The sequence below is a fragment of the Dermacentor andersoni genome, chromosome 6 (assembly GCF_023375885.2).
Source record: "Dermacentor andersoni chromosome 6, qqDerAnde1_hic_scaffold, whole genome shotgun sequence".
NCBI classification, from domain to species: domain Eukaryota; kingdom Metazoa; phylum Arthropoda; class Arachnida; order Ixodida; family Ixodidae; genus Dermacentor; species Dermacentor andersoni.
The window spans coordinates 10,304,589-10,369,564 of record NC_092819.1 but is presented as its reverse complement, the minus strand read 5'-3'; the positions used below and the strand labels follow the sequence as shown (position 1 = coordinate 10,369,564).

Sequence of the window (64,976 nt, the reverse complement as noted above, 5' to 3'; positions counted from 1 at the left end):
AGACCAAAGGTTCCGTTTACTGTTTCATGTGCAAACTTCTTTCGATTTCAAGCAGCCCCAGTGCGTTCACCACGCACGGCTTTTCTGGTTGGAAAAGAACAGAAGACAAGGTTGGCGCACGTGAAAATAGCGTCGAGTACCGGAATTACGTGGCAGCGTGGCTCGCAAGCTCTAACTCGAGCAGCACAATTGACAAGGAGCTAGTTAAGCATGTTGTCACTGAGACCGCTTACTGGACAGAGGTGTTGAAGCGCGTAGTCGTTGTAGTTAAGCTTCTAGCTAAGCGCAACCAGCGTTTAGGGGCAAGAGAAGATTTTTGGTTCACCGAGAAATGGCAATTATATGGGAGTGCTTGAGGCCATTGCCAAGTTTGATCCCTTCCTAGAGGAGCACATCAACCGCTACGGGAACAAAGGAAAAGGTCACCCATCGTATCTGTCAAAAACCATTTGTGATGACTTTATCGAGCATATATGGCAAAGGCTGTCAAGGAACGTCTCGTTGACGAAGTTAAACGCGCAAAATACTTCTCTTTAATTGTTGATTCGACTCCAGACCTTACTCACGTTGATCAGCTGTCATTTGTTTTACGATACTATTTAAATGGGAGAGTGTACGGACGCTTTCTTGGATTTGTTCCAATTGAATCGCATACGGGCTTGTATCTTTTCGGTACCGTGATGTCTCTCTTGACGACCAATGACATCTCAATTGATGATTGTTGGGGCCAAGCTTATGATAATGCGAGTAATATGTGAAGAAAATACAAAGGACTGCAAACTCAAATCAAACACTTGAACGAATTGGCAGTCTACGTCCCGTGTGCTGGTCATTTACTGAACTTAGTTGGCACCTGTAGCTTTGAAAGTTGCCTTGAGGCTGTCAAATTTTTCACTGTAATTCAGAGACTGTATGTGTTCGTTGCTGCCTCACCTAAGCGATGGAGGTATCTTTTGGACAGCATGGGCGGAACTGGCCAGTAGCTTGTTTTGAAAAGTCTATCTGAGACCAGGTGGTCAAGACACGTTGAATCAAGTAAGGCCATTGTAAAAACATTTCAATGCAGTCTTGTTTTGCCTTGGAGCTATATCAAAGAACGAGGAAGAAAACGGTGACACTAGAAACGAAGCGCACTCTCTCTTCAAGAAAATGTCAAAGCTAGAGACTGCATTCATGGCGATTTTCTGGAGTGAAATCTTGGAGCGCTTTGACGAAACGAGCGTAGCACTTCAGAAACCAGGCCTAGACATTTCAACTGCTTTAGACCTGCTGAGCTCTCTAGAAGGCTTTGGTAATTCTTTGCGACCTCTCTTTGATACCTTCGAAGAGAGAGCACGCATGCTAAGGCTACCAATCAATGTTATCAGGATGAGGATAAACGCATCGTTTTGAGTAAGCATCCGGACGGAAAAAGCGATAGTGCGCTACAAGGTAGAAAAAAGTTTATCGTAGAGACCTACAACGTTGTACTTGACAGTCTAGGCTCTGCTTTGCGAGTGCGAAAGGCTGCCTACACTGAACTCAGCGAAAGGTTCGGATTCTTAAAATTGCTGACAGAAGTTGGGAGCGAGGTCTCTCTGGCACAGCAGGCTGGGAAGTTGGTGAAAACCTACAAAAATGATTTGGATCCAGCATTTTCCACTGAAATCATTCAGTTTGCGAACTTTCTGCACAACTCTGTGTGCCAGGACACGAGTTCCCTGGGAATAATGAAGTTGCTGCACGAAAGAAAGCTTATCCGAACCTTTCCATTGCTTTGCGAATGTACTTAAGCATACCCGTGGCAAACTATGAGACCGAACGATCGTTTCCCAAGTTGTCACTGATAAAAAATCGCCTTCGTTCGAGCCTCCTTGACAACAAGGTGAACTCGCTTGCTATCATGTCCATTGAAAGTGGCCTCCTCCGCGATCTATCCTTCGAACAGGCTATATCTGATTTCGCCAAAGCGAAGGCTCGAAAGATGCCATCTTAAAAGAGGACTGTTTGGGCTATACATGAATAGTTCCAATAAGTTCGTTGTGTCGCTTCCCAGTCTCCACGTTGCCAATGAAACGCTGATATGTGTAATTCAAGATATGCAAATATTCGTTGTTCGTCTCTTGTTTGTTCTTGTAATATTTAGGTGCGCTTATAAAGAACTGTTTTTTTGTTGTTTTTGATAGTGCCATGTTTATTTGGTGTCGTCCTTGCTTGTCTTACATTTAACGAAAATATTTTCAAATAATGTTTTGTAATTACAGGTGGTAATTTTCATCTGTATTCTAGTGCATTTTTATGGTGTTTGTATTGCCTTAAGTATTGTATATATCTATTGCATATTTATAGAGTAACGTGTGTAATGATTACTGCAGTCTCATGCTTGAATTTTAGTAAAGATTGTTTTGGATACAACCATGCGTCTCCTCAGGGGATTAAGCTTAGTGATGCAATTAAACAACGCCTAGCTTCGGAAGGATCGACATCTGAGCTGTGTTGGCCTTTTTCTACGTTCTTGTTCGTCTTGAGTGCACTAAACTTTTCCTTAAAGCCTAGCTTTTGCTGAAAACAGAATGCAGATTAATCACAAAGTGAACATATGTGTTCGTGTTTACAACGGAACGCGTTTCAAGCAAGTTTCGTTGTTTTCCTGATAATAATAATAACAACAATAATAATCCCGTTGACCGCACTTCGTTCTTTTTAATTTGGTGGAATTAAAAGGAAACGTCATATTTACAGTAGTGTAGCAGGCGACAGGGGGGGGGGGGGGGGGTCAGTATAGGGAAAGGGGGCCTGCATGCGCATTAGCCCAGGGCCCCCATTGTTGTTAATCCGGCTCTGGCCGCATTCTTTATCATCTGCCGCTGATATCAACATCACCGAGCCAATGCGATCGCTTGGAGGCACTGAACAGAAAGGGTCTTCGCTTGGTGATGGGAGTTCCTCAGGCGGCTTCAAACAAGAAGGTTAATAATGAGGCGGAGTCTCTTCCACTCCGTCTTTTGGCATCTCAGGATTTGCTGATGCAGCTTTCAAGGCTGGGCGAGTCCCCCGCAGGCACGGCACTTCTTTTTCGGCGAAGAGCAAGAACTCGCTCTCATTTCCATGCGGCGCTGAACACCTTTCGATTTTTACGATTGGAGTGGCCTAAACAGAGTCGCCTCGACCCGCCATGGTCTTTATAGGACGTTACGTGCAGCCTTAGTGTACCCCATCTACCGGCGAAACGCACCATTCCAACTGCCGAAGCAAAGTTTCTTGTGCTAGACCACTTGAGCACAAGTGTACACGGACGGGTTGGTGTGTACACAAACAGACAGCTGCGCTGCGGCATTCTGCGTACCCTCCCTTGATGTGTCCTGGTCTGGCCGCCTGGATCGCGTAGTGTCGTCTACAACAGCAGAAAGTCCCGCCATTACCGCGGCCTTGCGAAAACTACGTACTTATTCCGCACATGACGTCGTGGTGTTGACGGACTCAAAATTATCGTTACAACGATTACACCGTGCCCTACCTCGAGACAAGTTTACAAGGCAATCTCTGGCACTGATCAAAGTTTTAATGAGGAAGGGATTTACCGTAAAATTTTAGTGGATCCCATCTCATGTAGGAATTGAAGGAAATGAGAAAGCTGACGCTCTTGCACGCCGGGCACTGACATGTGTCCCAGAAGTGAGAGCACCAAAGATTTTTCAGAATTCTAAGAATGTAATCCGCAATCACTTTAGGGCGATCTACCAGGCTCCACACCCAGCCTGTGTGATCCATGGACTTACTAGGGAAAAAGCAACGCTGTTGTACCGCATCCGAACCAATTCCGCGTACACCCCGACTTGGTTATTTAAGACTGAACAATGCGCTTCACCGTTCTGTGCCTTCTGTGGTGAGATCGCCGACATCGAACATTTCATTTGGATATGCCCGCAGTTCGACACGGAAAGGAAAGCGATGGTCGACAGCCTGTAAAAGAATGGTATTCCACACAGGACCTTTGAAGACGTCGTTTTTTCCGGAGGGCGAGCGGCAATCAGGAAGAGGGCGCAACGACTTCTGGTTGCGTTCAATAGAGACACAGGGCTCTTCCACACCTGGCGACACACATTGTGACACTCATAGGAGGCTCAGACGGAACAATTTCCGGCTATGTATGCGAGGCTAATTCCGCCTGCTGCAACACCACCACCACCACCACCACCACCAAAAGGAAATTTAGTCAATTTTGGTCTTAGTCGGAATTGAACCCGGGCCTCCGGGGTGCGAGACGACCACGCTTCACCGACTCCACATCGGCTTTTTTTTCTTTATTACTGACATGGCAACATACAAAACAAGACATTTTAACAATGCATGACAGTCACGATAAAAATCTCTGCCACTGATTGGCTGACACGAGTGCTAAAAACGCTCGAAGCTGTTGAAGGTTCGGTTTTCCATGGAATACTTAAGTAGGGTACCATGAAAGCGCTTACATAAGGACCTGATAGACGCCATGTGGCCGGTGCCATTGTATTGCTCAGTGTTCTGCATTGGATCTGAAAAGAATGAATGCCAGTACGCCCGTCGGTAAAGTCCTTCTTTATCCAGCTCCACACCGATAGTTCACCTTTCAAACCATGGCAAGAGGAAGAAGGACATTTTGTGCCTTGGATCGTCAACTGTTTACTATGCCAAAAACCCGAAACAGTCGAACACATATATCTTGACAGCTGGGATGCTGTATTCCGTTGGGGTATCTTACAGAGAACCTCAAAGAAGGACTTGCCGATTACGCCATACGGGATTCGTTTCTTGCCTACGCTAAATGAAGACACTGTGCCGTATTACATGTTCATGCTGTTATCCTTGCGTAGTTTATGGAAAACTAGAATGGCCGTGAGACATGCTGAAATAAACGCCCGGCCTGTTAGAGAATATTTCATCGAAAGCATTTGCTATATTAAGGAAATGTATAATTTGCAAAAAGAAAAGCCAACATGGCTCGGTGTGATGACTGTGACGTCACGGCGGCTCCCCGGTGCTGGCTGACTGAAGGCGTGCCTATAGCGCGTGCGTCATCGGGCGCATGACGGCGCGGTTAATTTACGAGGAGGTGGCGTCACGTCATGAATGTATAAAACCAGTGTCTAAAATAAAATGTCAGCAAAGGGACTATAATGACTTCACATTCGTACACGTAGGCATCTTAAGTGTCCCTGCCTAATTTTTTTTTGCAATTAATCACAATTTAACTAATAAAACTAAGTGGTTACAAAGCATATTAACTATTACACTTAACATAAAACATAGTAGGAAAGAAAGAATACAAAGAAACAAATTAAAATATATGCACGATTGAAACTACATTTGCGAAGTTGTACAACATGCATTGCAATGAATATTACTAAACGATCGAAGGGACTATTTACAGCAGTAATCATCAATTGCAGAAAAGCACATAGTTCTCAAGTGTTCACAGACCGATGCACTTAAACATTCTGGCAGTATATATTTAATCGTCGCGAAGCCATAATTTGTACGACACTTTGGTGATATGAAAGTATCTGGTTTTCTACTTACACATGGGTTTTTATAACGTTGAAGTGGTACATCTTGAAGAAATGTTCCATTATTTGTTATTTCTAAAAGCGAGCAAATTTATAATCAAAGAAACGGTTTACAGGTATGATTCTGTATTCGAAGTAAATTGGTCTTGTTTCAGAATCGTAAGAAGCTGTAACTGTTACTCGGAACATTCTTTTTTCTGTAACACTTGAAGTTTTAGAATGTTAGCCATTGTGGTGTCACCTCCAACCAGAAATCCAGAGTAGAAACATGCAGTGGGCAATAAGTGTTCGTTGCGTGAAATCACACATATAACGCTAGCTATTTTATCGCTAATGTGAGTAACACGTGCGTCACATATAACGTGGTTGGCGTAAGTATGACGCCAAGGGATCGGAAATACTGTCGAGCTCACGCATGCGAAGCTTTACCCTGAGAAAGTGATCTTTTCTTTTTTTGTTCACTTCTGGACAAATGTAGCCAAGGTACGGCCTCACTTGCGGAAGTAAGCACGCGCAAGGCGGCGCGCTTAAAAACGCGGCCGCTTTCCGAAGGCCACACCACTGCCCATTCGCGGTCGCGGAGAGCGGCGGGCAGGCGAGAGTTCTCGCCCTCTCTCGAGATGCCTCGGGAATGACAGCGCAGCAATGAAGCTCGCCGAGAAAACACTGCGCGCGCGCCGGTCGGGCTCGCCGGAAAGAGCATTGGTCTCACCGCCCACGTGACGACTTCGGCGCCTGTGATTGGCTCGCTCGGGTTTGCGGAAACGCGGCGCCGCGAAAAAATGGGTTTGGAACCCATCCTCGCGCAGCAGAGAATTCTTGCCGCGAAAGCACCTATCGCGGCGCGCGTTTTTAGCGCGCGGCTTTGCGTGCGCTTATTTCCGCAGGTGAGGCCGTACCTTTATGCGGATAATGCTTACTTTTTGGCATCATCTTGTACAGCACACTCCTACATAAGATGGCTGATAGTAGCCACTTGATTGGAGGAGCGAGTGCTACTATGCATGCTTAGATGCCCTGCTCTTTGATAAACAGTTTATTGTATACCGCCATATTGCTAGCCTACAAGATGGCGGTACTAGGACTTGTGCCCCTCGAGGCATTCATTTAAGTGAAGGAGAAAAAGTGACTTCCCGTCTGAAGCAAAGAAACAAACCGTGAACAGCTCGTATGTGACAGGATGTGCAACGGTTGCGCGCTTTCACGTTGAAGACAAAAATACGCCAAATGCACGTCGGAAACACAGCGAACAAAAGCGTGGTCTCGGGCGTAGCAAGTGACGTTGTCTACTAGAACAAATATTTGGCCCAAAACTCGCATCTTTAAATGGTGCTATACATTCTAAAACTTGTTAGTCGGATGCGTTCTCGGCAATGTTGCACAATTCAAGGCTAAACTTTCTGTCATATTCAACACATACAATAGTGTACCACACCTGTGCGGATAACAATTTACAGGTCACACATGATATAAGATAACTATGGTGAAACGATATTTCATTATTTCCTTTTTTTAGCTATGCACGAACAAAATGTGATCCATTTGAGTGTGCGACGTCTGGTAACATGAAATATGAGTTGATATGCTTTAATCGGAAGTTGAAAGAGTCTGGAGAGAGTAAAAGAGGGAAGATCGAATGTTTGAATGAATATAATTCTGAACATCACGTTTGACGCCAAGGGTTGAAGGAAAAAGAGAAAGTTAACTCTTGTAAGCATAGTTCACTTTGCTACTAACGCTAGAGCCAGCAGACTTAAATGCATACCCTGAAATGATGTCTGGAATCCTTGGAAGCGTACCATGTACACTTTGTGCTGAGCCTTATAGCAGAGTCAATAGGATCCCCCACCCCCACTTACTTTCATTTTTTTGTGTGCGTGTTCCTGGCCCTCGTATTTTGCACAGAGGATATGCACTATGATATACTATTTTCGAATACCAAGTTTGCAGACACGGGTTTCTTTGCTGTTGGCATAAAACTAAAAGTATTTTGTGGGCACTCAGATTGGGGACAGTAGTGTAATGAACGAAATCAGCAGAAAAGAGACTGGCAGCCAGCTGCCACAGTAGGGAGAGACGAATTGGAAGGGAAGTTCATCGGAACTACTCCCCCTGTTCGGGGGGGGGGGGGGGGGGCTTCCCCGATAATCTATCGTGTTGTGAGAACGCCTTCGTGCTTTACCTGCGCCAGGAAATGGCCGAAATGCGAAGCCGAGTGACCTCGCCTTCGTCACCACACATAGCTCTTAAGGTGGCAGCAAAAAGCACAAATGCGAGAATAGACAGAAGTGTACGGTCACAAAAACCATTTATAGTATAGGGGTCTATATGTGACAGGCAAATAAGCTAAGGGCGAAATACAACGGTTTAGACTACAAGGGATGATAATCGAAAAACAATTAACATGTTACGAATAAGGTGTTAAGGTTGAGAGAGAGAGAGAGAGAGAAAAGAATGCATAGAAAAGCAGGGAGGTTAACCAGAGGCAGTTCCGGTTGGCTACCCTACACAGGGGGAAGGGTGAAGGGGTGTTAATGTTGACAAGTTCATTCCCGTTCACCAGTCGCTGTTCTATAGACACGCGTTGTCACTAAGCACCATGTGCTGCGAACATTTGGTGTCGGGAACGGCAGGAACAAAAAAAGAGCAAAGGTCGGCAACTGAAGGTCGTTTTTTGCGAGTAAATGTCCGCTCAGACTCGCACTTCTCGTAGTCGGAAGAGGAGTTCCTGGGGCTTTGGTCGGAGTGAGATGCCGAGTACTTCATCGAGCACAAGGTCTTGGCCATCTGGCGGCGCCTCTACAGTGAAATGCTGGAGGATGGTGGTGAAGTAGATGAACGTCTCCATGTTGGCGATCACTTCTCCTGGGCACGCCCGCTTGCCTGCGAGAAGATGCGTGGTATAAGGTCGCAATGAAACACGATTAAGAAGACACCCGCAGCGGTGGCTTAGCGGCTATACGTTGCGCTGCTAAGAACGAGGTCGCGGGATCAAATCCCGGCTTCCGCATTTCTATGGGGGCTAAATACAAAAACGCCCGTGTAGCGTGGAGTGGAGGTACGTTAAAGATCTCCTGGTGATCAAAATTAATCCAGAGTTTCCCACCACGGCGTGCCTCATAAATCAAATCATGGTTTTGGCTCGTAAAACCCATGAATTCATTCGTTCATAACGATTAAGAAGAAACAAAGTGGAAAAGTGAAAGTAGTGTATAAGAAAGTAGCTATGAACTGTTTAAAAGGAGCATCGAGGCACGCGGCCTTTTGTGACCATCTCTAGGGGGAGAGACTGCACATATACGTTATGTTCATTCACACTGTAAAAACGAATCTAAACAAACCCAGTGACTGATTATGCAAAACAGAAGAATGCTGAGGAAGGCATTGATTAGGTCGTGAGACGCAACTATATAATGTGGCCTCAGTATTTTGAGAAATCCACGTTTTTATTGTCAGTGATTACATCACTTCACGAAGGCGTATAAGTAAGATCTATGCACGTGCTTTTTTATTGAGCCTCATGCCGATACAATTCTATCTGCAGCAATCAATGAAAGCCATGACAGCAAGCAAAATGAGTTGGCACTCGCGAAATGCCAGGCGGCGTAGAGCGGTCAGTCAAGTATTGTGGACTTGATAGTTGTGCAGTGCGGCGCGTTTCTGAATAAGTGGGACGACATATTAAATGGACCGCAAAAGCTGTTTGAACTTGGAAATAACGCAAAAGCTAAATTGCCTCACTAATTCGTCACACAACCTGGAATTTATGTGAGCAACGTGCTTGTCGTGCGTGGAAGCGTAAACTCAATTCGGTGCATTGGCTGCCACGAAGTTTTTTTGAATGCCTATAATTTTTTTCTTTAGTCGCGGCCAAGGTCAAACGCAATGCTGTCCAAAGTCACGGAGTTTGTCGCCGATGCGCGCGCACCCCGACGCGCCGGCTCGCACACCGCTACTGGCTTCGCTCTGATTGCTCCGCTGTGCGCGCGCCACAAATAGACGTAGCCAGGTTGCAGTAGCGGTACTTGCAGATACGACAGTGACCTCTCGAAAGTATCAAGTGGCACAAGAGTGCAAAGGCTCTGCAGAGGTATGCGATTCTTATACCGAAGTGGCGAGGCACGAGGCGAAGCAACAGATGCTAGCCGTCGTGGAGCGCGAGCAAGAATAGAAGCGACGCGCGGGCGAAGAACAGCGGCACACCGAGCGAACGGCCGCTGAACTGGCCGCCGGGACCAAGCGGCGCCGATTGGAGTCGACGAGGGTGGCGATATGGGCTGGTTGGTCGGCCGTCGTAGAAAGGTATCTGTATAGCGCATGGCATGAAGGCTGACCGCATTTGCAATACGTCATTTACCTTTTGTGGTGTTTTCCTGATGTACGGGTTTCCGATTGTTTTCATGCCGTCATGTACGTAAGTGTATCTTCATGGTTGATATCATCGCTGTGCACGTGGTTGTTTGGGGGTATAGGTATGACCGATCACGGAAGTAAGTTTTTGTTGTTGATAGTTAGCGCTTGTCTTCGTTTCTTCTTGTGTCCTTGTTCGGTTGCGCTATACAGATACCTTACAATGCCGATTGGAAGACCGCCACTTGCGGGACACAGACGCGCACTTTCAAAAGCACTTTGTCGAAGACGAATTTGGCGCGGCGAGCAACGTCTAGGACCGCCTGTGGTTCAGATCGTACTTCGTCGGGGCGTTGCGCCCGCGGCGGTCCTCGAGTGAGCGCTTCCCGGCAAGGACGCGAGCTCGTTCGGGCTTTGCGCCGCGTGCAGGGGAAAAATGCTTCGCATTGACTTAGTTAATCAGTTAATGGTTTGTACGTATTTTCTTTTCTACCGCGTTAAGGAAATTTTGGTGTCGGGATTAAATCTTAATAATGAGGTGCTTTCAAATACATAATGGCATTTTGTTTACACGCCTTTATATTATACTATTAACCAAGTAAAAAGGTGCAGCCGTCGCCAGCAGACAGCAACAACTGTTCTGTTTATTTTCATCCAAGTAAAAGAAACAAGTAGTACGACTGAAAGCCTTGAGGATGGTCATATATGTTGACGATTAATGACGAATCGATTAGCTTTTCTCTTTCGCTTGGCGGACGCCACATATAACCTGAACCGAAGAGAATTTACCGTAGGAGAATGGGATGAATCGCTCCGGTTTCTGCGGCCGTGTGCCGTCGTCGGCGAGGAAGCGCTCTGGTCGAAATGCTTCCGGATCGCCCCAGTAGGCGGGGTCGTAGAAGATGGACCAGAGCGATCCGATGACGACGCTGCCACGAGGGATGACGTACTTGCCAACCTTCACGTCTGTGGAGGCACTGCGCCCAAGAAACGAAAATGTAACGGACGACACTCGAAATTTAACACAGTCGGCTGCACGTGGAAGGAACATGTGCAGAGAGGTGGTTTCCACAACCACGGGAGAAACACTCGCTTTGCTGGCACAAGTATTTTTCAAAGGACTCTGCTAATCTGCCGTGCACTTGATGTTGCCATACGAAGAAATTGCGAACGCAAATGTTATATTCAAGCATGCTGAATAATACGTAAAATGCGTTAAATGGCAAACTCTGCGTACCAGCCGTGGTGGCGTATACAGTGGCTTTGGCGTTGCCCTGCTAAGCCTGAGGGCGCGGATTCAAATCCCGGTCGCGGCAGCCGCATTTCGATGAGGCCGCGGTGTAAGCACGCTCGTGTACAGTGCATGGGGTGCTCATTCAAGAACCCCAGGGGGTCAAAATTAAGCCGTAGTCCCCCTACTAAGACGTGCCTCGTAATCATATTGTGGTTTTGGCATGTAAAACGACTAATTAAAAGAAAAATATACTTTCTGTGGAGAACTCGGCTCCATAAGCCGAGTCACGTTCCCGATAGCGCTTTTGAGATGTCGCGACAACAATGCGATGGTAGAAACTCGGGCGTGCCAACAACAACGAGCCTATCGCACACAAGACGAGCCGAGCATGAAGAGTGCAAGAAGCACTGCGCTGACTGTCGACATTCAGCTCTGATTTTCCATATAAGGTGGGTGCCGCGAAGAGCGCTCAGATACTGACTATCGCATAAGGCTGAGGGGGTTGACGGGCTTGCAGCGCATCGTCTCCCACATGAAGGCCTGCGTGTACGGCATCCGGCAGCGGTCGCTCCAGGAGATGTGCGAATTTTCGCCACTCGCGAGCACGGCGTCGATCTCGGCGTGAATGCGGCGCTGCAGCTCCGGTTTCATGGCGCTTATGAGCAGCAACCACTCGATGGCGGCGCGCACCGTCTCGCTGCCGGCACCGAAGAAGGACGCCACGTTGCCCTTGAGCAGATTGCCTGCGAATCGATGCAACGATGCGCGCCGTTATCTATAGTGGAGCCTGAAACGTGCAGTTTTTGCCCCCGTATAATGTCCTGCAACTCCTTAGTCAATGATTAGGCAGTAGTGTGCCCAGTAGTGCAGGCGCACTTAGAGATAGGCTCAACTAGCTGCACGACTTTGGAAGCAGCGCGTTTCCAGCTGCACCATTTCAGTTTTAGGGGAGTGATAATAATTAAAAAAACAAAACTAAGTGCACACGAATTTTCACACCGAACAACTACAATCGAGGAGCGAACAAACTTTGTTGTCTGTCTTTCGCTGGGCGTGGGTGCAGAGTGAAATGTGTAAATTATTGTTTAGTTTTGAAGAATTACAAACAAGCACTCTGGCGCACGATTCAATGCCACTAATGCCTCTTGAACGAACACTTTTGTCATGTGTGCCGAAATGGTCCAAGGAAAATTTCACTGCAGCTTGCAAGCTCTTTCTTAGCTGCCTGCGCGTGAATAGCTAAAAGCCAATTATTACAGAGGGCCCACTCAGGCGTATTCAGCAAGAAGTGCACTCTATGCTCGTGCGTGGCGCATCTTCATCACTTCTCTTGTTGTGGCAATCGCAGAGTAAAATCAATCAACCAATCATTTATTTTTATTTCGGCATCATCGACACAGACAAAAATCCATCGTCACACTTGGCCAGTATCTGCACTCTCAAACATTGACAACCAGGGCAAGTCACACATACAGGAACCGAGCAAAACAAAACCCGTGTAAGAGCATAGAGGTGTTTCAATAAAATTATAAATGCCTTAAACATAACAAAATTAAGATTGCATCGTAGTCTCACCGTTAGTATACGTAGTTTCGCTCACTACGACAACCACCTCTAAGTGCCCTCCTTATATGGTGGCAGGACATACAGTAATTTGTAGTTTTCTTGAGTCGCGGCATATGTTTTGTTTGCGCAAGGTGCAAAGTGTCAAGGGGGGGGGGGGGGGGTGCATGTACATACGCGTGAACGTCTTGCTTCTTTCATCCTGCTGCTTCATTTCGCTGAGAAAGCCGTCGATGTAGTCCCGCACCAAGCCGTCCTGATATGTGTCCTGGTGGAAGTCGATCTTGGAGCTGGAACGGAGAGGAAAGCAAGAAGCTTTAAAGCTCTTCTTGTTCTATGGAGGCATGCAGATACGATGCAAATGCAGTATACTTCGGGAGAAATGCACCGGCCAGGATTTCATCATGCGCGCTCAACTCTTCATTCTTACCAGGTGCGTCTCCGCACCTGCATCAGGCGCAAGATATCACTGGCGTTTGAAGTGGCATAAAAATACGTATATGCCCCTATTAAGGCCTTGTTCACAAATAGCACATCTTGTGCACTGCTCCCAAAGCAAAGTTAAAAAATTGATATAAGAAATATCCTGCCACGGAAATGCTTATGTGCTAATCGAATGGTATGCATGTGAGAATAGAGGCCGGAGGACAACATGGCGACACGAACACTATCTTTTTAATCCTCATTCTCCCCTCTTCATGTCCTTGTCTACTAATGAACCGTCACATGTAAAATGCCGTTAGATCATTGTAGACTGCGCGCTTAGTCTGTAAATTAATTAGCGAGCGTATTAAAAACAGTGACCTTCGAAGCGTTCTTTACAACAATGCTATGGAGGCATTACATACAGTTATAGGAAAAGCTGTCGTGCAGGCTGCTCATTCACTCGGTCAACTACATCTGCAAAAGAAAGCAGGCTGTCAGCTGCGTATTTATTTATTTCGCCAAAAGAAGACCTTCGCATTTCTCGTTGATAAATTTTTCTAACCACTTGAAAATTGTAGTACAGGGAGTGCAACGGGAAGCTACGCTATCTAGTGTGCCGATGACGCACGTGTCATAGAACGGGCTCTTCACATTGAGCAGCATCTCGTGAAAACTCAAGCCGATGCCTGTGCCTTTCCTGTAAATAAAATCCCCTCCTCTCTCTCTCTGTCTCTCTCCGTGATAAACGACAATGCACGGTCGAATTGGGCACGACACGCCTTCTCGGCGGCACGCGTGTGTGTTGCTCATAAGCACCGAGCGTGTTTCAATGCACGCAGCTCAGTCGCGGTGCAGAAAACTGGGCACTCACTCGGCAAAATCTTCCCTGCGGACAAGCGCGTCCCTTAGCTGCTCGCAGGCGCCCATGCGGAAGAAGACGAACAGCTTGCGAAGCCAGGGAAAGAAGTTGATGGCCGAAACCTGCGCTGCCAGCGCCGGGATCACCTCGATCAGCTTGTCCAGGTAGACGCGCTCGGGATCGTCGTACTCGAACCGGCGGCCGAACACTAGAGCCGAAATGATGTTGGATGTGCTGGGCGTCAGCACGGACGTGGGCACGATGCGGCCGCTTTTGACTGACTCCAGCTCACGGAGGAGGTACGACAGCTCCTCCTGCAATGATTGCGCATTAGCAATACTTAATAGATACTGATGGGCCAGTTGGTGAGCTATGATACTGAAACAGCGCACTTAAATCTGACGCATTCACGCACAGATAAGAATGATATACACAGGCGCTGGACTGCAACTACTGCTTTATTTATGTGCGTGAACGTGTCAGACTTAAGTTGCGCTGCTTCAATATCAATACTTTCAGTTGCGTCAGATGTGTGAGAACATACGGGTGAGTGCTCAGGTCGGACGTTCTTCCCTCTGGGCACGCTAAGTTGAGAATAACTCTCAGCGCGACTGAAGCAGCAGTACTTGAGTGTGTCCGATTATTTGTCATCGAGAATAGCGGGGGAGAACAAACTTATCCAAAACTTTACCGCACCGTCGGCTGCATAACGTGCGGCGTCGAAGAATGCTCAGTAGATCCGCGGCCTTATTTTTGAACTGCGTCTCAAAACCCTACATACAGAAATAAGCCAGCTCATGCGCTGTGCTTTACTCATTCTCATTCTGTAGCTTCCGTCACTTAGAGCAGCCAGGATACGGACCATTAGACCTGACAAATAGGTGTTCTGACTTATGCATAAGTTGTATGAATCCGCCCTGCAACATCTACACGAAGTGGACACGTGCCATTGAATCTGGCTTCCCCGTTCTAGTCCTTCGTGCGACAACCAAGTGCGAACTAGAAACGAAATGACTATGGCAGAACACAGGACGCACACAACAAGAAAGAAAAAAAGAAACAAAAATAACGAACTAACACATAAACAAACAGCAGAGTTTGTAGCTATGAAGCAAAAAAAAATTACATTGACGTCGCTGGAAAACGTCGCGCTGCACGATGGCGTTCGCAAAGTCTGCTCAATAATATCTGCTCTTACGGCGCTAGAATTGAGGAATAGTAAAATGACGTCACTGAGAATATTCGAAGCCAGACGAAGCTCTGCTCGTGAAACTTAAAAACATGTTAGACTCGTGTTTGAGACGGCGCTGCTTAGTTCCGCCTTACGTGTATGTGTTTCTCCATGGCTTGCGTTGCGATGCCAAGGTTCTTGAAGAGCTTCAACGAAAACCGGCGCTGCTCCTTCCATAGGGGTCCATTCAACACAATCAGTCCTGCACAATGAGGGTACATAAGTGAAAGGCGCCTGGCGATCTTTAATTTAAAAATACTGCAGGCAGCAGAGCTGCCCAACCAGAAGAGGGTTACAAAAGGTGAGTTCGCAAAGAATGGTCAAAAGTATTAACATTAATACATTCAACAACACAAGCAGGCTGGCGGTTCCATTGTTCGATTGCTTAGGGGAAAAGTGAATTTTGGAATTGTTTAATTCTGGCATAATAGGGCCTTATCACCTATGTGTGGTTTAATCTTGATGATCTTTGTGGTGCAGAAGGTAAGTATGATTCACGTGACAATCCTGTTTTGTTGTGATAAAGCAACTACAAGAATTTCAACCTGCGGATCTGCCTGCGTAACTGGAGCGGCTGCAACTTATGTTGCCTTAGCATATCAGTAACATATGAACGTTTTCGATAATCAGATGAGATGAACTTGGCAGCATGACGTTGGATGCGCTCCACCTGTTCGGTGTTTTTGTCATGGTACGGATCCCACACCACATACGAATACTCCAGGACTGGTCGAACAAGAGTGCGATAGGCTTCAAGTTTTACGTTTCCTGCGTAGGTAGCATAACATTTTTAATGCTTTCGAGCGTATGTTGTTAATATGTCTGTCCCAGTTAAGATTGGTAGTAATTGTTAGACGTAGGTATCTAATGGATACAGCAGGATTTATGCACCGATCGCCAATTTTGTAAACGTATTGTAAGGGATGTTTTTTAGTTGTCATTGTCATTGATGCGGTTTCTGAGAAATTAATTTTCATCGCCCTTAGTTCGCACCAGTCCGCGAGTTTACATAAATTAGTATTCAGTAGTTGCTGGCAGAAAAAATTCTTAATGACAGAGTAAATAACGCAGTCATCGGCAAACAACTTCGCAGTGATACCTTCATCAACATTTTGAGCAATATGGTTGATATATATGAGAAACAATAGGGGTCCGAGCACTGACCTATGTGGTACACCGGACAGAACCTGCAAATTGTCTGCGATTCTGTAGATATGTTTGCAACCAATTGACAAGATTGTCTGGCATCTCAAGTTCTTTTGGTTTTTCAATAAGCAAGCTGCACGTGGGGTACACCTAAGCCCGATGGAGGCGGGCAATGTAGCCAGAAGGCAGAGCCAGTACTCCATGCAACTTTAGAAAACCTGTTTCTTAGACTCTCAGCCCAAGGTCTTGAATTTCAGGAATACACCGGGTTACAAACGACTGCGGCTACACTAGCTCTTAAAAATGATTTCGCACGGGCATGATGGTTGCTTTAGTCAATACGTATAATACTGCTATCATATAGCTGAACATGTTAAGGTTCCTGTACTCTTATTTAGTGACTATAGCAACGGTGAGGGATGCCTCGGTGCATTTACTTTTTGTCGAGTAATGCGAGATTAACAATGTATTCTTGTCAATATATCTGGTAATAGCCATTAATGATGAATGATATGCACGAAGAAACAAAAGATGCGTCGCACATCACTAGCTATCGCTGTCACTCGTTTTTTTATTGCTTACTTTTTCTTTCATTTTGTTTGCGCACAAGAGCACTTATCATCTTTCATATTCACCAGCACGGGATTTAGCTATCTCCTGCCCAACATGGTGCGAACCACTGTTTTTTTTATCAGCCTATACAGCACGAGCACATCGAAGCTTGCCAGAATGAAATTCATGCGCACCCTAAAACTTTGTGTTGTCCGTTTCAAGGGTACCGTATAAGCGTCATTGATCATCATTGAGCGATTGATCATGAAAGTCATTAATTGACGGTTTCGATGACTCGTCGTGGACGTCTACATTATTCTAGTCAAACAGTGGATGTACGAACTGCTGATTCAATACCAAAATCGCCGTGCCAACCTATTGGCTACAATAAGTGTAAGCATGCCCCCCCCCCGCCCCCCTAATCCTGGCGTTACAATTTTCCACAGTTCAAGTGACTTGTAAAAGGCGGCACATAATTTTATGGCCAACGGTTTTGCTTTTGGAAGATGATATTTTCCGCACGAACTCGGAAAGACACGTCATAGCTAACGGAACACAAGAGAGGCCTTTTAGAATTAAATTTTGCCTAACCAGCTTGCAGCGTGAAAAGGTAATTGTGAACTTGACAACCAAGGGCAGCTCTGTGCAGGAAAAAAGAAAAGTACGCGGGAAAAAATGAGGCGGTGGACTAGATGAGGGCACTTATTTGCACATTTGCCGGAAACATTGTTTCAATGTTTCACGTCTCAAGTCAGCAATACTGTTAGGCAGAAACAACGCCCAACTGTGGTCTTTATCATCTGACCAGCACATCCTGGCTTTGTCCATGGTCTCAAGATAAGCTCCTTAAACAATGCTCACTTGGCGAAATGCGCCAACGAGACTTGCTCTGTATGCTGTCCTCGTATTTATCTAGAGCACATACGCACATTGCACATTAGAGAGCCTTTGGACAACTCTCCTTGCAGTCGTGGTAACTCTCGTGGCCGGTAAAAGGGAGAGCACAGTCCTCAATGACAGTCTCTGTCGTATTTATCCCTGTGCCGCATACTTGCGGTGGTTCATTAGGCAACTAGTTGCTCCAGTATGTTCGCCGAAGCCTCAACAACATAGTTGCTAGAAAAATGTGAAAATTGTTATAGCTGCTTTGTTCTTGCCTACCTTGCGAGTGCTCGTTGACTTTGAAGGGAAACTCTTCGGGTCGGTTGAGGAGAGAGTCTTGCGATAAGGCTTCCTTGATTGAGCCGAAGTCGCACAGGAACACCACGTACCGGCAACCTAGGTGAACACTGCGTGAAACGCACCTTCTCTTATTCGTTCTGGCTTAAGCACAAAACAGTAGCCCGAATTACTTCCGAGCGCAGCGGGGCCAGGCTTCGCATATTTCATCTAATCAGCCGGAAAAAAGTTATTCCATTTAAAATTCTCAACTATGTTGACCTTCGGTTGTCCCAAGTTTTCCAAATATGTGACGCTCCCGTGAAGCACGCTGTCATTCAAAAGATTTCGCTCCAACTAATTGAATGTTGCACGCCGTGTTTTTTTTTATTCCTTGTTGCCCTTTGTTTGGTACCTTAACGCCCTTAGCTGACATCGCGTTTTGTCTTCCTGGGGAATGTCGCCGCCTGTAGTATTCAGGCACCAGCAAGTGTGATGTTTCTTTATTACAAGCAGAAAAAGAAATAGTATTTTGGTTTCTCGCGATTTTTGAGACCGTACACGAACACGAGCTGAGCTAAAGTTGGTGCACCCTTACTCAACATCTCATCTTTCCAGACGCAATACTGGTTAGGCAATGATACACGTGAACATAGACACAAAGGATATCTGCGGCTTTATTTTATTAAAAAAGACAAAAGTTATTGTTTATTATATTATTCAAGAGCAGGACGAACAATCCCGTGTCGAAGACTTTGTTCATAAGCACACGAGTTCATTTTTGCCAAGAGGAAGCGTAACGTATTCGCTAACTATCAGTTTTTTTTTTCACCGAAGAACTCATATTGCCAGAAATGCCGCGTACGCAATAAACTTCGAAATGAGGGCAGAAATGAGCGCGCACCCGAACACGTTGCCATACTTCTGCCTGAGCGCCTCAACGCCATGGTGGCCATCCTTCGGCATGAATGGAAGGTAGCCGAGTAGCGGCACCCCAAATGGGCCCGGCGGGAGATCTCGTCTCAGGCATCTCTTCAGTATGTCCCACAGGTACTGCAGCACGAGGGCACCGACTCCGGCGATGAGGCCCGTGACAAGGCACCGCCAGAACACGCCAAGCATGACGACAGTCTACAGCAGCCGGTGCAGTTCGGAGTTCTGCAAGCGATATCACTTGTTCGTGTCAACGCTTGTACATAGGATCAAGGACACAGTGCCTCAGCAGCTGTGACAATGGTGCGCACGTATAGTTGAGAACACTGGGAGAGGGTTTCGTGCTCCCGTACATGCGGCCTCTCACAGAACGTAGCCAACGCAAACACTTCGCACGACACAGCCTTGGCTTGCGCAAAGCGGAAAACACTTGCGACGGCTGCGCTGACAAAACCGGATCGATACGAGATGTAGAATCTCTGGGAACAGTGCAAAAAGGCCGCCGCTATCGTCGCCTACGCATGCTAGGTCCTGCATATCGCCGCAGGCCTGTTCTCTCTTGCGCTTAGAATGGCGTTCTTTAATCGGGCTGTCAACGAATGTCGGCAAGTGAAACTCCATTGCACAGGAGCTGGAGCGCGCAAGCAGTTAGTGTCACGGGATTTAAATTTCGTTGTAAACCGTACTTGGTGAACAGTCTGAAGTTGTGCTAGTTCGTGTTAGAGAACACCTTGAATCTTTCGCCTTTCTATCGCCGATTTGTGGCGGTATTGTAAAAAAAAATTAACGTGGTCGTATTTTCATGCTTTCAGAATTGCTCATTAACTGCCAACTAAAAAGATTACAGCGGCGCAGAGAAATATCGCCTTTCACTCACAGCAACGAGTTGGAGTGGATCATATGAGACTCACAAATTGTGGAATCACCTCGTGATGATAAATTTATGGCGTTACAGCAATGCACTATCAATCTCCCTTGCCCTAACTTTCCTGACTGGGGGATAGGCTGAACAAGCATACAGACACAGCAGGTCGAAAATCGCACAAGAAGTTTAAGTAGCCTACCAGATAAAAGCGGCGTTTCCTGGTAGTGCCAGTGTAACCATGAGTTGACGTAAACGGGTGCTCTTGAGGAGCTCTATCACTCCAGAATGTAGATTTAGCAAGCCTCTTACCGGCAAGACAACAAGGTATCAAGTAAAGCGATGTAGCGGGGTTGACATGGAATGTAACCTAGGAAGGTGGCACATTTTGTCGATCGAAAACGCTTAGGTGTTAACAGGTATAGGGTCGCTACTTGCCGTTGCGTGCTCCCTTACACCCCCCTCCCACTCCTTCGACTAAGTTCAAGCAGGAAACTGCCTGAAATCTTGAAGCTACTCGTAGCCCAGTTTTACCTGCTGCGCTGCAGGCTGACCTCCTTCGTCGCAGTCAATCCACCCCTGGAAACGCCCTTTTCCGAAGAATATAAACCTCACCTCGATCTTATTTTCACGGAGCGCTAAACTCACTACATGTCCCGGGCTCTAAGTATTTAAAAAGGATGAATTGATCCACCTTACCCCTTTGAACACCTCATTTGCTATCTCAGCATTTCTCGAGTACATTTCAAGAGCGTTATTCCTTTTGCCGGCACTCAGTCCTTAATGTTTGAGCACTAGGATGCAGCTTAACAAAGCAGCCTGCAAGAGATCGCACACTGGTCAGAGAGAGAGATAAAAAAGCTTTAACGACGTGCTGGAGATGTAAGCTTGGCTGATCGCCTAGCCTGCTACTCCAGTTGATGAGTGAGGCGCGCGATGAAAACGCTTTACACATTGTTGAAAGATACAGGCCTTACGGTGATTTTATTATCAGTTATAGAGAAAGGACATGTACAGAATGTATGTGTCGTCTGTGTGATCATTACGTGCGTATTGTATTTCTCACCCAGCACCTCTTCATTAAAGACAGCGTCTCTCTGTCTTGCTCTTCTGTGCACCCCATTATGACCTTCAATGCCCTATGGCGGCCAGGCTGTCTGACCTCGCAATCGATTCAAGAAATCGCCATCGTTGTGGCCACTCTCTGCAATCTGAGGACGTGCTTAGCTCAGGACTTCATACTTTCAAACTCTAAATCGGTGCAACAACCATTGTCTCGTGGGTGGCCTTCAACGTCCTGCCGGCATTCGCTTGCGCTATCTTAATGGAGCCCTGAGGAAATCTTCCAGTGTCAGATTTAGGTCGATGCTGTTAACATACTACTTCGGGTGACCAGAGATCAGGATCTCTTGTGAGCAAAGCACTTTAACTTCCGAGGTCTTCCGAGACCACTTCTGAGGTCTTCCAACAAATAGAGTATCAGAGCATGACCTGCTCTCTTAGGGACACCATCAATGACCCCACAAATGCAGCCCCGTCACTAGCAATTGGGCACTGGAAAATCAAAGTCTGTGAACTTATTGGATGTGGCAGAAAGCGAACCGTGAAACTCTCGGTACGGTTAACGACCTTGGCCTTACCAGTAGCGATTTTTGTCAAGAGCTGCTTCTGCTCACTGACCGGGCGGCTACATTAGAAGACAATTTTGCGCTAGCTTGTAGCGACACATGCTGTCTTATCCAAGTTAAGGGTACCCAAGGTTGTGACGAAGATGACCAAAGGATGCTGAAATTTTGCCGCACTGAGGCCAGCGGCGATAACGATAGTGAAGGTACAGTGAATCTCAAGAAAGGCTGCCAGATATCGAGAACGTCACGTGCCGTATGCGGTGAAACGCGCATGTCACACATTGAGCCTCGTACAGCTGATTAGGCTGCATCGTGAGGCATACCGAAGCCTATATAAGCAACAGAAGCTTGCGGGGTGTGCACAACTGCGTGCGACATGGACAATTTTATTTGTAGCCGCTATCACATGCCAACACCCTGATATGCTAGACATGATCTGAGCAAAAAGTACGAAATAAGATAGCTATGCCTAATACGAGGTAGAACAAATAGCACTTTAGAGGTGGATAATCGTATAAAGAAAATATTGAGGAACAAGGAGGCGAAATGCCTCTGACCAGCACCGACAATTTCGACGATATATACGACTTGCCTTTGCCACGAAGATGACGACACAATAACGAAGATTTTGCGCTTACATTCAGCCCTTTTAGATATAGAACTTATAATGCCCCTTTCGTAGTTTTTACTTTTCTGCTTATGCGACAATTATTCGTCGAGTGCCAAGTATAGTTCCATGTGTGCGGTGTCGATTGCAATTTCGCAACCTTCGTGCACGTTTATAAAAAAGCTGCACACGTTGCTGTGGCTGCATACAATTCATCGCGTACTGCGTCCTCCGCGAGGTTATCTTGGGTCCCACTGCAGAGATAACGTTCAAGGAAACAAACGCGGCCAATGGTGAAAGCCTCGTGAGAATGGACCAATCGTTGCGCCTTCGGCAGATAAGAGGCTAAGCGCTTGGTAACAGGTTACAGATGGGATTTGTAGTACAATGCAGTCAGCAGCGCACTCTCGTTTTAAGCAAATACGACCTGCTCCACATAAAGCCTCTTACAACCTATTTGCAGCTTGTACCACAGAAACTGTGATAACACCGAAAACGAGAACGCGTGTGACTACAAGGACTAAAACGATGTGCGCATATGAACTGTCTGTTGCCTTCATGTAGCTGTGATCAAAGTTTCCTAAAACAATTACTAGAATAAACTCTGGCGCTGCGATCGTTCCGCTACCATTGGAATGATGGTTGGTAGATGATTTCTCTGATCTTCATGCGTGTGACTTCAAACGTTCTCGTGACGACATTATTTATTACGATTTATCTTCTTAAATTTTCATGCACTAATAGTTTTCTAAACACAGCATGCAATAATAAATTGTTGCGTCTATGACGGATTTTGTTGAAATGATCAATTTTCAATGTCGCAAAGCCGTTTGAAGCCAAAAGGACAAAGTTTAGCTAAATATACGTACTGCCAATAATGCTCGCTGGACAGCCATACCTTCAGCTCCCCTAGACGCTAGAGCCACAGTTCCCTGTAGTAATTTTTGTAGCAAACTCTACGGCTCCGAGGCTCCGCGATACGCATGTTTGAAAAGTCACTTCCTGTAGGGCGGTTGTTTCACCGAATTCTGTCTGCAATGATTAAAGATAGGGGAGTAGAAATTGTCTAGGGAAGGAGAGGTCCCTTAGTCGCCGTCGCAAACCGGCCGATCTGAGGTCAATGTGACATACGTCGCGGTAGCTCGTCGAAGACGAACAAACTCATCGACACATTAACGCAGTGCTGACTCGGTGGTGAGATGGGGCACCGAAGGGAATCCTAACTGTAGAAGGCCAGAGGAGCAGTCGATGAGCGCAGAATGGGTGCCAGGAAGTCATGTCCGAGGATGGCTTCATGTGGACACTGGTGCAGGACGGTGAATTGAACTGATGATCGAGGTCTGGTGGCTAGCGAAGCTCACACGCGCAGTAGGCATGCCAGCGACGCAAGATGTACCGCCGTCGGCAACACGAACGACAGGTGACGCGGCAGGCGTCAGAATCTTGCGGAGACGATGAGAAAGACGAGCGCTCATAACCGACATGAGCGCCGAAACAGGCAAGCTGCCCACTGTCGCCAGGGTCGACAGAGGATTTCCGGGTCGGCTGGCCAATGGAGCACTATCCTTACAGTGATGGCAGCAGCAGACATTTTTAAACTGCACGATGACCGCTCATAAGCTGATTTTATTAAAATATCATCAGTTCAATAATAAGCGTCCTAATTAATAACGTAACTATACAGGCTTAAATCGTACAAATAAAGAGGGTCGGCAACTACGGCATGTTCGCTTAGTAGGAATCCTGCCACTCGAACCGACGACGCATGTGTAGAAATGCTTAGAAATAGATTGGTGTTCAGAATACTTGTTCTCACACATATTTCTTGAGCAACACCGGGAAAAAGTTTGTGAAACACCGATGTGTTTTATCGACGATTTCGGGAACGGATACCTCGACATTTACTAAAGTCAGGATTCATACTAAACAGACAAACCTCGAGGTGGCTCCAATTCAGCAGTTGCTATGTGCGCACTGACGTTACCATTCGAGTATTTTAGGGAAAAATGGAGCATAAATAAATAACCTCGATTATCCCTATACTTTGGTGTCCTCAACTGCTATGAACTTAGGAGAGGAAACGAGATGCTTTTCTCACAGATCCCTTGTGCTTATGTAGTTAGAGATTCCCGATAGAGCCGGTGTATATCACAGTTTGTAAAGAACCCTAACAAAATTACGAGCCACGACGGCAACAGCGTCTGCTTGATGCATGTTCGAGAGGACCACTGTAAGCGCTCGAGAGTCCCGGAAACGCCGGCCAAATCTCACGCGACTCGCTCAAAGATAAGGCGTCGACAGCGGCCGTAAAGGTGAGAGCGAGTGGCGCGTGTGCGCGTTTCAGTTTAGTATATCGGCCCCACTTATGACAATAATAATAGCACCTTTGTACTTGGGGCCGGAGGATCCGTCGCAGCACCGGAGGCTTCTAGTAATGCCATAGTTGATGATGCGGTGAGCAGACTCCGAAATTATCTCCATCACTTTGTGTTCAATTGTAAACGACATTCCAGTGAAGTTGTTTTTTTTTAATCTGAACTTGTGGACATGCGATCAATTTGCTAGGCATCAAACACCGCAGTAACTGCACTTCGTACAATGAAACTGTTACAAATGTTTTTACAGAATTTTGTTGCTGGACCTCGCATATGAAACTAAGAGGTACCTCTTGTCATAGGTTCAGTATTGCAAGGGTTTTTGGGGTTTTGTGCTAACTTGCCGGCATTAGGACATTACGGCTCATTTCGGGTAACCGACATTTTAGTGGCCGCAGTGCCTTCATTTTCTAACAAGCTCGCATAATATTTGTTGTCTCTCCTATATGAGAAACTTGTAAGGCAGTTGAAAGATGTCGGCAGTAGATGGTCACCTGTCGTAATCACTAATATGTAGGAACTGGCCGGATACTCTATTTTTTGTGTGTAACAGAAACGCTGCATTGGTCAAAAGAACTCAATTTTAGGTTGGAGTTTAATAAGCAACGAATTTATTCAATTATTGTTCACTGTATGTTATGTATAGCACTAATGCAGTATATTTTGCTGCAACTACATCTCAAATATGTCTTTTTGTGCTAGAACCTTTACTAAAGACTTTATCTTGATTCTCCATAGGCGGCCTTTATGAAATACTGTTTAATCACCCGTAGCCTCTAAGAACTTAGAGCTATATCTAAACTTTATTTTTTACCCACATGATCTCGCACCGGAACAGAGCTAAATTTGAATATGGACACACTGTATAAAGCAATCTCAGCCTCTGCCGAGGTCGAAAGATAGCAGATGCGATAGTGTTTATGAATTTATCCCTAGTGTCCTTAACTAATTGCACATTTCAAGAGTCTCACTCAGCGTATATAAGAGCTTCTGTAGTGCCGGAAAACATCAAAACTGAGCTTCCAACAGGCGGGAAACGCTTACTCATTCTCAGAGGGAAACAGCGACAACTGCAGCTCTATTTGGGCCGAACACCTCAAGAAACGCGGACTCCTGAAAATGTACTGTAGCAAGGGAGCATAACACGAACGTAGTGAACTGCTATATATAGTGGATATTTCTCACGTTCTAGCCTGACGCTATTTGGCTTTACTTGGGCTTTGTTCCACAAAACACTAAATTTGTCAGCATTATATCACGTTTCGCATCATTCTCGTGTAAAATTTAAAAAAAGTGGCCGCGCAACTGCCCTTCTTTGAAACCCTTCACACATTTTTGTCAGCGCTAGCTTCATCCTGTTGGTCTGTTGATTAAAAAAAAGTTCTCAGAACTCCCGGCTATGGAATGTCATCGGCTCAGCAAGCCCTTTTGGCGTACTTCTGCTTTTCACGGTTATACCGCTGCGACCGCCTGTGACTGCGTGATGGGCACCCGCTCGCCGTCTTTACGTTCCCCTTTGTGCTTATTTTTTCAACACAAGAACTGTAGAGAGTGTTCAACAAAATACGGACCGCAGTGTGAGTGCACGCTATCATCTGTATCCTTTCCTGAAAGGGAACAGTTAAATAGTCGTCAAGCAGAGGAGGAGCGAGAAGCACGAATCTGAGATCCGCCTGTCTCCATTATAGTGGGGTTGTTCCTTTAACACTAAGACTGACGCAAGAACAATGCTCGGGAGGACAAGGGGACACCTCGGCCCTCTAACATTTGGACAATAAAGAACTTCGTTTTGCCAAAGGCAGTTGCACGATCTTGAAACGTTGGCAGAGGACAAAGGTGTTTCCTTTTCCTTTTCCTCACATGGTTCCTACATGAATCTCCATCTTCTTCGAAATATTTCAGTTTCCATCTCAATTTATTCATACATGTTTACATGCCCCCGAGATGGGACAAAAGGAGGCGAGCACTGCACGCCTACGGAAAAAAGTCGACGTCCTTGGTAATACATTGGTCAATCAGCGCCCTAAGCAACACAGAAACATAAGCAACATCCACTTGGTCACTTCATAGACATCACTTCATAGACATCACTTCACCTGCCGTGAATATGGTCATCTGTACAAACCGCAACACGCGATCGCCCGATTCGTTTCACCCCTATGCACCGTGCTTCATTTAGTACTATGAAAATGCGATCCGCGAGTTCTGTGGATACGCAGTGGTACGATGCGCCCTTTATAACTATCCTGCCTCAATACACACCATAGAAACGACGAACTAGCCCGATAGTGCACGGTGCGAGTACTCCACGTTGTCATGGTCCACTCACCGCGGTTGCCTGCGCGCGCTGCGTCCCGTTGGAAATGCCCGACTGTCGTGCGTGGCTTCGCCCCCACCTCTCCGGTTCGGACCGCCGCGGAGTGAAGCCGAGGAGCGGTGTGCGACGGAGTCCCGCTACGCTGCGACCGGCGCCAACGGGAAATCCTTGGAAGAGGAAGCCGAGAGCGACCTCTGCGATAGCGAGGTGCGGATAAGAATTACTGACGCGGAAGTCAGGTTGCCAGTCATTGGTCGATCGCCCGAACGCGAGGTCAGGTACACAATTACTGCCATCGGGAAAAGAGAGAGAGAGACAGACAGCTGTGGCTGGCACACATTTTGATCTCTCACACATTTGAGTCACACAGTGGGTTGAACTTACAGTCTAACCGAGTTCTATAATAAAGGTTTCGTTATAATCGTCCCGTCATAATCCAATACTGAGGCCAGTTTTTCTTCCAATCAAAGGCACTGCTGGTTATGCTGACTCGTGAAATGTCGGGCGATCATGGACTGGGCTCATCGGGTGACATACTTTCGCCTCATAAGGACGCCGCTGAAGAAATCATACATTCTATGGTATTACACATTGCATCACAATGCTTAACTACGTGGTTACATATCATGGTGAAATAACATGTGATCCTCTCTATACGCGTCAGGCATCTCTTTTCTATTCTGAATCATAGAACTTGGCGCCCGAAAGCAGACACCTAGGCTATGACAGGCGAGTTGTACAGGCGAGAGCGAGAAGTCTCGTTTTTGTCCGCTTCTCCTCACGCTGCACATACGCCAAACAGCCAAACTAGCCAAACAAAATGTGTTAGCTGTGACAGTAGGAGAAGGGCTGTAAAACAGGGCTACGGATTATTTGAGACCCTCCGGGTGCCTTCATGCACCGACATCGCGCTGCATAAGCATTTCTACATTTCGCCTCAAGTGAAAGGCGGGTGGGAGTTGGAACATGTGCTCAGCAGCTGTTTGTAAATCGCGACCGTTTTTTTTTTTTTTTTTTTGCGCCCCGCGTCTCCGCTCCACCGCCGCGGCTGGGAATCGAACCTATGCGGTCGTTCAGCAGCGGAGCCCCATTGCCGTGTGGGCTACCTCGGACGGTATGCGTAAGGAAAGTATCACTCAGGCAATGACAAAATGCAAAAAAAAAAAAGTTGGAAAGTTATATCAGAGTATGGTACAAAATGACGGGTTGTAAGAGTTTCCAGTATATTGAGGTTTAGCGATGGTGAGATTTTAATACCGTGAATACGGGAATGCATTGTTTGTAGAATGTGTTCGCAGCTTCTGGATGTATTATTTAATGAGTTACGACGCATGTTGTGTCTTTTTTAATAATAGCGTTTGATTCAGCGGAAGCAAAGGGATAAATGCTCCATAATCCTGCTGGTTAAAAAAGAAATAGGCTTTTGGTAAGAGTCAAATGTTGCGAAAAAGCCGGCATTGAAATTCGTCGGTATGGCCAAATAAATAAATAATTATGTAAATGGGGAAACTTGGCCGTTAAGTAGTGATGCGAAATTGACGGGTGCGAAAACGAGAGACACTCTCGGGCCTAAGCTCGGGCACAGTTAAAATTTCAAGCATGCTGGTTTGTCCCATGGTTAAGACCTTCGCAGTTAAGGCTGTAAGCATTTTTTTACTGTACATGACAGCGAGCGCGAACCACGTCGGTGGGGAGGGAACCCGTAGTTTAAAACAATGTTTTAATTCTGACCCTATGGTGCGTACCAACATATTTGACAGGAGAGCTTGATAGCACTAGCTATTAAAGTCTATTATATGCAGTTTTCATGTCTGTCGCAGCTGTCAGTATGTTTACTTGCCACAAAAAGTCGCCTAAAAATAAAACTTAGCTTGGCCCCATCAACGATTCGATCTGTCCTCTTAAGGGTAAGCTTCTTAGCCTTGAGACAAACCAAGCTCCTCTTGTTTTTTTACTGTGAGCTGCGTTCCTCTGCTTCGTCGCAGCCTTTGCCTACGTGAAATTCCCGAGCAGCGTCCTTTTTAAAGCGATTTGCCTCTTCTCTCGACTTTCCAGGTGCTGCTACTGTTGCGGTCTAGCTCGCACGCACCACTGGGTTTCTTGCAACATCCCCAGATGGCGCTCGCCTCCGCGCACCCCGGCCACCGCCGCCGTGGCAGCGTTTCCCAGTTTGTGCGTATGACACGGGCTGTGCTTGCTTTCCTATGCGACAAAAGTGCAGGTGCTGAGATGTAGAGGTCGCGTGCTCGGCTGTGATAGTGTAAACATTATAATCGTCTATAGCCTGAAGAGAGCGCTTGGAGCTGGCGTCTCTGCCGGTAGCCGTGGTGCTGAAGCACGCTGCGCTGCTGCGTCCGTATGTAAAACACCTGAACGCTCCTTTCCAGCAGCCGAACACGCAAGAGCAGTCCTCTTGCTGACTAGCCGTTGCTGAGTAAATGTTTTTGTGTACACTTCTGCCACGAAGCGATGTGCCATGTGAGGCAGTGATTATGAACAATGACGCACAACAACGCCTCAAGCAAATACGTCTCCCTGTGTGTTCTGTGGCCTACGCAGGTAAACAGCAGTGATACTCGCAAGGTAACGTGTGTACCATCAACTCGCCACCCTCGTATTGGGCTAAACGATGACCAAGTAAATCAATCCAAGTGACCAATCCAAGTAAACAGCATACAAAGCTTCGCTTACATCGATTCCCACAGTGCGTGGGATCCGTTAATTTTTTTTTCTATACGTCTTCGTTCCCCATCGTAGAACAACTTAACGTCCTTTTTAAATATTCTCTCTCGCTTCCCAAAATACTGCGCTTAAATTTGCCTGACATTTCCGTCTTCCCCCTTTATATATCTCCCTCTCTCTTCTGAATTTATTTTCCTTTCTAATTTTGATGTTCCCACCTACGCCTACACACGACACGCAGCATACATCTGTGGTATATGCAATGGCCAACGCATCGGCATAGATTCCAACGGAGTTTCCTGACAATCCAGGCCACATTTACGCGTGCAAAATCTTGTCTGTCAGAGCCGTCTACCGATGAAGCCCGGTACGGAATGCCTCACCTTTCGAGCTTGAGAACGAACCTGCAGGGGCTTCGCTCGAAAACGACGGGCCAAGGACGCTGCTACCCGGCGGCCCTCACTTTCCCAGCGTGCCGAAGCCAAGTCCCGTGATCGGCCTTTACGGCCGCTGCATTGTTTTCGTCAGCAGCACGAGCACTCTGTACGAGATGCAGTCCATTGTGCCGAGACATGCCAGGGGGTCAGCCAACTATCTTTGGAGAAATGCCCTTATCTGGACGAGGTCCTACGTACAGACAGGGTCTTTGACATCGTCACAAGTTGGCGTTTATCTATTGAGAGAAGTGTCCCGGGTGGGAGGGAGGGTTAAGAATGACGCGGACTAACGATATGCGCCTCGCTCGACTACAAATGGGTTCAGTGACGGTCGAAACTATAAAGCCTAAAGGGTGCCACTGTTGGACCAACGACTTAAGTTAACACGCACTGTCAGGTGAACATTGGTGCCTGTCCCATTCCACGAAGAATTATTCAGCCGCACTTATCGCAAAGTTTGTGCGTTTGTGACCAGGCTTCTTGCCTGCGGTTACGAAACAGTGCTTAAAGCATAAGAAAACAGGGGCTGCTGCAAGATAAGTTTGCTTCTTCTATGTTTTCCAGTGCTTCAGTAAGCACCTGTCTCCTTGGCAGCTTATTTATTTCTCCAGGTTCCTCTGGTGCATATACTTGTTTGTGTGTGTTTGTGCCAGTTTTCTCACTCTCTCTTGTAGCAAGCAATCGCGCGCAATGTGCTGCACTACTTACACTTGCCTAGCTATAGGCAAGTAACTTCACATGTTAGTCGTCGAGTTATGAGCTCGAGCAAACATTTAAAATTAGTGACAAACGGATTCATTCATTCATTCATTCATTCATTCATTCATTCATTCATTCATTCATTCATTCATTCATTCATTCATTCATTCATTCATTCAATGAAGGTCCAGTGAAGCACTGAAGACATCGGTCTATTGTTTTCGCAGGTTGAAAATTTCAAAGCTGTGTGCGTGTTCATCCATGACTGGCGCCATGCCTCAGGACGTATGTACGTAAACGTATGTATTACATTCAACAAGAACGCTTTTCTTGAATACGCATTTAATTTGTTATTAATGATAGAATTTGTAAACGACGTGTACATTAAGAATAGGGTATGTATTTCCGCTAATCTGCGCCGTAAGTAGCGCAACGTTTTTTTCCCCTTTTTTACAATTTCGACAACCTTCTCGTAGGTTTTCTCCTCACAGATGTCGTAGTCAGCCTTAAGTTACACCGTGGATGATTTTTGGCCTTTTGAAACTTTTGCACCGTCATAGGCAGGCTACAGATGTGGTAGGAGCTTAACTTTGCGCCACAGTTCATTGGTATTTCAGTGTTTTGTTCGTGAACAGAAATCCGCGATGCTTCTTTACCTAGTGCTTAAAATAAATAAATGTTTCCACCATTATTGGGCATGCTCCTCTGAGCAGAAGAATAGTCTATGTACCATACGGATGGCAGCACTTCAATCTAGTCAAATGTCTGCTTGACATAACATATTCATTCTTCTTCGTCATTTAAGTAACCAGCACCACCATGATCATCGTCGTCGTCATCATAATCATTTTAATACTAATCATCATCATCACCATCACCATCATCGTCATCACCAAAACCATTTCATATCCACTTACCCTAGTATGGCGTCAGGCATCTCCATTCTATGTACTGTGATACAGAACATAGAATCCTGGCCAATCCTGGCAGGCTCGCCAAATGTAATACAAACGGGGGTTCGTGGGCCCACGGTTCAACAAACAGCGAGAAAGGCATGGAGAACTGACATTGTCTATATACCTTCTATGCCAGGGTGCGCAGAGCATTTACATACACAGAAAACACAAGAATACATAAAACACTTAGACAAGCCTAGAGCAGTTCGCGGTTCTACTTTAGTCGTCTGTGTCTACACGGCAAAGTTCGCTGTCGTGAAGCGTCCGCTCTCACCCGACGGACGACTAACTCACGCGCAGTACCACGGCGGTGCCCTCACGGTACTCCGAATGCCCGCTGCCGTGCTGTCTAGTGGAGCTGCCACGCCCCGGCACCGGGAAAGAGGGCGAAGAAGACGCTCACCGCTCTGGGTTCGAGCAGCGTGACAGGCCCGTTGGCGGCGAGCTCTGCGGGTTCCTGCCAGCGTAACAGGGCTGGAAGGACTGCTGGCAGCCACGCGAACTGCAGCACTGTCCGGTTTCGGGGGCGGCTCTCGGGCGGGACCGCAGGCACGACCACCAGTGCGGACCGTTAGCCGCCCAAGTCGTTCCCTGGTCCCCATGAGCCTCGGACAGTTTCCCGAATGGACCGTTAGCCGCTGGTGCTTGGGCCCAGCTGTGCGCTCGAGACGGACCGGTAGCCGTCTCAATCGCTTCTGGTCGTCGCCGTCCCGTGATCGTTCTGCCTAGCCGTCCGATTCTGAACTACAGCTTGAGCTCTCCTCGCTTGCCGCGCATGACCGCGCACTCTTTCTTTTCTTCCTCGTCCACCCGTCTGCGCAAACGCCCCACTCGTCACACTATACCTGCAGATTTCTCGTCGTCTTCACAGCACCTATCCGCTGCTGTCCTCAGCTGCGTTTAGCGTACGTTGGCACCCAGTTTGTCACATCTCAGTTAGAAAGGAAACTTTCGATCGCGATCGAGCCCTTGAATCGATCGCGATCAAAAGGACACCCCGTGACGGGGGTGTTACTGTAGGGCTAATATATTAGATAGAAAACGGGGGTAGCTGATATTATAGTTAACGTTATGAGGAAAAAAATGCAGCCGGGCAAGTCACCGGTGGTCTGTTAGAGCTACAAAATGGATGTCAAGGAAAAGGCAGCACAGTCGAGGATGGCCGAAAATCAGGTGGTGTGATCAAGTTAGGGAATTTTGAGGCACAACTAGGAATCAGCTAGTTGAAGGATGCTGGGAAAGGTATTCACAGTGTCATAATTAAAAATAGGCTGATAATGATGATGACGATAAATATAATAGACCGGTGATCATTTCTGTATGGATTGCACACGCTTCCAAATAACGCTCAATTTTAGCTAGAATATCAGCTGCGCGATCACATTGCCTTAGTCCGAACGCTTGCCGTTAACCTACCATTGTCTTTTATCCTATTGATCTTTGCGCGATCATTAGTTTCTTCTCATTCTTTACAAGAAGTAAAAAAAATCTTATTTCTTATTTTATTGAACAAAAATAAGTGTTAGATGGTAAAATATACTGCATAGTAAGTGCCAATGCTATAAAACAGCAGGCAGTACAGAGAAGCAAGGTGCACACAGAATTTACATGAAGGTACAAATGTAAGTAGTTGCGCTACTTGTAAACAAGGTGACGAAATAACACTCAAATATTATGAAATACACTCTGAAAGATGGAGGCAAGGCAACATATAATTTGTCTAATAAAATCTACGTACTATAGTTCAATACAGAAAGGTACAGTTCTTAATTTCAATAGGAAACAACTGAGGAAGAGTGCTGCATTTAACGTAAATAGTTTATCTTTACATGTATTTAGTTAGGAAATAGATAGTGCAGGTGGATGGTAAACCAAGTACTGTTCGCGTCGAAGAGTAAGTACACGCGGAAAAATATAAAGTGTGAGTATTTAGTGAAAAAAGTCTTGAATACTATACAGATCGAGGCCCTGACGAAGACAAGTGCCCCTGTCGAAACGTTGACAGGGAGATTCGGGGAAATGTTGGCTTAAGCGACATTCCTTATTCGACTACTGCTCATACAGGCCAAAACACAGGATAATGTCAGGTCAAAATATAAGAACAAATGGTCCTCGACGGTGTGCAAATGTAATCAAACTATTGTTTACTTTTGTGGCCTCCTCAAAGTGAAGAAAATGCGGGCGAAATTCAACGGCGACGCCCTGGCTTGCGCCGTTGGGTGCCAGAGCATGCGGAGCATAATACGTGTGGTGGGGTCTCAAACTGTTCCGGAGCAGACGACACGCTGGTGGCCACGCACATCCTGACGTCACACAGTCCTCACCGAATGGGCGAACTCAGGAACGATCTTCCCGTGCGTAGAAAATAGCGCCCTGCGTACCTTTAGCTGCATACTGCCAAATATTCTTGAAGCTGCTGACGCTGCTATAGGCTGCTTTTTGTTTCGGCAGGCAGCGACTTCCAGTGTTCACCACTGAATCGGCATGTGGTACCTGTTATGTCAACACAGCAAAATTTCAGCCGTCATCGCGGGAAATGGCTCATTCGCTGGTGAGTGCCGCCGCGTCTGTCGCAGACAAAAAACAAGCACTCGGTGAGACTGCACAGTCCACGCCTCTAAAGCCATTGAGAGCACGGCATAATATTGTCGTGTGTTATAACAGAATAAATCTTTTTGAAACATGTGGGCCGACGCTTACGCTTCCCGTTCCGCGTCGTGGGCCTTGTTCACTTGGCAGTCCTCAAATCGCCGGCGATTGCGTTTGCGATGCTAGTGCGTAAATGTTATGGTACCGCTGGAGGTCGTGTTTCCGTTGCCTGTCCGTGTAGGCTTGGTTAAGATGTGCTCGTCGCCATTTTAGGGTTAAAGAACTGTTTGATAAATCGAGGTTAACGTATCTTACAGATCGTTGCTCCGGGCAATCTGACCTCTCACTTGACTCTCCGCTGATGCTTCATCTCCTTCTCGCGCTAGTTTCCAGGGCAGTCTCCTGTTGTGCATGCGGTGAAGTTACGCGTCTGGGAGATGCTCTTTCCATGGAGCGGCGGTGTCTGGCTAACAGGAGCGATTCCCCGTGATTTGCAACTCGAGACGAGTTAATTCCACTATCATTTTTCTGTTATATTAAGTCGGCGCGTGATGCCTGTCACCGATTTACGATAGCGTTCCAACTCGCATAGTAATAATGCGCCAAAAGTCTACTGTTAGCCGTGAGGCTGCCTGTATTACAAAAATCTGGATTTATGTTGAACTGCATGCGCCTGAAGTTCTGAATTTCGTCGTCATCAAAGTGTGGCCGCAGTAGCAATAATCGAGTGAAATGTATTTACATTTACAAATGCATGCTTTAGCCCAAGAAGCGTCTAATCAGTTTGAACATGCTATGGTGAGCGAAAATTGAGGGCTGGCAAGAACGTCGAAGCAGTCCCACGAAATAGCGAAATACTCGAGTACAAAGCCGATTCGTGATCGCAGACTCTATTGAACTGCTATCTCGGAACATAATACATTATACAGGGCGTGAAGACGTCCGGCGATTCGGCGGGGAAACACTAAATGTGCATTTCTGCCGCTGGGAATGTAGCTGCTTTTGTACAGACTAGTGTTCCTGTATATGCTCCCGTAGGGAGCTCCCTGCGGGAGCATATACAGAAACACTAGTACAGACATGCTGGCGGCTTTCAAGCCAGGAACGCGTCTAGCAGCGCACCACATTTCTCATAGGTGGAAGCGAATAATTTAGATTTGCTATTGGCTTGAAGTCACAAAGCAATATACGCGCCATTTCTGTTGCTCTAAGCAACAGTGTGTACGCAGTTTCGATGCTAGCACAACGCGGGCATGCCAGTGTTGACTCAACTTGCCGCGAGAGGCGTTGATTGTTCCAGCAATAATGCACCATAGAGCACTTTGGGGTCACAATAACTATGAGGTGGAGCATGGAATCTGGAAGGGAGTAATGGTGCCAGCGCTAACGTTCGCAAGTGCCATTGTATGCTTAAAATATGTTATCTTGTCGGGGTTGGACGTTAACCAAAGATCGGTAGTCCCTTTGGCTATGGGAGCCCACGGGAAAACCACAAATGAGGCAGTGCAGGGTGACATGCGTTGGGCCTCGTTTCAAGTCAGAGAAGCGCAAAGCAAAAGTAAGACCTGTAGGTAACACACGCCTTGCAGAAGCGCTTGGATTTAAAGTGAATTGAAGAATCAACCCGTCAGCAGTAGAGATAAGCGAGTGACGTGTAGACTATTGGTGAAAAAAAAAAAAAAAACAGGAAAGAGATCGGCACGACCGGCTCTGTTAAAGGCATAGGTAGTGCGGTACAAGGTAGAGAGAGGTTTTCAGGAAGAGAAGATTTAAGAGATGCGTAAAGAGAGAGAGAGAGAGAGAAAACAACTTTTTTGCTCAGTTAATCGGAGTTATGGCAGGTCTGGGTGGGGCCCTCAGTCCAGGGCTCCACTGGCTCTTGCGGCTCGCTGAGCTTGGTCCAGGAGGGCCAATTGGCTCCCCTGATCCTCGCTTGCGAGTAGTGCCTCCCACTGCCGTACGAAGTCTGTGGCGCTTAGAAAAGGTGAATTGACGTTGGTTGGCCGAGCCGTACATTCCCACGTTATGTGGGCCGGCGTGGGTTTTGCGCCGCACCACGGGCAGGTGTCGGTGTAATATGTCGGGTGCTTCTTGTGTAAGAGGTTTAGGTGTGGGTATGAATTGGTTTGTATGCGACGCCAGTCCTTGGGCTTGCCTTCTATTTAGTTTGGAGTGTGGAGGGCCGGAGGTCCGTCTCTCCATCCTCTGATTCTCTAATATGTAGCGCACTGCGGACAGTGGTTCGTCTAGGGTTCTGGCCGCTGCTCGGTCGTTGCTTCCTCGAGCTATGCGGTCTGCCCTTTCTTTCCCGTCGAATCCGTTGTGCGCGGGGCACCATGTAATGCCGTGGTCCAGGTCCAGTCGTGAGCCGAGCATTCTTTGGGCGCTGCGCGGTAGCATTCCCCGCATGAGGAGTCGACACGCTGCCTGCGAGTCTGTAAGCACATGAGCCGACTGACCCTTGAAGTCGGCGTCTCGTATCGCCAGCGCTATTGCCGCTGTCTCTGCTGTGCATACCGAGGTAGTCTTAACCGTAGCGGTTATCGTGGTGACTCTATTGGTTGCGGCGATCGCGTAGAAGTCCCTGCGAGTGGTTGCACTCGCGTCCGTGTAGTAGACGGCCGGATCCTTGCCGAATCGCTTCTGCAGAGTCCTCGTCCTGGCCTGTCTGCGGCCTGCGTGGTACCTGACACTCATATTTCTTGGTATAGGTGAGACATGGACGTGCTCCCTCAAATCTCGTGATAACAAGTCTGTTTCGTTTCCGCAGAACAGGGATCGAGCGTTGTATCCCAGTCTTTGGAGAATAGAGCGGCCCTGGGGCTTAGAGCTCAACCTTTCTCTTTGCGATATCACAACTGCAGCGGCATGTTCTTCATATTTGTTGTAAATGCCCAACCGCTCAAGGCGCTCCGTGCTGACTGTGTTCGGGAGTCCCAGAGCAGATTTGTATGCCGTTCTGATAAGGGTGTCCACCTTTTTCATTTCAGTTTGGTTAAGTTTTTTGGAACGGCAGGCCGTAAGTAATGCGGCTAATCGCAAATGCTTGCACCAGCCTAATAGTTTCTTCTTTCGCGAGTCCGTTGCGGCTGCGTCCAACTCGCCATATCATACGTGCCATACTCTTAACGGTTGGTTTTAAGCTCCGAATTGTGGCATTCACTTTGCCATTCTCTTGGATAAGTAGGCCAAGCACTCTCATTTGGGCGACTTCACGAATGGCCTTGCCGTCGAGATGTAAGTCTATCCTTGGTGTGGCAGTTTTCTTATGACGCTTGATGCGTACGCACATGAACTCTGATTTTTCGGGTGCGCACGTCATACCCGCGTGCTTGGTGAAGTTTACTACCTTGTCTATGGCCTCCTGTAATAGGTCTTGTTTTTCTCCGTAGGAATCCCGTTGTGCCCACAACGTTATGTCATCGGCGTAGATCGTACATCTCAGGTCCCGTGCTTGCTCTAGTTCTAGGGCCAGTCGCCTCAGCCCGACATTGAAAAGAAGCGGTGAAAAGATTGAGCCCTGTGGAGTTCCTCGGTTGGGCATCGTAAAGACGTCAGAGCGCGTACTGCCCAACGCAATCGTTGCCTTCCTGTCGTGAAGGAAGGTAAGGACGTACCGAAACACCCTTCCTCCGCAACCTATGTCTTCCAGACCTTCGAGGATTGCTTCGTGAGAGATCGTGTCAAACGCTTTTTTGACATCGAGCGCCACAACTATCCTGGCTTCTTTGCTTCGTGGCGGGTCCAAAACTTCGTCGTGAAGCATCAGAAAGGCGTCCTGTGCCGAGACGTGTGGCCTGAAGCCGAGCATAGAGTAGGGAAAAAGTTCATTCCGCTCGATGTAGTTGCTTAGTCGTGTTTGGATCACCTTCTCAAAAAGGTTCCCTGCACACGACGTGAGCGATATTGGACTCAAGTTTTGCAGATCTCTGGGTTTAGCCGGTTTCGGTACGAGTATGATAGTAGCCTCTTTCCATTCTTCTGCCAGTGCCCCGTCGTTGGACCATACATCATCGTTGAAGTAGGTCGTAAGCTGCCGCAGTGATTCCTGACTCAGGTTGCGCAGCATCGCATTTGTAATGTGGTCCGGACCCGGTGCGGTGTTCTTCCGGAAAGATTGTGCGGCTGCATAGAGCACTGCCGTTGTTATGGGTGCGTCCAGCTCCGCGTTGTCTGGTCCCTCATAGTTGTATTGCACTGATGTTGTGTCCGGTGCTCCTATGTAGACGCTCTTAAGGTCCTCAATGAGGGCATCGGCCGTGCCTTCGTATTCATTTTCAATTAATTTCAGTGTTCTGTTTGTGGTGGTCCGTGTTCCTGTCGGATCTATCATACTGCGCAGAATAGCCCATGATCGCTTTGTGCTAAGCGTTCCTTTGAGTGCATCACAAAACTGCAGGAAATTGGTCTGCGCGTACTCACTGGCTTCCTACGCAAGCCTGGCTATCCTGATCCTGAGTTTTCTGTTGTGTCTCTGTCTCTTCCAACGTTTGGTCAGACTTCTCCGCGCTTCCCACAGGTGTAGTAGATGCCTGTCTACTGCCGGTGTTTCGACTGTCGTCGATATTTCCCGTGTAGTCCTTCTGTGTATTCTCCTGATGAATTCCGTCCATTCTGTAGCACTATCGCACGGTGTGGCCTGCATTTGCTTCTGTCTGTAAGCTGTCCAATCGGTTATGGTGGCTTTTCCTAATCTATGGCGAACCCGCGTCGCGTTAACTGAGACACTAATAATGCAGTGATCACTGCCAAGGTCTTCGCCTAGGTTGGTCCAGGTAACACCTCTGTCATTGTTGCTGAAAGTTAGGTCCGGCGTGATATCCTTGACTACACTTTTTCCCGGTCTGGTTGGTTCACCCAGTCGCGTCAGCAGGACTAGCTCATGCTCCTCCGCGAGGTCGGCTAGCCTTTGGTCTTTAGGAGTGCCTCGATCATAGCCCCAATCAGAGTGTGGAGCGTTAAAGTCCCCTAGGATAATTGCCCGGTCGTTGCTTTTCACTTTGCGCAATGCGGCCGTCACTAACACGTCGAACTTTGCCTTCCTATCTCTAGGTGGGCTGTAGACGTTGGCAATAACTGTTTTCGGTTTGCAGCGTCTACATGGCCAGACCGTGAGAACCTGATGTTGGACACCGCAGTTAGGGACGTAGTCCACAATCACCGCTATGTCCGCCTGTGTCAGTGCTGCTATCTGAAGATGGTCAGGGTGCGTATGCATCTTGTATCCTCTGAGGTTCGGTATCTTCTTTCCTGGTTCTTGTATGCATAATATATCCGGGGGAACAGGCGTCGCATCTGTAAAACTCAAAAGTGCTGCGTGTTTAGTTCTAAGGGTCCTGCAGTTCCACTGCCAGACCTCGAAGTTTTCGGCTACTCTCGTGTGGCGATTAGCCATCTATAGTACTTTCGCTGTCGGTCAGCTCTCTCTCTTTAGGCCTCCGTGCAGGAGTTCCTGGGCTGGCACATTTTCGTTTGTTCGGTCCCTCTTTCGTGGCACGAGAAGAGGAGTCCTCTATCTGTCGTTTGAGCTTGTACAGCTCTGCGAAAAGAAGTTGGATTTGTCGGGCTATGGTATCCAGTTTGTCGTCTTTTCCTGTCACCTGTGTGTTCGCGTTCTTGGTTTCTCCAGGCTTGGCTTTGTTCGTGTGGAGCTCATTCCTTTGTTTCAAATCAGCTAGCTCCCTTCGAATTTCTGCAAGACTGTCTTATAAAATTCTGTTCTCCTCCAAGATTTTTTGATAGGCTGGACTCTGAGTTACTGGATCGGCGGTGGGCGACACTATTCGCGCCCAGCTTACCTGTTGTGTGGCGATGGCCGCCGTCTGATGTTTAGCCTGCGGAGCCCTCTCCTGTTTGGGGGCTAGACGCTTGACATTGCGTGCCTAGGATGTTGACCTAGATGTCTGACGACTCCGCCGTCTGGTACGCGATCTCGATCTGGATCTCGACGTTCCTGCTTGCCTGAGTTTGGAGAGGGTCCCCTCTTGCCGTCGAGGGAGCTCCGGAAAGTCACTGAGCTCCAATTCTTCGTCTTCTGTTGCAAACCACCGGGGTCGGTGTTGTTGAGCAGCTTTGTGCGCTCCGCTTCTCGGTCGGCCTTGTGGTCGTGTTTGCTTCAGGCGTTTTTTGCAGCTTCGGTCGCCCGTGAGGTGCTGCCCCCCGCAAGTGGCACATTGCGGTGAGCACTCGTGCCCGTCTTCGGGCTCGAGTGCCCCACAGATTCCACACACTTTTGTGTCCGGTTGCGGGCAAACGTCCGTGCGGTGCCGACGCTGTGACAAATCTTGCAAACCTGCACCGAGTTGCGGTATGGATGACACGCCATTTCCCCACCGGAATAGTAAACGAACCACGGTAGGACCGTGCCGAGGAATGTGATGACTGCGCTCTTCGAGTCCCCTAGCATTCTTGTCTGGATTATCTCGATGCCCTGGGTACGGACTCGGAGGTTTGCCTTGATTGTCTCTCTGGGCGTGTGCGGCGGGAGTCCATGAGTGACACCTCTGACGGCGCCTTCTCCTGTGGCAGCGTACGCATTGAACGCGTGCGTCTTGCCATTGACTGTGAGAGCTGTGATCTTGCGGAGATTAGCTCTCTCTTCCTCAGACGTTGGGACTATTGCGATGTTTGAGCCCTGTTTTATGCGCAGTATAAAATGCTCACCCTTTACTTTGTTGTGGCAGGCCGCAATCACTGCTTCTGCGAGCATCGGGCTGGTTAGAGTTTTCAACGGGAGTCCTTGGTGCAGGCGGAGAATGATCTTGCAGTCATCCCGCGGCAGTGGTGGTAACTTTTTCCGTCGCACCCTGCGTCGGCGGATGGGGGGCGAGTTCTGTTCCTTCTGCGAAGGCTTGTTCCGTTTCGCCTGCAGGCGTTCCTTCGCTTGCTGCCGTTTTTTGGCGGAGCGTTAGCACCGTCTGCCATCCCTCTTCGTCGGTTTCTCTTGTAAACCGCCGCAGGTCTTCAGCGTCCGTGAGAAGCGTTGTATTAGTTTCATCTTTACGAGGAGTTAAGGCTTCGGGAAAATCCATGCCGTCTTCCTCCGTACCGGGTTTCAGTTGGGACGGCGCGCCATTTGAGGCGCCCGCCGCAACAGAAGCGATTTCTTGAGACGCCACATGTGTCGGTGTCTTGTGCCAGACGCTGCACCGACGCGACGCCGTGGCCGCCGCCGCGCCTTAGCTCTGATGCATGCTAGCTCCGACGCCACGTACCTGGTAGCTTCCTGAAATTGTGAAGCCGCCGGAAACGGGCCTAGGTCCAAGAGGATGGTGTCCCTGGGTGCCGTAAACGCTCACGGTTCTGATGATGCACAATTTCGGTCGGTTACTGGAACTATAACCAACGAAAAACATGGATATTGCGGAGCTCGAAGCGGGTGCTGCTGCGCTCCTCGACGCCGCCTATCGGTCGTGAGATGCGTAAAACTATCCTAGAATGAAAAGCATCCATAGCATACCTGAACAACTCAAGCAGGCTAGGTGACTATTCGTCACCACCCCATTTCAAAGCGGATGGATGCCAGTAAATCATTATCATCACCACCACCACCACCACCGATGCGCCTCTGGGCAGTCTCGGAAACGTACACGCCAGCAGACACTAGTTCGATCCAAATGGTAAAACAGTTTCAAGGCTAACTATGTAGAAGACTTCATACTTGTATTTACAGGTCACAATGTGTATCCGGTAAGATCTTAACGGGAATCGGACTATGTTAAGTATTTAATTATACCCCTAAGTACAAGAAGACATAGGAGAAGGGTGTGGTTACAGTTAGTACAAAATAACATACAAGTAAAAGGAGTAAAATGTAGTATGCAGTAAAATGACTGCGATGTAAAAAGCGCTCTAACATTGCGGCATGCGCAACAGTTAGAGCGTTAGTGCATAGGAAAATCTTCATCAGAGCCTTTCTGTAAATTTTTTTACGAACTTGAGTGATGCTGTTAAAAATATCAAGTCAATGTGCGCTAAATCAAGCGTCGTCATGCACTGCTACAGGCTTGTGGCTGATTTGAAATGTAGTAGTTTTAGGTTCCAGTTGAGAAACCAAAGAAGAAAAAAAATTGCGTTTTCTTTAAATTGTTTAAGCAGTTTGGTCACTCAAGGGTGGAAGGAATTGCATGTAATGCCCACAGGCAGGCGGAACGTGCATGGAGATGCGTCCGTGTCGGCATCACGGAAGAGACTCCACACCCCTCATGGGCGCATTGCGTTTCCTGTGACCTCAAACTATGGTGCTGGCCAGCTCCAACCTGTTGGCTTTCCACCAGAGCCATTCTGCCGATGAACAATGCGTTTTGGCATAGTCATTCCATTTCCATAAGCGCTGAGGAGTCCATTCGATGAGTAGTCGGACGCGTACTCCCGCCGCAGCAGCTCGGTGGCTGAGCTCGATGTCGCGCGGGATAAAAATCCCGGCGGCCGCATTTCGATGGGGCGAAATGCCAAAGCGCTCGCGCATTGGGCGAACGTTAAAGAAACTCGGCTGGTCAAAGTTAACCCGGAGTCCTCCAATACGAGGTGCATCATAATTATACCGTGGTTTTGGCGCGCAATACACCCCAAATTTAATTGTTTAGATTAACTTACAACGCATACATTACGCTTCAGTCAATTTACGTGGTCGATAATTTTTAATATTTATCGGGGATCTCCTTGCGCGGTTAATACAAGACAGAAAGAGAGAGAGAGAGAGAGAGAGAGAGAGAGAGAGAGAGAGAGAGAGAGAGAGAGAGAGAGATAGATAGATAGATAGATAGATAGATAGGTAGATAGATAGATAGATAGATAGATAGATAGATAGATAGATAGATAGATAGACAGAGAGAGAGAGAGAGAGAGAGAGAGAGAGAGAGAGAGAGAGGCATAGTTAACATACAAGTTAATAACAAGACAGAAGCGTTCTTTTATGCCTGCGTCCTCACCGTTTTCTTACACTTCTTCACCTCCTCTTTACAATGCGCCATCGGAATGCGGCGTTGCGGTGAATGCGGTGCAAAAAGTATACATAAAAGCCGTGATGTTATCGGTTCAACTGTTTTCACCCTGTCGAGCAACTGGAGGTTTTAAGCTCCTGTGATTATTACTGTGAAATATAGTCCATTTCTTTTTCGTCATGGTTCCCGAGAAGTTCTTATCGCTTCAAGGCTGCCGCCGTTGCTACTGGCAGTACAAAGAGGTCAAGTTGGTTTGGATATGCGCGGAAAAGAGACAAGAAAGGGCTGGGGTGTCAGTGCATGGTTATCTACCTACTGCAGCTCTCTCTCTCTCTCTCTCTCTCTCTCTCTCTCTTTCGCTTTCCTTTTTTGCGATCTAATCCAGCTGGAATGACTGTTTTTGCAAAGCTATGGAAATGACACGTTTAGAGGAATCTTTTTAGAAGGGCACAAGAAGTCAACCCTCCTTTATCAGCGCTCGCTGCTTCAGTACTTCCTGTGGAGGTCATTGAGATGACAAGAAAGGACCGAAAGTTAAATTTCAAATAATTGCAGTGGGGTCTCGTTCAGAAAATCATGAAGGGACCGTGAGAGTCTATTCATCGGGTCACAAGTTTATCGTAACAGAAGTGGTCCTCAGAACTGAAAACTTAATATTCCTGGTGCACCCAAACATATAGGACACAATAAAGTAGCCCGCTAACGCGAGCCAGCTTTTAAGTTTCATGAGTTAAAATAAATACTGAAAATTAAAATTGGTTTGCAAATTGCTACGAGGTGAAAAGAAATGATATGCTCCATGAGCCGGCAAAATATACTATAGTCAGTGAAATAGGTCTATAGTTATCAGGGTTATGCTTACTATCGGTCTTGTACAAAGGAACCAATCGCCCGGGAGCAGACCCTGTTCTACGGACTGAAAAAAATAAATAGAAAGTATGATGTATGCGTAGGTTTCAATACATGCTTGAGAAACATTGAGAGAGAGAGAGAGAGAGAGAGAGACTCTTTATTAGAAGAACAGAGATCTTTGCCGGCACGTATACAACCGCTGGTAAGCTACTCTGTATAGGGATGGGGAATGGGATTAAAAATGAGAAATGTTGTGTTTATCATCATCATCATCATCATCATCATCATCATCATCATCATCATCATCAGCCTGGTTATGCCCACTGCAGGGCAAAGGCCTCTCCCATACTTCTCCAACTACCACGGTCATGTACTAATTGTGGCCATGTTGTCCCTGCAAACTTCTTAATCTCATCCGCCCACCTAACTTTCTGCCGCCCTCTGATACGCTTTCATTACCTTGAAATCCATTCCGTAACTCTTAATGACCATCGGTTATCTTCCCTCCTCATTACGTGTCCTGCCCATGCCCATTTCTTTTTCTTGATTTCAACTAAGATATCATTAACTCGCCTTTGTTCCCTCACCCAATCTGCTCTTTTCTTATCCCTTAACGTTACACCTATCATTCTTTCCATAGCTCGTTGCGTCGTCCTCAATTTATGTAGAACCCTTTTCGTAAGCCTCCAGGTTTCTGCCCCATACGTGAGTACTGGTAAGACACAGCTGTTATAAACTTTTCTCTTGAGGGATAATGGCAACCTGCTGTTCATGATCTGAGAATGCCTGCCAAACGCACCCCAGCCCATTCTTATTCTGATTATTTCCGTCTCATGATCCGGATCCGCAGTCACTACCTGTCCTAAGTAGATGTATTCCCTTACCACTTCCAGTGCCTCACTACCTATTGTAAACTGCTGTTCCCTTCCGAGACTGTTCAACATTACTTTAGTTTTCTGCAGATTAATTTTCAGACCCACCCTTCTACTTTGCCTCTCCAGGTCAGTGAGCATGCATTGCAATTGGTCTCCTGAGTTACTAAGCAAGGCAATATCATCAGCGAATCGCAAGTTGCTAAGGTATTCTCCATCAACTCTTATCCCCCATTCTTCCCAATCCAGGTCTCTGAATACCTCCTGTAAACACGCTGTGAATAGCAATGGAGAGATCGTATCTCCCGGCCTGACGCCTTTCTTGTGTTGTGTTTATACTGTCTACATAAGGGGAACAAAGCCTTGTGTTACGGAAGAGGTGGCTCATCCCTCGGAAATTTATAATGAGAGTGTCCATAGAAAAAATATGATATGTATTAATTTCAGGAAATGAAATTGGTTCAGTTTTAACAAAGGACATCGAGAACACAGCGTTAAGTACAGAGCAACAATTTCCCCTGGAGACAACAGCAACCCTGGCAGTGGTTAATTCAACTGTTTGTTTAGTATCACTGTTTACCCCTTTCCAACATTTTTCGTGGATTTGATATTAACAAAGACGGAAGCGTTATTTGAAAAAAAAATTAAGCTTAGCAAGGGACAGAGCACGCGTGTACTCGCTTTCTGTGGCACAATATACTGCCCAACGTGCAGGGGTAAGTGATAACCGATGGCTTTTCTGAAGAGAAGCTTATTGCTCGAGCGTTTCAGCGATGGTGAGAACCAAGGTGCGCGATTGTTCTTTTTTTTTGGTATGCGAAGCGGTACGTAGCGTTCAGTAAGCTCGAATACTTTCCATTTATAAAGAAGCCAGTTCTCATGTACAGACCTATCAGGGAAGCATGATACGAACTCGTGCAAAAAAATTTGAAGCTCAGCATTTATCAAGCTGAAGCTTCCTCTACGTGATCTCTGGTGGACTTCCCAGCTTTGTGTCCACGTGGTGAAGTATTCAATAAATCGATCTGAGTGGCAGCATGTTCGCTTAAACCTCGCAAATGTGGCACTTGTCGCACCACTGACGGGTGAGAGGTTAGTAATAAACTTAGGATAGTTGCACTCGAAGACATCGTACGGGTAGGTAGCTTAACTAATGGAGTAAGAGTAAAATCTATACAGGCGTTAATAAAGGCTTGATGTTCTGAGGAACGGCTATTTGCCACAGGGTTAGGGTCATTCTATGCGAGAGGTTCATCTGCGAGAGGTACGGGGATCGATACCCCGCACCCTCGCCAGATGTCACGTAGTAGTGACGGTGAATAATACAGCGGCAAATCTGTGAGTGACGAAACTAACTTTTATTGGGCGAACTTGTGCCTCCAAAGCCGAGTTACACTCAAAGCACAGCGATAGCGGCGAACACGGTCGGCGATCGTCGAAATCTGATCGGCCGGTCAAGCACGTCGGCTTTTATACACCAGTAATCGAAGGTTACAGAGTAATTGGGGATGCCTGCGTATCTTCCAGAAAGTTCTACACAATTCGCGTCGCATATGCAGTCAGATTACAGAAGCTTCGGTGATAACAGAACCATCGATAACATTCGAGAAACTTCCGATACATGCGGGCGCGTACCGCGCTGAGCGATAACATTTGTTAAACGGTGAAAAGCGCTCACCCGAAAAAGATAAACAAGTCCACGTGTCATTATAGTAGGGAAATTGAATTCTACTAGAAAAGTGCGCGCTGCATGATGCCCTACTTGTAACTTGTGCAAAACGTCGTACAGTTCAAGAATAACCTGGTGGTGTGCTCGTAGGGCGGTAGCGGGCACGAAACATGACGTCCTTGTGGTTAAGGTGGATGCATGCACAGACCAATGCTAATGGTGATGAAACGAGAACATTGAAAGAAGTGAAGTCATCATCAATTAATACACCACCGCCTCCACGCGGGCCGCGGTCACATCTGTTAAAGTTGTGCTTTTTGTGGCAGTTTAAAAGTTCTGAGCTATCTATTTTCGCCGAGAGCTAAGTTCCGGTTAACGATACCTGTTGAGCAGGTGTCAACCAGTGACGAGAGGGCATCGCGTTTATTGATTATTTTACGTATATTGCGTGACAAAACAGAAGTATTCCGAGAAGTATTGTATACCTTTTTTCTGCGCTCTTGACGTTTCAGAAAGACCACGATTGGTTAACGTCGCGTTGCTTGCCTCTCGCAAATCCTGTCCGTAACAGGTGCTGGATGTACTGCGCATGCCTGTGCCATTTTTACTCGTTGTGTGGGTGGATTTTGAAAAATCCTTCCCAACAGAGACGTCTGTGCCCCGAAGCTTTGATTTCTGGGACAAAATGATTTCCTTAGCTTGACGCGGAGAAAACTGCGCAACATAAAGTGCAATACCCTGCGATTACGTCTTCCCCCACTCTTGCAACTGGCTGATGACTTTCTTAATTTATGCTCAGTTTTTTTTCCCTCACGCAATTAGTTACTCAGGCCGCCAGGATTTCAAATGATGTAGCTAACACCCTAGACTTGGCACTTACGACACATGCTGACCTTGCATCTCATATCACCTACTTATTCGAAATTAGTCACCACCTCTCGCTCAATTTCATAACTAACGCTCCTTTCCCTAAAAAATCCAAACACCGAAAAACCATACGCGACTATCGGAAAGCTAACTTCGTAGAAATAAACAATGAGCTGTCTCATTTCTAGGATCATTTTGTTGAAACGTTTGAAGATGGTTCAGTTTAATCTAATTGGCATTTTTTCGCACGTACAGTTCATGGATTAACTGAGAAGTACATCCCTAACCACACAATCACTTCAAATGCGCAAGCGCCATGGTACTCCGGTCATCTAAAACGCTTATCCAACCGAAAAAGCGCTTCTACCAATTAGCGAAATCATCCCCTACTGACGCGCGCTGGGCAACCTATAAATCAGCCTCAGATATCTAGTATATAGCATCTCTAAAGACTGCTAAAGACAACTACTTATCTAGCACACTACCTGAAATGCTAAAAACAAATATTAAAAGTTTTGGCAAATAGTAAACCCAACAAATAACAATGCTATTTCATTAGAAGATTTATCTGGAAATATTGTTCTCGAGAACATATGCGCGACCATTCTTAATGAATCATTTACAAGTCAGTTTTCGAAAACTGGCAATGTTGAATTTCCTTTCGCATACCAACACAAATACTTACTAATGCATCCTGTGATTCTCGAGGTACACGAAATTAACAAGTTAATAGATAGTTTACCGTATCATTCATCACCTGGCTACAACTGCATTAACAGTAAATTCCTTAAAAGCACTAGCCTCTTTAGTTCTATGAAACTAACAAAAATTTTCCGACAATTACTTAACTCATGTGACCTTCAAAAGGAATGGAAAATTGGGAAAATTGTTCTGTTCTATAAATCTGGCCCCAGAAACTCACCTCTTAATTATCGCGCGATATCTCTTACAAGTAGATGCTGTAAATTATTAGAGCATGTAGTTTTCACAAATCGGGCCAGCTTTCAAGAATCCAACTCATATTTTACTAACGCACAGCATGGTTTTCAAAAATCATATTCCTGCGAAACACAACAAGTATCATTCACTCATGAACTGCATCGCATCCTGGATCGCTCATCGTGCGCTGACTGTGTTTTCCTGTATTTTAATAAAGCATTTGATAAAATATGCCATAAACTACTACTTTTTAAGCTAAGCTTGCTAAATAATGACCCTAACCTTCTAAAATGGATCGAGCATTTCCTTACTAACCGCTTCTAATTTGTTACTGCTACGGTCGTAACTCTCCGCTCACTCAAGTTCACTCGGGTGTATCACAAGGGTCTGTGCGAGGACCACTATTATTTTTTATCTATAATAATGATCTGACCACTAAAATATCTTCTAACCTACATCTGTTCGAAGGTGACTGTGTTATCTTCCGGGAAATTAAAAGCACTGTTGATAATATAACACTCCAAGCCGATCTGGATAATATAGATGACTGGTGCGGGAAGTGTCTAATGAAATTAAATATTAACAAATGCAAAATAATGCGTGTACCCAGATCTAATTGTACTCCTGTAGCACCTACCATCTTGCCTGCCTGCCTTTCATTTGTGATTTGCCCTCTCTATCTCTCTCCCTACCATCTGAACAACGTTCCCTTAGATTTTGTCGTGTCATATAAATACATTGGTACACACATTACATATAACCTAAATTGTACCATTCGTATATAGTACGTCATTAACATTGCTAATCGCATGCTCGGGTACTTACGCCCTAACTTTTTCAAAGCACCGACTACTTTAAAGTTACAGCTTTACAAGACTGTAATACGCTTGAAACTTCAACATGTATCTGCTATATAGGATCCCAGTCACGTTAATCTCATTACGTCACTTGAACTAGTACAACATAACTCTACCCGTTTCATTCTTTCCAATTATAACCATACTGCGAGTATAACCTTAATGAAAACTAACCTAGCCCATTGTCCATTCGCTAACCACCTCAATATTGCCCGTATTTCGCTATTTCATAAAATTTTTAATCACACCACGGTTCACGACGATTTATCCTGCGGCCTCACTACATTTCAAGCCGCGTCGATCATAGCAGTAAGGCTGGAATCGATTCATGTCACACGAAATCCTTCTTTCAGTCTTTCATCACCCGTACATCTCAGGAATGGAATCACCTTCCCTCAAGTATCGTAGCCATCACCAATAACAAACTTTTCCGCGAAACTATAACTAGAATTGTATAATCAGGAGAGTAATTGTATTAACAGAACTGACGGCACTTGTTTGTTTGGTTTACACTACTACCCTGTAACCACTCCCCTCTTTAATGTCATATGGCCCTGAGGGTACCTTAAATAAACAAATAAAAATAAATGCATAAATAAATAAATAAATTATGGGCATGCACTTGTTTGGGATAAACGACCCAAGTCTTTGCGCACGAGCGATTCCCTCATCTGACAACAGCAGATTGAACGTCTCAGAAAGCAGCTTGCGAATATTTATTTCCGCGCTTGCCCACGTCTCTGTAGCAGAGGCTTTATTGCCGTAGAGCATAAGGTTGTCCCTTCGAGTAAGGTCTTCCCGATCGTCCAACCAAGCTTGTAGGAAAGTACTCTTATTCCTAACTGCTCTACTCACCAACTGCTCTAAATTTGAGTAATCATGAATATATTCTTGGCGTTTACATTGCCCTCAAGAGCAGTTAATTGTGATGTAAGATCAGATATCTTGGAATCGAGTATTCTTTGTTGTTCTTTCACTTCATCAATTGATTTGATGAGATTATCATGACGAGTGTCGAAGTGCTTAGACAGAACTGAAGTGAAACAGCGCGAATAAAACAAGGACACAAGGAAACAAATACCACAGATCCTTGTGTCCTTGTTTTATTCGCACTGTTTAACCTCAGTTCTAAATATGAACCAAGTAGCCCTCAACAAGATCTTACTAATACTTCGACCGATTTGAGATAGGGGCTAAGTATGTCGTTGTATTCTTTGCAGCATTGTACTTCAACAGGGCCAGGGTTAAGCTCAACGTCCTCGGTGATCAAGAGCATTTTACAAACATGAACGCAATCAATAACGATTGGGGCCAACAGCTTGTGTGTGGTGATAGCAGCAATGTAATGTTGCTATAACGTTTGGAAAAGAGGGACTCGGATGGGCTAACCTGCACAAAAAGGCAGAACATGTCTACGGAAACCATTGCGGCTGCTTTCCCATGCCCACTCTTCTAGAAAGTCGCAGTAGTATTTTCAATGGGAAAACATTAAAGATGATGTCTGCGATTCTGTAAAAATGTTCCAATTTTATCACCACCAGAATTGATCTCTGTATGCATCCACCTTAACCACAAGGACGTCATTTATACACCACCAGGTTCTTCCTTCGAACTAACGACGTTTTGCACAATTTACAAGCAAGATAACATGCAGCATCATCTTTTCTTGTAGGAGACTTCAATTTCCCTATTATATGACTGTAAGCACCAGTCAACACAGCTTGCCCTGTTGGATCAAAAAGAATTTATTCTCAAGAACATCGAAGAGCGCTTGCTCACACTTGCAGTATTAACAGATTTTACGAAAGCGTTCGACTGCATTAATCATGAACTTCTACTCAATAAATTGACTAACTATGGAATTCGTGGCGTTGCCCTTGATTTAATTAGGTCATACCTAAACTCCAGAGTTCAGTTTACACACGTCAATAACCTCTCCTCTCAGTTAAGGAACACAAGGATAGGAGTGCTGCAAGGGAGCCTACTTGGCCCTCTCCTTTTCAATATCTAGAGAGAGAGCAAATGATAAATGAAAGGCAGGGAGGTTAACCAGGACTGAGCCCGGTTGGCTACCCTGCACTGGGGAAAGGGAAAAGGGGACGGAAAGATTAAAAGAAGAATAGAAAGTCCACTGGGGATATCATTCGGTCACTCAGTCCAGATCAAAGACGCTGACTCAATCCGGTAGCTTTCAAATACCGCAGCAGCACTTTTGTGGCTTTTTGTAGCAGCGACATGTGAGGCCATGGTCTCAAGATCTTGTTCAAGGTGAACGGCTTTCTATCTAACTGATTGAAAGCTGTGCAGAGGTAATGTCTTTCATTTTCAAAAGATGGGCAGTAGGACAGTAGATTTTCTATAGTTTCCTCGACACCGCAGGCATTGCACTCGGCGCTATCAGCCATTCCAATCAAAAAAAGTATATGCATTGGTGAATGCGACGCCCAAGCGTAAGCGGCACAGCATTGTTTCCTCATTACGCGGAAGCCCTGGTAACTGCTGCAGTTGCATAGATGGATCGAGGGAATGCAATCGACGATGTTGAGTGAATTCAGGTGCGTGCCACTTCTCCATTGTCATACGGTGCGCAAGCTTGCTTAAGTGTTGGGCTGCGTCACTCCGCGATAAAGGTACAGAAACAAGGGTTGCTCCTTCGTGTGCTTTCCTAGCAGCTTCGTCAGCGAGGTCGTTGCCGGAGATACCGCAATGGCCAGGCAGCCACTGAAACACGAAGTCGTGTCCTTTCGTGATCATATGATGGTGCATTTCTCATATCTCCGACACGAGTTGTTCACAGGACCCGCGACGAAGAGATGACAGAAGACATTGTGAGGCCGCCTTCGAATCGCAGAATATCGCCCACCGATTAGCCGGTTGGTTGTTAATATAATGAACGGCACCTCGGAGGGCAACAAGCTCCGAACCGGTGGTTGTTGTCAAGTGAGAAATCTTGTATCGAATGCTTATTGATCGTGATGGTATAACCGCTGCGCCGGTGGAGCTGGTCTGAGTGGAAGAGTCATCCGTATATATGTGGACTCGGTCAAAGTAGAAAGTGTGCAAACAGTCTAAAGCTGCTTGCTTCAAGGCCAAATAGGTAGGTCGGTCTTCTTTCTTATCCCTGGTACCGTAAGACGCACTTGAGGTTGTTTTAAACACCACAAAACTGAGGTTGAACGTGCTGAGGGTGTGAAGCCCGATGGTAAGTAGGCACGATGGATGCTGACCTCGTTGGAGAAGGACGCCTGTGGTCGTCGTTCTGGCAGGCAGGCAATAGAGCTTGACTGCATCCGCGAAACATGACGAACATGGGCCCTAAGCGTGTCGGTGCTAATGTAAGTCGTGATCGTATGGTCTTGAGCCATTATAATGGTTCCTGCTGTTGAGGCGCTCCGCGGAAGGCTTAGGCAAACACGTAGTGCCTCACCGAGAAGCAGCAACATCTATTAAGCGACGATGATCATGTCGCCGACGTCGATCAAGAGCTTTCAAAGCCTCTGCAGAACGCTACCCACGTACATTACCACCCACTCTTCCGCCCAGGCCAAACGCAGTCAGCTCAAAGGACAAAGGGGCATCGAACAGCATGGCTGCTGACGCTTGGCCTGCACTCCCGAGGCTACATGCCCCTACTGAGCGAAATCAGACTTCTACAGCAAGGGACACTTCGTCTGTTCCTGATAAATTGACGGACCAAGATCAACAAATTGTTGTCATGATCAGCTCTCTGGTGGGTGCTATTCGTTTTCTTCTGGAAAAGCTACAGACACAAACAGCTCGAAGTGCGTTGCAAGTGCTGGATGCCATCAATCCGGTTCTAGCGAGCCTTCAGAAGTCCAGTGCTTGAGAACTTCTATATCAGAACAATGGCTCATCGACAACAACAGCGATTGTTCCGGGATGATGTCAGAAGTGCCTCCATATTCCAATGGAATGCGAGAGGCCTTAGGTCAGATAGTTCGGATTTTCGACAGTTCATGTTTGAAAACCACTTTCCTATACTGGTCATCTGTGAACCGAACTTCTTAGCCTCCATAAAACTATCAGGATATGAATCTTTTGTTTCAAACACGTGTGGCCGTAGTAGTAAGGTTCTGGTTCACATTTGCAAGGTCCTTACGTATTTTTCCCAACCCGCAGCGCCACACGATGGTAACCAATACGCCTGTGTTACTGTGAAAAAGAGGCTGTCTTTTGCTCTTATTGGTGTCTACCTTTCCCCAGCAAGTCCGTTTGATAGAAAAAGACTAGAAGATATTATGGCTGCTACTCCCGGTACTTGGATAATAACAGGGGACTTCAGGGCTCACCACCATATGTGGGGAAGCTCAAGGATAAATTCTAGGGGCAGGCCACTAATATCTTTTGCATCAGGCCACAACCTGTGTCTTCTAAATCACGCAAGCCCGACATTTCTGCGAGGAACAACATACAGCAGCTGCCTTGACTTGACTTTGGGGTCACGTTGCCAGACTTTGGGCGTGCAGTGGTTCACTGATATTGAAACCCATGGAAGTGATCATATTCCGACCTATGTGAGAATCGATGGACTAGACGCCGCATTACCCGTTGTATCTCGCCAAAAATGGTGCGACATGTAGTTGATGTCCCTCAACACAAAGAAAACTGCACTCATTCCCTTCCAATGTCGGTCCTCGTATTCCATAGCACGTTACACAATTTACGGTTCCCAAATATCTTCCTTAGAATCATAAATATATTGGTACCTGCCTATCTCACGATCTTATGTGGTCGTCTCGCATAATTAGCATCACAAATAATGCTAACTGCACCCTCGCTAATTTAAGTCGTAACCGACATCACGCCCCGTCCCCCTGTAATAATACTTGCTTACCAAACGCTGGTACGACCGAAACTAGAGTACGCCAGCGCCATTTGGGGCCCCCATCCGATTAACCTTTCAAACATGTCGGAATCGGGCCAGAATGGTGCTGCAAAGTTAATTTATTCAGAATACTCTTATCTAACTAGCGTCACCACACTAAAATCCCGGGCGTACCTTCTCAGTCTTGAATGCCGCCGCAGTATTTCGAGACTGTCCACTTTCCATAAATTTTATCACTCGTTGATTAACCCCGCCGTCATCATTCCCACTCATCAACTATCGCTTCGCATCAGTCAACAAAATGCCGTTCATCCGTCACATGCCCACACTTCTGCGCATATGACTTCATTTCGTCCAAACGGCAAAAGAGTGGAACAAGTTAGCCGTAGATGCTGTAAACAACAGCGACCCTGATAGTTTAAAGCGGCTCTGGCGGGCGTTATTTAATGGTGTTATGCGTCGCTCGCTCTTTTCATGTTGTAACGCGCTGCATTGAAATCTTTGTATGTATACATCAAGTCAACTAACATTTTTTAATGCGCTAAACCTTACACATGTACATATTTATTTGAGGTACCTAAATAAATAAATAAATAAATAAATAAATATCTGAGTGGCGCTGGCTGACAATTAGCATCACAAATGATGCTAACTCCACCCTCGTTAATTTACGTCGTAACCGACATCACGCCCCGTCCCCCTGTAAAAATACTTGCTTACCAAACACTGGTACGACTGAAACTAGAGTACGCCAGCGCCATTTGGGGCCCCCATCAGATTAACCTTTCAAACATGTCGGAATCGGGCCAGAATGGTGCTGCAAAGTTAATTTATTCAGAATACTCTTATCTAACTAGCGTCACCACACTAAAATCCCGGGCCTACCTTCTCAGTCTTGAATGCCGCCGCAGTATTTCGAGGCTGTCCACTTTCCATAAATTTTATCACTCGTCGATTAATCCCGCCGTCATCATTCCCACTCATCAACTATCGCTTCGCATCAGTCAACAAAATGCCGTTCACCCGTCACATGCCCACACTTCTGTGCATATGACTTCATTTCGTCCAAACGGCAAAAGAGTGGAACAAGTTAGCCGTAGATGCTGTAAACAACCGCGACCCTGATAGTTTAAAGTGACTCTGGCGGGCGTTATTTAATAATAAATAAATAAATAAATAAATAAATAAATAAATAAATAAATAAATAAATAAATAAATAAATAAATTGATAACTAAATAAATAAATAAATAAATATCTGAGTGGCGCTGGCTGACACTCTCAGGGCTAGATCTAGTACGCATAAATATCAAGTTAGTGGACGAATTGGTGGCTGTCCCTGCACAATTGGTAGTGCACCGCACGCGTAATGCGAAGGTTGCGGGTTCGGTCCCCATCGATGACAAGTTATCTTTTCGTCCACTTTCATTTCTCTTTTCTTCCTTATTTTCTACATTTAAATTTCAACCGCCCTCTGTCTCCCTTCTCGCTTATATAAGCGCAAAGAATCTTTTTTTTTCACCCTATGGTGAAGCTGAAGATGATGGGGCGGCCTCACCACGACGGCTTGACGATGATAACACCAAGAATAATGTTGCGACTTGGGTTGATTGGAGTTGTATTTGTTGAAGACGGAACGACCAGAGCGCAAAAACACCGGACAGAGTAAAAGTACACACACGAAACACTGTTGTCGCCAAGTTGTCGCATTCGTCAGCGTAGTGGCGAAGACGGACGCTGAAAGCAGTTTCGAGTAATAAAATGCTGTCGCTGTAATGAAATTTCAGGCAACGCTTTCTTCGGAAGGATTTTAGCCACACTTGTAATGCGCATGACAGAATGTGGTTCCGTTAATACGCTACCAACACCTCTGTGGACTCGGTCGTCGTAACTCTATATTGCCACTTAACCAATGGACGACACTGCAGAGGCATTCGCAATGTGTGCCAGTTGTTGAGCATCTTTGCTCAAGAGCAACAATCTGCCACTGTCTCACAGAAATGACTACATCTACGTTGGTGTTTTTCTCGGCCTGCTCTGTCTGCACCACATAGGCTAGTAGTTACCCAGAATTCCTTACCAGGATAAAGCTGCTTCATAGTGTGAGTTTTGAACGTAACGGGATTGCGGGATGTGTAGGGACCGTTGCATTTAACGAACGCATTCTCCAGTGCGGCCTGAACCGTGTGTGCGCAAGAGTAACGCACGCAATTTTCGAAAAGTATGCATAGACACAAGTTGTCTGCTATCCGCCGCGTAGGCTTAGTGAGTGTGGTCAGTCAGCAGTTCAGCACAAGGTTGCGGGCGTGATTAACAGCCGCGGAGGCCACAATCCAGTGAAGGTGCAATGGAAAATATGCTCGTGTGCCGTGCTCGTGGGTGCGTGTTAAAGCACCATTATAGAAGTGGTCAGAATCAATCCGGCGCCGTCCACTAAGTATGTTATGGCACCGCTATCGCTTTCGGGCGTAGAAATAAATCAGCTCTATATGTTGTGATGGTGGTCACTTTAATATTTCGAGTTCAGTTTTCGCAGTCACTGCACGTCATCCGTAACAGGGAAACTGCGACGCCCAGACCTGAACTACGTGCTCTAAACATGACGTCACGGGCCAGACTGAGTGTGCAAGACGTGCATTCTTTCTCGTTGTCATTCCCTCGTCCCACTCCTGAGATAAATCCAGGTGAATTGGCCGGTTGCATAATGCCCCGCATGAGCAGCTACTCGCGAGTGAGGCGCTACGCCAACGCATTCAGGGCATTGCCACGTCAGTTCATGCCGATAGCGAGGTCTTCGATAGGGGCTGAAAACTCCAAGTCTTTTTCAAGTGGGTACGCAGCGAGACTTTGTCGGCTCCTACGGCTTTCTGCGAGGTGCTCCGACGGCGATGACGGTAACGGCCGAAAGACAGGCGCTATCTCGTTCGAGTCGGAGACGCTTTATCGACCGCCTCTCGTTCAAACGTTGACAGAACGTCCCACATCTTGGAGACGATAGTCAAAGACCGGCCGGGTGGACCTGGCAGTCGCATTGCTGACTGGCCACGCTGAAGCACAATGCGTGAATCGAAGACCATGCGCTGGTATGCGATTCTTGTCGGGGCTTGTTTTGCCTTCCACGCCACTGCCGGTAAGTTGATCGACAAATGTGTATATATATATACGTAATATTAGTTCCTCAGGTTTAACAACCCTAACGGGCGCCATATTCTGTGGGAAGTGGTTTGGTGGTGGTCTGTTGGTTAGCTTTTATGACCTGAATTTTGCAACGTGCGCATTGTCTAAGTACTAGCGCGCTTCCACGATACTCTGACATCAGAAGGTGGTCGCCGCTGCTGTTTCTGGATCTCGCAATCTCGTTCTCAGTAGCAGAAAGTTCTGATTGATGACGCGCAGGTTCGCGAGAGATGCTGGCTTTTGAAAACCTGCAGTTCAGAACCTCAGCTGTGTTTTCTTACATTATAGGGAAACCCTCGCGGAATGTCAATTTTGCTGCATTCAGACACAAGCTATAAGCAGCTGTGCTTTTAGAAGGGGAACGCCCTTTCCGACAACGATGCAAGAGAAAAGAAGTTAAGTGTGCGTTGTAAAAGGGCTTGCTTTGCTAGGCTCAGCATCCATGCGCCACTATATCGCGTGACACTCGTGTAGAAAAGAATTTTTTTTTACATTCGCTTTTACTACTTTCTCTTTATGGTTCTAGAGCAATAAACAAGTCTAAGTATCACTTCGCTGGGAAAATTTGCTCAATTGTATAGAAATGCCACTGTAAAAGAAAACTTGAAAGACTTCTCATATGTGCGGAGATAGCCTTATCTATCCGAAACGCAAACCCAGGGCAAACCGTCGCGCTAAACATCTTCGAGTCTTGTTGACGATCACGTGTTCCACGGTTGGTTGGAATTTCGAATCACGTTTCGTTAAGCGTTATATTCATACCACGTCTTAAGCTACCGTAACAACTTATCGAGAGAACTTATCATCATTAACATCAGAGGGCCAATTCCCATTTCTTCCTCTATAGTGTCGAGTTGCAGGCCGAAGAATTTTATCTGGATAACCTTTCCTTCTTTCGAATCTATCTATGCAACTCTCTGTTTGTCTGACGAGTGAAGTCAGCATGCGACATAAAGAAATACGTGGCAACGAACTAAGCGCGTGTCAATCTTGCTACGAATGCCCAATGGACAGAATGTGCTGCGCCAGGAGATTTGAGCCTGTTCATTGGGCGTTCATAGCAACATTTACAAACGTTTAATTCGTCTAAGCTCTGCATGGCGTCGAAGTTTGATTCATGCTGGCTTCGTGCATAAGTCGCTTTATAAAGCATGTGACATAACGTTGAGTATGTTTTTAGCTTGAATCTCGGATCAGGAGAAACTCTCGTTGCTAAGGATTTAGAAAGAAGAAAAGCAACCGTCTAGCCTTTTTTTTTTTTTTGCTCTTTCCGTACCGCGGCCATTAGGCATCGTTAGCCAGCTAACGATGGTTTGAAACACGGCTTTCGAGACCTCCCGCGCCGCTCACGGGCACACCGCATTATCGCTCGGGAAGGAGGAGAACTATATATATTTTTTTCCAAGCCGTTCGATTTTTCCCGTCAGGCGGTAATTTATTAAAGCACTCCGAAGTTTCGCGGTCGTCAAAGTAGAAAGCAAAAATGATCGCCTCCTGGATCAGCGCGCGCGCTTCGACAGATCGCAGATCTCGTAATTCCGCTGTGTCTGTGGCTGATTTTATCGATGGATCGAGCATCAGCGAGTCTGAGCATGCTGATTTTCGTCGGACTTTGACTCTCAGAACGACAACGACGTAAACAAGCCCGGAACATCGGCGGCCGCAGCCCGGCACGCCCAATTGTAGTACTTGCAGTTAAATATTTGTAGCGGAATATCTGGTCACTAAAAAGTTTTGATTATTTAGGAGATGGTGCCTATTAGAGAAATACATTTTGTACATCTCATAACTTTTGTAACATATTCTTCTTAGTAGGTACAAGCGTGTCTTTACAAGCTTTGTTAAATTTTATCCCACATTCTTGATTCTATCATAAGAAGCCAACAAACAGTGACACCAAGGACAAAATAGGGGAAATTACTTGTACTTACACGTAAAGTAATTTTCAGTATGTTGTGCTTGCTGTCATTATTTGTTGGCTTCTTATGATATGATTAATAGAAACCGGGCCCCTCGGTTAGCCGTCTTTCTTCTCGTTCAATCTTGATTCTAGCTATTTATATCTTTTTTTATGGCATCCATCTCGTTAATAAAACTAACATGCGTGAAAAGTGCATTCATTGTGCTTTCGTTTGTGTATTACATAAAATATTGAGTGCAGTAGTTCCTTCAGAAAAAGAATCTGGCGTAATCTACAAAAAACACCTATATTCCCCATGGTAGCGAAAAAGTTAAACAACATCGTGGCAGCGCTGACAACGCAAACTTTGACGCCGCATTACAGTAATTATTTCGCATGAAAAGATATTTCTGTTTGGAGATTCTTCTAGGCGCACTAAATGAAGTGGCTCAATTGGCTTGGTGTCATAGGTACTTCAAGGCAGCATGCAGAACGTCTTAAATGTCGTGAAAATTATGTAGTGAAGTAGGATTGGCAAGTGGAGGAAGCCGTCTTCCTCGAATTTAAATTCTCCTTATTCCTTCCCGTCCTCACTATTCACGAACCTATCTGGTGTTTTGACATGCAACCGTTGGAGATAAGGCGGTGGGATTCTGGGTGGAGCTACGCATACATTAGATAAGCTGCTATGACCAGGATAGCTGCTTGTTGTCTGAATGTCGCCACAAACAACTTAACGTTCACATTGGTTCTCTTAGGCTTCTGAGCTTTTACCGAAGATTACGCAAGAGATCAAAATGTCATATTTTGTCCCAGAAGGGGTATATGGCGCCAAGAGGCAAACAACAATATCAATATTGAAGTGTTTCACAAAATGTTTTTCTTCATGTAGCAAGAAAGGAGCCCAGTTCACTTACTTGATTATTCTATTCTCATCACTTGAGTACTGACCGAAACTTGGTCTCATATTTATTTCTTTATTGCATAGCTGTTGACCTAATTACGCTACGGAGCTTCAATTTCTGGGGGAATGCGATAGCATTCAAAGTTCTCTGAGGGCTTTTCACGCTTCCCGGCAACTGCAACTTATGTAACCGTAATGTTCACCGGGAAACCCTGGCGGCGAACGCTGTGCACGAAGGCGAGCTTTGCGGTTAATTTTTTGGTGGTCTGCAAGGAACCTAGGGGGCCGCGCCTCTCCTACTACGACAGACCTCGAATGGCAGCTGGAAAATGCTATCGTGTTTCTTTTTCTTGTTCTTTCTCCTTTTTTCCCCTCTTGGTGTCCCCCCCTACCCCGTTTTTTTCTCTCTCCTTTCTTTCTTTTCTTTACTCCCCGCCTTCCCACTCTCCCGCTCTTGTCCTCTCGTCTTGGGAACGACGCTCACAGACGTCAGGCGACAGCGCTCATTACCTCTGAAGTCTCTCCCTTTATAACCAACCGCCACCGACAATAAACGCACTTGACGTCACTGCACTAACCCTTTAAAACTAACATGCCGAGGATGACGAGGCCGCCATTGACGAAGGTAGGTCCTCCTATCGAAACATTGGCCAGCCTTTCTGAGGCACCTTATCCCTGTTTACAAACTTTATATCATCGTGTTAAAATGGGTTTGTGTGTGAGTTCCCGCGTAACAGAATTATGTTTTCTCGCATATTCAAATTACAATCCGCCGTCATCGTGTCTGTAGGGTTGTGTAAATCTCTCTTTACGATTTTTCTGACGCATATGTCTTTGATAAATGCAATTAGTTCAGTAACTTCTTTGCACTATACGGATGGCCTGCCTGGTTGGGTATGCGTGGCTGAGTGCGCGTCGTTCGGAATAATTATTCCTCAGACAACGGTCGACGCTGGATGCGGGACGCTGGACACAGACGCCGGATTTTCTGCGACACGGGGCCCTTAACACTATCGCAGTAATAAACAGTTTGTTCGCATACACATGACTCTTCAGAAAGCGCTAATGATCGATGTACAGCTGGCAAATCTGGCTCCTTCACCTATGAAGCCTGCTCCTTCACGTATGTTTTCATGTTTTATGCTATGCCCGCAGGGATGAAACTAATTGTCGTATTTTTGCTCAAATAATGTTTAAAGTTCGCACAGTTGATATATTGAAACATATAAAAGGTATGTGTGCGAAAATTGTATTTACAAATAGCGACTATTCGATTCGAACACCGAATCGTATAGGGCTCTCTTCGATCGTTAATCCAAGATCTCTAATACTCGCGCATTACACTGACTACTTCCAGAAGTGGCAGGACCACAGGACAGAGTGGCTTCTCCCGCATTTAGACAAGCTTTCGGCAACGCGCTAATTTTGTGGCTTTCAACTATCGTACGACGCTAACTAGCGCGCTATTGAGTTACCAATTGCTTGTTCACCAGCCTGCTTTTTCGACACTTTTGCATTGAAATCGCCCATTGCTACAGTATACTGAGTTTGCACTTTTCTCATCGCTAATTCAACATATTCATAAAATTGATCTACTTTATCATCATCGTGACTGACTGGATGTTGTAGCGTAGGCTTGTACTACTCTTAATCTATACCTCTTAAGTTTGATTACGACTACTACTATTCTACTCCCCTACTACACCTTAGTAAGGGACGCCATATTAATTTTGACCACCAGGGAATCTTTAATGTACCCTCAATGCACGGGACACTATTGCGTACTCCAGGGTAGCGTATCGTACTGCTGCCGAGTTGTAGCGACGCCTGCCTATCGAAGCTCGACCGACGTTACTACTGGGTAGCGTGGCGTTGTCGGCGGGCTGCAGGCATCCGCTAGACCATGGCGACCAAGCGAGGACGAGACGATTTCTAGTGCGAAATTTGCGCGGTTTATTCAAAGGTTGGTGAGAGATGATAAGATGATGAAGTCATCTAAAAAGTACATATCGGAGCCCCTTAAATAGGCTCTCTACAATCGTGGGAGGGATCTTGCTTCCGTCGACGTCACGTGACCGGCACAGAGTCTGATTCCCGGAAAGAGGGCCCCTCCTCCTCCGGTTATACCGAGCCTCTAGTTAAACCGAGCCTGCTGCAAGGAGGAGGGTGTCCCGCCTCCAGTTATACCAAGCCTCAGGTCCAGGAATTACAGACGCTTGTCCTTCTCTTTTGGGCGTTGCTGGTTCGCGGAAGTTCCCCTGTAGAGCTTGACAGCTCGAGGAAAGGGGTCCCTCTAAAGTCGCACACAAACACACAAAAGAGGCCTCAAAACACTGCGGGTCTTTCGCCAGACCGGCAGACACTCGAGATGGCCATGGCGAATCAGGAAGTCACGCTTCATTTCGACGAGGCATGGTGGGTGAAAGTCCTTTCTGCACGAGGTGCCAACCGTAACAGGAGAAGCCACGCTGCATTTCGACGAGGCATGGTGGGTGAAAGTCTTTTCTGCACGAGGTGCTAGACGCCAGCCCTAAGAAGGGTGCTTTTGCATTTCGCCATGGGGGTTATTGCATTTTCAAGATGTACATAAAGGGAACCCATTGTTGGAAGCTTTTAGAGCGAAGCTTTCTTTGCCTTTTCCTGCGACGTTTCCGCTGCTGCTGTTGCTGTCTTGCACGCCGCGTCGGGGAGTGGCTGAGAACGTGTGTAATGTAAACGACAGGGACGGAGGAGAGGTATCTATGAGACCTTTCCAACGAACTCCCTGGGCGTTGCCACAATGCCCTCTGGAATTCCTGGCCTCTGGAAGGAGGTAATTGCGCGTAAGCCCCCCGCAATAGCATTGCAGAAGCTGCAGCGCTTACCTTTGTACTCACGCGCAGCAGTCAAGAGGGGAGATAGAATGGTAAAAACGCAGTGATGAAACGGTTGAATAACCACTCTTCTCTCGCGGCAGCTTGCATAGTTGGAAGGATCGCGGGAGGAGAGAAAGGAGCTGTAAGAAAGTATGCTTTGTTGTGGTCTGTTCAAAAAAAAAGAAAGAGAAAAGAAGAAACGCTACTTTCTAGAGGTGGCGACTGTTGCGAACAAACGGTAAAAAATAGAACAACAACAATATTCAAGGTACGGTACGCCACGTTTCTTCTATTTCTGAAAAAAATTCGCATCTGAGCTAACCAGGTGGCTACCAGATGGCAGATAGCCGCCTGGTTAATTCGGATGGTAGAGCGGCTGCCCCAGTAAGGTGGAGGTCCCGGACCAGGACAAATTTTTCTTCAACTCCGAGGCTTTTCTTTCGAGGAACCCGTAAGGGTTTTCTTTGTAGCAATTGCCACGATTGGGTGGATGTCTCATTCTCGCTTTATTAATTACTTCCCTCCACCTTGCGGGTTTTCCGCAGAACTATTACGACAAAGGTACAAAAGTTGTTTGTGTATAAAATCGAAGTGCATTACCTTTTAAAGTTAAGCGTCTCATTTATCATAATATTTTCCATTCACACCTCAGTTACTTTTCACTGATATGGGGTAACACTACCGCGCAAAGTGTTAAAATGCTGGAAATACTTCAAAAGAAAGCGATTCAACCGATAGCAAGCGTTTCTTCTTCCGAACACACGCAAGAGCTTTTCCAACAATACAGAATAATCAGAGCTGGTGACATATATAAGTTCAAAACACTACTAAGCTATAGAAATGCTAGGCTGGGTAAACTCGATTCAATTCTAACCCTTGCAACTTTACAAGAATATAAAAGTACATATTCATATCGTCACCAGGCACCGTGGAAGATCCCTCTCTCACGTACTAATTATACCTGTAAGCGCCTTAATTATACGCTTAGTTCCATACTTAACTATTTAAACCAACAAAATGTTATGTGTTATCACTCACCAAAACTAAAATGCTGAATTTGTTTTTATAGAAGTTTATTGCTAAAGTATCTAACAGGTTCGCCGAACTTGTGATGTACTCTCGTTCTGTTTATACGTTTACGCTTGTAGCGAAGATCCCCAGAAGCCAGGTTACTACTGCAGCGATTGTGTCCGGACCGCGCGGCAGGGTTTGCGTTGTGGACTCGATGCTGCAAAGGCCGTCTTCACGCTTCTAAACTTCGAGGACATGATGACGCCATGGGCTGCGTTGCCGGGATTTCTGTTACGAAAGCAGCAGCCTAACTGCAAATTGTATTTTTTCCACATGGATTCACATATATGCTTGAAAGTATGTAAAAAATATTTCTAGAAAAAAAATGGAAAACGTTTCTTGATTGTAACTTGCGTTTATTCTACATTTATTGTGAAGTTTGTTACATTTTTTGCATTCTTATGGTTATATACGTGCAATTGACATTGCGTCAAAATAATAATGTGCAAGATAGGACATTGTAATTGTATACTGAGCGGTGTTTTACACAACTTTGTTATAACCGGCTTCTCTACAATAACATGAAAGCATGTACATGTACCTGTGTTAAAATAATCTGATGTCAACACTTTATGCATTATTGTATCGATACACCAGCCTCTCCACTGTCTGTCTGCAAGACTGGAGCTTTGTCAAGTCGGTCTTTTTTCCGGTTCTTCCTTTTTCACCTTGTGTATCTAGTGGTGAAAATAGAACATGATGACGATAGGGGGACAGTAGGAAGAAAGTGTCGTGCTTTACCGTTGCCGGAAGGGTGCTTGCAGTTAATACTTGTAGAAAAGAATTGCAAGATGATGGGCGTTGGGGCTTTAGATACGGGACACTAGGTACGTGATGCGAGAGGACAGGTAGCGTGTGCCACGAAGCGCGAGGGGAAGTCGAGTCTGAGGTCCTCTCTTTGCCTCAGCAGCCAGCTCCGACATCGAAGAAGGGCTGAACAGCTGCTGCGAGGAAGGCAGCCAGTGGGGCACGTCCCGTTCGGGCTGCGATGGCCTCCCGCTGCCCCAGCTGCCGGCAACGCAGTCGTGCCGCATCGCCCAGGAGATCTGCTGCCGATCGGCGCTGCGCCAGAGCCTGTGCGACGCTGGCAAGGCGGCC

The 64,976-nt window shown here is 46.4% G+C and overlaps 2 protein-coding genes across 11 annotated transcripts in view; one reads left to right on the top strand and one right to left on the bottom strand.

Annotated features, from left to right (window-relative positions):
• Nucleotides 1-4,268: 4,268 nt before the first annotated feature.
• On the bottom strand, nt 4,269-29,967 carry LOC126521524 (cytochrome P450 2J4-like). Of its 2 annotated transcripts, XM_055066060.2 has the most exons (10): nt 29,832-29,967; nt 26,779-26,960; nt 18,949-19,202; nt 18,048-18,175; nt 15,284-15,390; nt 13,970-14,271; nt 12,850-12,962; nt 11,591-11,852; nt 10,665-10,852; nt 4,269-8,408 (listed from the first exon to the last, which is right to left on the bottom strand). In XM_055066060.2, exons 3-10 carry the CDS (start codon nt 19,164-19,166, stop codon nt 8,218-8,220), a joined length of 1,509 nt encoding a protein of 502 aa, XP_054922035.2. In that variant the 5' UTR covers nt 19,167-19,202; nt 26,779-26,960; nt 29,832-29,967; the 3' UTR covers nt 4,269-8,217. The 2 variants fall into 2 exon arrangements, with proteins under 2 accessions (XP_054922035.2, XP_072144731.1); XM_072288630.1 differs by lacking the exon at nt 26,779-26,960.
• A 26,899-nt stretch (nt 29,968-56,866) lies between these two features.
• Nucleotides 56,867-64,976, top strand: part of LOC126521662 (uncharacterized) — a 97,327-nt gene continuing 89,217 nt past the window's right edge. For 3 of the 9 annotated variants that reach the window (XM_050170381.3, XM_055065812.2, XM_050170379.3), the window contains exons 1-2: nt 56,867-57,101; nt 64,786-64,976. The exon at nt 64,786-64,976 is cut by the window's right edge and continues 60 nt beyond it. In XM_050170381.3, the coding sequence (XP_050026338.1) occupies nt 57,029-57,101; nt 64,786-64,976 (264 nt within the window). In that variant the 5' untranslated portion in view covers nt 56,867-57,028. The remainder of the gene's footprint in view (nt 57,102-64,785) is intronic. The other 6 variants (XM_055065811.2, XM_050170382.3, XM_050170383.3 and 3 more) reach the window with 4 other exon arrangements.

What these genes read in the sequence shown, in the direction of transcription:
- LOC126521524 (XM_055066060.2), bottom strand. Translation starts at nt 19,166, where the DNA reads ATGCTTGGCGTGTTCTGGCGGTGCCTTGTCACGGGCCTCATCGCCGGA. An exon ending in AAGTATGGCAACGTGTTCGG is followed by an intron (nt 18,176 to 18,948) that starts GTGCGCGCTCAT and finishes CGTTTCACGCAG; the next exon opens with TGTTCACCTAGGTTGCCGGT. An exon ending in CCCCTCAGCCTTATGCGATA is followed by an intron (nt 10,853 to 11,590) that starts GTCAGTATCTGA and finishes TCTTGGGCGCAG; the next exon opens with TGCCTCCACAGACGTGAAGG.